Here is a 60,948-nt window from a genome sequence, read left to right as displayed (position 1 = left end):
CTGCTTGCAGCACTTTCGAACGATGCTCTACAACCCCGATCGGGCAGCGCAAATCATCTATGCTTGCTTTGCTCTCCACAACATTGCGTTGCATGCAGGCGACTGGACCTTGGACGAGTATGTCGTGGACATGCCACCAGCTGAGGATGACGATGGAGAGCCAAGGGGGAGCCATATGCTCACACCACGCAACGTGCTGCTCAGAGACGGCAGCAGCGCTGTCTTGGACCTTTTTTGAAGTACACAGGAACAGTGAGTTTTCATGTTTTCATATCCCACACATAATTTATTTACACTGATTCTAGTGCATCTAGACATGAAAGGGCTGTGTTTGCCACATTTGAATACACAGAGTACTTACTTGTGCTTCAATATGAAGCAAGGTGGCAATGTCAAAATGCTGCATTTTCTTTAAGTGGCACATGAAATATGCAACAGAAACATCCTTTTCCATAATAGCGATCACAGTCACAACAGACTAGATTGGAGCAAGCATATATGAGCGGCACTCTGTGCTGAATGTTGCTATCACAAAATTGTGCGAACAATGCAGCAACGTCTCAAAATTCTTTTCACCAGAACGCATAAAAATCGAGATTCCATTAAAAACATGTTGTATGAACACATGATACATAAGTCCATATCTTGTCATAGTGACTGACTACAAGCATTCAATTGTGCACGCCAGGCTTGACGAGCAATTGTGCTTGTCAAGTTGTGCTGTTTTTTTTTGCTCATTGTCCTAAACATTGTGTGAATGTTAAAATAACATTTATTTGAATTCACGACTGCAGTCATGCTGCAATGCTAAAAAATATGCAAATCAAGACGGCAAACAACAGGCGAGTTGTTTTGATAACATACAGCATGAATAATTCCCTCAGCCATCTCGCGGCTCCCAAGCCATACCACGTTCGAAATTTATTCCCGCAAAGAGTCGTTTACAACGAAAACTAGATGAAATCAATCGCTGGCATGTTGCTGTGATGACCATTTTCCTCTGTAAAACTGTGCGAGATGACCACTTACTAGCTTAGCGCTCCCAAACAAGATGCGAGATGACCACTTACTAGCTTAGCGCTCCCAAACAAGATTCGGAATGTAGTTGTTGCATCTTAGCCTCATTGTGCTGAAATGAAAATATCACAGTGTGATGCAAAAAGATATCACATTACTACACTATGTGGTAATGCTGAATAAAAATCACAGTGAGCTAGAAAACACAGTGGGACAATACAAATATCAAAGAAACATTAACAGAAAATGTCAACTATACATTCGTGGTCTCCGTGTGAATGACTGGACACCTTTGAAATGTGGGTAAAAAACACTGCCACTAGAACAGCTCGAACATACATTGAGAAATGCATATATCGAACATAAAAAATGCTGCACTCCTTATACAAAGTAAATGCTAACCTAAATCTAGTAATATGTACTAAATGCAAACAAAAAATGAATAAAATAGAACATGAACAGCAACACGTAAACATATCAAAAACACTAAACCAATTATGAATGATAAAAAGTTGAAAACATGGCGAAAAACAAACTAAACTATGTATATGTCTCCAGAACATGAACAGCAGCACCTAAACACATTGAAACCGACAAATCTATAATGAATGATGACAAGAAAAAACATTGAACACATGACGAAAAATTAAACTAAACTACGTATCCCTTTCTCGCAGAAAGCCCTCAGCCATGGCCAGTGCCCTCCTGCACCGCTGCCGCTTTCTCCTGTGCCGCTGCCACACGCCGTTCTGCAGGAGCGATGCGGGTGGTTGATTTTTTCATCTCCCGCAGCACCTGCGATGAATCATCATGGTGTAAATGTTTAAGTGAGCTGCCGGTAAACCCTTAACCATCTCGTGGCTGGAAGCTGCTGCTGCTGCCAAGAATTGCAACGGGCATAACAACTTCCCCTCAGTTGAAGATCAACTGGCCTGATGGCATCCTTTGAAAGTGGGAAGCTTTGTGTACAAGCTATGCCCTCCTCGTGTGGACCTACAAACATTTGTTGAAACTGCTCTTTATTAATGTCCTCAAATGCATCTCTCACCATGAAAGAGCCCCAGGGCTAACTAACCTTTTGCCCGGCAGTTTATCATTGCAGATACCCGATACCATGCCCTCAATACAATGCATGGTTCTTGTTTACAGCCCAAGTTGGTTTCAGTCATCATAATAGAACATGGAGAATGCTTATGCCCCTTATGTAAAATGTAAACAAAGGGTCTACTCACCTTGAGCACCTTGTCGCCCTGCTCAAGGTTCCAGTCCTGCACTCAATAAAGCACTAAGTTCTCAGATGCTTGCGTGTTACTGTGTCACTGCCATCTACAGCCGCTTCAGTGGCCTCCACATCCATTTCCACTGCAGCAGTGGGAACATTCGCCTGCTGGAAAGTGTAGTAAGCATGATTTTTCAGAAAGTGGGTATTCGTTACTCTAGCTATTTTGCAACCTTAAGTACTAAACATCTGCGGAAATGTTCTGCAGCAATTCAGTGGTCATTGATGTCATGTATTACCATTTTAGTGCATGCACTTGCCCGCAGTCATTGCGTGTTTTATGATAAATTAATACCCCTTGTACTGCAAGAGCTGCAAACTGAGATTTTAGTTAAACCTACCCACTTTTGATTACTTTCTCGTGCGCTTTATTCCCGTTTAACAAGGTTCCTCTAAAGGCACCCCTTCAGATATCAAACTCTGTCATGGTACCGCTCAGGAACCCGTGATACTGCGGCGGCAGAGTGCTTACCTGTTGATAGGTGAGACCAAAAACGCCACTGAAGCGTGTCATCCCAGTCAACTGTAGAACCTGGCCGCGGAAGCCAGGCAGCCAACCCCATACAGTGCCCCTGAAAATATACACTAATGTCACAGAACATAATGTCCGTGCCATTCGACGGTCACTTACGTTTGTGCGTCTCTGATGGCGGCGGTGTCACGGCGGGCCTCGCGCACCGGCCTGCGCCACCAAGCCTGTCATTCCTGCGCAGGCACTTCGTGGTTCAGCGCGTCGCTGAGCTCTTGCCACAGCCGCCACCGGTCGGTGATGGTGACGCCGTGCCGCAGCTCGATGGCATTCGCCACGAGCTGGGGATGTTCATCCATAAAGGCGAGCACCAGCGCGCGCTGAGCCTCGGATAACGCCGATGAGCCGCTGCTGCTGTTGACTACTGGTACAGTTGACGTCCGCCACGATTGCGCTCGACTGAGCCAACAACTTCGAAAGTTGCGCTGTTTAGGTTTGTATAGTGGAGGAGATATGAAAACAGTAACTGCTTGAAACGGGGTTGTATTTAGCGCCACCACGTACCGTCCCGCTAAATTTAGCTTTATTTCATAACAACAACAAGAAAAATACGTTTATATTGTGCCGTATTCCTTAATAAACGTTTGAAAACTTGTGCCAACACAATTTGATGATGATCAATAGTAATTAAACATTTTTCAACACGTTAAAAACACTTTTCACTTTGCTATACGGTCCCCAAGTCCACGTCAAAATGATGACGCGAGGCTTCATTTCGCTCATTGGCTGTTCACTTCCCTTCATCCTCGCGACCGTTGCGGACCGCCCATTTTTTGACGTCACCGACAGACCGCCTCCGTCCGGATTTGGAATTTTTACATAATTGCGCCACAGATTTCGGTGCCGCTTGCACACAGGATACCTGGTGAGTTTGACTCGCTCCGTTTCGACAAGCGTCTGCTTTGTGCCCAGTCTGACCACACTTGAAACATTTTACTACCGTAGGGCTCGTAAAGATCGTTCGACAGTTTTTCGCGCGATGACCCACTCGGTTGCACAGAAAGCATCGCGGAATGCTCTCTGGTGCACGCTTCTTTTCTTCGGGAGCCAATTTCTTCGAATCATCGGGACACTCCTTCTTGACTTTGGCCAAATTAGTTCTACCTTGCGCTTCCAAGAATTGATCAGCCAATTCAAGCATTCCTTCAAGTGACTCAGCCTTCCTCTCTTTCAAGTACAGCGACAGGCTTGGGTGGCAACTAGTAAGAAATTGTTCTCTAATTAGGAGCTCTCTAAGTTCATCGTACTCCTGCGCTGTCCCTGAAAGTTCAATCCATCTGTCGAAATAATGACAAAGTCGGGCGGCATACTGCGTAGCCGTCTCACCATCAGCTGGCTTTCCTGTCCGAAATCTGTCCCGGAATCCTTCTACAGTAAATCTAAATCGCTTCAGCAAAGCAGCTTTCACCTTTGCATAGTTGGCTGCATCGGTCGGCGTCAGCCTACCGTACACACTGAGCGCTTCACCACTCAAGCAAGTACTCAAAGCAGTTGCCCATTGATGTTCCGGCCAATTCTGGCTCTTCGCAATCGTCTCAAATCTGTGAAGGTACGCGTCAAGGTCGTCCTTCCTCTCATCAAACGCTACGAGCAGCTTGCTTGGGTTCAAGCGGAAGCCGTGATCTTCCCGTTCGCTGCTTTCAACTCTAGCTTGGCCGGGAGTTTCGCTTCGCTGTTGCAAACGGAGCCGCTCGAGTTTCATCTCGTGCTGCCGCTGCCGTTCCCTTTCAGCCATCTCCGCTTCTCTTTCTTCTCTCGCCCTTTCGGCTGCCAACTTTTCTCTCTCCAGCTCCGCTTCTTTTTCCGCTTTGGCTCTTTCGACCGCCAACCTCTCTCGTTCCAACTCAGCTGTTTTTTCGTCCTTGGCTCTCTCAGCTGCCAACCTTTCTCTCTCCACCGCCTCTTTCTCCTTCTGGCTTACCCATTTCCGTAGTTCGGCGCCGGAAAGACCCATCTTCTCACCAAGCGTAACTAACTTTTCGAGATCCATTGTGTCTCACAACTCGCAAATAAAACCTTGCCGCGTGCAAAAAGTATCTGCCTAAATCAGTCTATCGGAACACTCCCCTGCACTCGTTAACGAGAACACAGAGAAACCACAAAATCGTTCCGATAGCACTATCAACAACTCGAGGCTCTTACTTACTACTTTGGACACACTGCGCACCAAAAGGTCCTGTCGCGGACGCCAGATTAATTGTCACACAAGTCCCGCTAATTAGGGAAGCAATCGCCGGGCTAATTCCAAGGGTCGAAGTATCGGCCCCCCGAACCGCACCACGAAAGCGTGGACAATTTAGAAGTGGTCCTTTTTGGCGCGCCAGCGGACGCCGGCTGTGGTCCAAAGAACAAGTCAGAGCCGAGAGATGATAACCAAACAAAATTATATTCTCATTAACGGCAGATCAAAAACAATACACACGTATGCACACTCCACAATAGTTACATACAATACGTCACCAATCAAACAACGTACTACACAGTACAATCAGCCACACTCAAAACAACGGACATAGACAACGAACGGTACGCTCTACAATGCAGTCGCATGCATTGAACAACCAAGACACTTAAGGACTAAAGAGATATAAAACATATTCAGTCCAAAGTCCTTGGAACAAAAGTCTGAATGATACTCTTCCGAGAATCACTCACTCAAAGTCCAGCGTTGTTGTCGTTCCGCGCCCTCGAAGTTTCTCTTCCAGGAAACCTCCCGTCTTCAATAGGCCACTCTCCAAGCTTCAAACTTCTTCGCCCGAACACGTCGGCTTCACACACGCAGCTGTTGCCACACGTCCTCGCTCGATAGCGGTAGGCACACGCTCTTGCCTGTAGCTCGAGCTTTCACCCCTCAGGTGGAAATCCTCTTCATCTCCGGCTTCGTCCCTACGGACCAAAACCTTCGCCGACTACACGGCGGAATCCCTACGCGCTCTGGCGTTAACTTCCGTCTCTTCCTGATCTCTCATCTCGGCTGCTCGGTTAAATACCTTGCGCGCGGCATTCCAGACGGTTCTCGTCCTTTCGTCGGCGCGATACGCAGCGAAAGCTGGGAAGAGGGCGAGACGGTTGGAATGCCCTCCCCGGCCGATGAGTCAACTCGGTATGACCACGCCCCTTTCGTTCTGGAAAAATCGAGTGCTTGCTCAGCCGCCGTTGTGGGGTGAGGAGGTTCGTCGATGAAGCCACGCTTCTACGGGAAGAGCGCGCGCCCGGGGAGCCTTGGCCGTGTGTTTTCTTTTTCTTTCCCTTTTTTTTCTTTTGACTTCGCGGCGTTTCTCTCGCCCGTTATCGCAAGAATTTGGTGGCGCGCCCATTTTTAGCGCTCGTTCTGTGACAACGTGTCATGATTTTCATGTTATGACTAGTCAAATATGTTCTTCATACGGTCATGTTATGGCATACCAAGTTTGGTATTAATACCATTATCGAAACGGCCAGGAGATCTAAATATCGTAGGTGGCTAGAGATAGATAGATAGATAGATAGATAGATAGATAGATAGATAGATAGATAGATAGATAGATAGATAGATAGATAGATAGATAGATAGATAGATAGATAGATAGATAGATAGATAGATAGATAGATAGATAGATAGATAGATAGATAGATAGATAGATAGATAGATAGATAGATACGCTCAAGTCGCCGAAGTTCGCTAAGAAATGCTAAGAGAGACAATATTGTGCGTGCCCGCTGCCACTCGTATTCAGATGTGGTCGCACATGGTAACTTGGTCAAATGGTTCAATCGAAGACACCAAATTTCATTTTCGCTTCAAGCGATACAATTTAGCAATGACAGCAAGTGGCCGAAGCTAAATGATGACGCATTAAGAAGTTTTACAGCACGATCATGTGGCATTTGGGGAATTCCCTTTGTATATAGAATTAAGTGGATAGAATGAAAACAGAACTAAGTGGTCCATCATTTTATAAGCAAAGATCTGGCAAGGAATTACGTTCATTTTTCACGTGTTATTATATATCTCCATTGTATAGTTTGAGCAGTGCATCGTACACTCAAAGCACATCCTGGAGTTCCAAAAGATGGGTGCACACCATCCAACACTTGTGCGTGAATTCAGCCTACATTCTTCCTTCATCAATTACCACATGAATTTTTTTTTCGTGCTTTCATTAGCACATCTGTACATATTGTTCCCGATTGGTTTTTTGAGAAGATAAAACGGCGTAAAATATTTCTATGTTACAATATATTTGTTTGTAGCATAACTGCCTCTTTAGATAAATGATAAAGCCTTTTACGGGGAGCCCACAAAATACCCTTTTGTTTACTACCTTTTCGTTTGGCGCCTTGTTATATTGGAGTGAGCGACGGCATATTTTTAATCTTCCTGTAACGGAAAAACGTCGGGCGAAAATAGCACATCAGACATAATGTTAATGGTCTTGTTAATAAGGCACTGCACACCTGTAAATGGTGGAGGTGCTGCGTATCGATCCCAGTATAGCTAGATTGTATAGAAATTAACGGAGCTTTATACTTTTTACGCGGTACCCCAACCGGTGTTCTTTCTGTGGCAGACAACCACCACTATACCATTCGACCTGGCACTGCCCCAAACTACCCGGACACTCAACCTTTCACCTTCCCGAAGGAAAGACGCTTTTTCCAGCACAGCGTTCGACCACCAGCGAAGACTGATTGAATGAGACAGCCGAAAAGATGCAGGTATACTGGGGTTCTGGGCTGAGTGTGCCATTCTCTGTAACTACACGAGAAGAAAACGTAGTTTTCTATTGTTTTCCAGTACTGTTGCTGCTGCTGCTGTTGCTACTACTACTACTACTACTACTACTACTACTACACTACTACTACTACTACTACTACTACTATCACTACCACGTACCCTCTTCAGAAAACCGGAGATAATTGAAATTAGCACCATTTTGCGCTAGCGTAAGTGCAAAAGTACGCCCCCCTCCCTTTCTCCTTAACACGAAACGTCATGGTGAACAGCTGTCACACCTGTCCCGTTTATTAGGGAGGCGATCGCCGGGCTAATTCCAAGAGCCGAAGTATCGGCCCCCCGAACCGCACCACGAAAGCGTGGACAATTTAGAAGTGGTTCTTATTGGTGCGCCAGCGGACGCCGGCTGTGGCCCAAAGAACAAGACAGAGCCGAGAGTTGATAAACAAACAAATTATATTCTCAATAATGGCAGATCGAAAATAATACACAAAAATGCACACTCCACACTAGTTACATACAATATGTCACCAATCAAACCAATCAATCAACGTACTACACAATACAATCAGCCACACTCAAAACAACGGACACAGACAACAATACGCACTACAATGCAGTCGCATGCATTGAAAAACCAAGACACTTAAGGACTAAAGCGATAGAAAACCTATTCAGTCCAAAGTTCTTGGAACCAAAGTCTAGATGATACTCTTCCGAGAATCACTCACTCAAAGTCCAGCGTTGTTGTCGTTCCGCAGCCCTCGATGTTTCTCTTCCAGGAAACCTCGCCGGAGTTTCTCTTCCAGGAAAACTCCCGTCTTCAATAGGCCACTCTTCCAACTTCAAACTTCTTCGCCGGAAATCTGTCGGCTTCACACACGCAGCTGTTGCCCGCGTCTTCGCTCGATAGCGATAAACCCACGCTCTTGCCTGTAGCTCGAGCCGTCCCTACGGACCAAAACTTCGCCGACTACACGGCGGAATCTCTACGCACTCTGGCGCTCACTTCCGTCTCCTCCTGTTCTGTCACTACGGGCAGAACCTTCGCCGACTCCACGGCGGAATCCCTTCGCACTCTGGCGCAACTTCCGTCTTCTCCTGATTTCTCGTCTCGGCTGCTCGGTTAAATACCTTGCGCGCGACTTTCCAGATGTTTCTCGTCATTTCGTCGGCGCGATACGCAGCGAAGGCTGGGGAGAGGCACGAGACGGTTCGACTGCCCTCTCCCGAGGATGATTCACTCGGTCTGACCCCGCCTTCTTCGTTCTAGAAAAAATCGCGGTCTTGCTGGGCCGCCGATGTGGGGTGAGGAAGATCGTCTGCGAAGCCGTGCTTCTGCGGGGAGAGCGCGCGCCCGGGAGCCCTGGATGTTTGCTTTCTTATTTTTTTTCTTTTTACCTCGCGGCGTTTCTGCCGCCCGTTATCGCAAGGATTTGGCGGCGCGCTCTTGTTTAGCGCTCGTTCTGTGACAACAGCTAAGATATCCTGCCTGCCCTGTTTCTTCGCATTTGCGTATTTTAGGGCTTGCTCGGAATGATGAAGCTGATAGACGCGCTAGTCCAAGCATCTGTAATTGCGCAATCACAGTAATACTACGCGAAGAATATCCTCTTGACTCAGTCGGTACACATACGTGGAGACCTCATTGCACATTGTTTTTTGTGAAATGTTTAGCAGCCAGAGTAGACTCGTTTCCGATGATTTCTAGTTTTAGAGTGCAGAATATAAGCGTCCGCTCTTGTGTTGAGCGGCATCGCCGTCGCCGTCAGTGGCGTAACTTATAGACACGAAAAACTAAAATAGCAAAATATTGCCCGGTATGGAATAAGGTTTGTACCCACGCGCTCTGCGTATATATTATGATTTATAGCGTACTTCGATACCTCCAGGAAAGTCAGATCTTCAAGTACGGTTGGCCTTGCCCCTACACAACGCTGCGCTCAGTATTCACATTAGTGAGTATCGCCATCATCGGTGTTTTTTTTTTTCACTTGTGATTTTCAAGGTGACAACCCCTGTGGCTATGTATGCACGAGACCCGCGGAGGAGCTTGCGGAAACTTGCGGAGATTGCAAGGTGATTGCAAGATTAGGAAAATCAAAAAATTTTAGTCGTACGAGAAGATAAATAATAAAACAAATAAATATTTTTATGAATAAAGTAATTAAAAAGGTGTTAGGCTCATAGTCAGTTGACTCACATCCTCGTCTGTCACGTCAAAATTGTTATAGCCACGTATTCTTTAATTAAAAAAAACACTCTCTAATTGCTGTTATCATTATATACGCCTGCACCGGAAGAAGCTCTGTCACAACAGCAACTTTTCTGGAAACGTCCGATGCCGTGTCATGGCTGGCTGTGCATTTTGCAGCGACACTAAGGCTTCGGACGCAAGATAGTGAATGTAAACAGCACAGACTAGTATACAAGCATGATTCTAAATGCAAACGTCAATTTATTGACAACTCGTTGGACTAATATATTATCGTAAATGCGAAAACAAATAAAGTAGAAAGATATTTCAATAACGCCACGTTCATTCTGAGCAGCTCGTAGTTAAAGAGGGCATGGTCGCGCGTGAGACACTGAAGAAAAACGACAACATAAGCCTTGTGCTTGTGATAACAACGTTTTCTATTTATTATATATGAAATTTAGTAGTCTTAAATGGGTACATCAGAAATTACTTCTCTTTCAAGTTGACGTCATAACATCTAGTGTGATGTGAAAAAAAATCACAGCATATGCACGGAGTGAATGATGATGACTGGGACGAAGCGCTGGAGGGTTATATATACAAATACTGTATATATCTATACAAGAAATTCTACAATGAATAAGTGGTACCTACACGTCGCTTCCGTTCCCCCTTCATTATAACGGCTTTATGGTCGGTGAAGTGGTGGATCGGTGATGGGGCATAGTGAGATGTTTGCAAGGGCGAAGTAGTGGGCAGTTTGCAAAGGTGGAACTATATGTAGTCACGTAAAAACAAGGAATGGACACTGTTTGACAATTTATGGTTCTTTAACGCGCACCTGGATACAATTACACGACCATCTTGCATTTCATATTGGCTACTTTTAAACAATATTTGCTTCACGGTCAGTGAAGTGGTGGATCGGTGATGGGGCATAGTGAAATGTTTGCAAGGACGAAGTAGTGGGCAGTTTGCAAAGGTGGAACTATATGTAGTCACGTAAAAACAAGGAATGCACACTGTGGGACAATTTATGGTTCTTTAGCGCGCACCTGGATACAATTACACGACCATCTTGCATTTCATATTGGCTACTTTTAAACAATATTTGCTTCATGGTCGGTGAAGGGGTGGATCGGTGATGGGGCATAGTGAGATGTTTGCAAGGACGAAGTAGTGGGCAGTTTTGCAAAGGTGGAACTATATGTAGTCACGTAAAAACAAGGAATGGACACTGTGGGACAATTTATGGTTCTTTAACGCGCACCTGGATACAATTACACGACCATCTTGCATTTCATATTGGCTACTTTTAAACAATATTTGCTTCATGGTCGGTGAAGTGGTGGATCGGTGATGGGGCATAGTGAGATGTTTGCAAGGACGAAGTAGTGGGCAGTTTGCAAAGGTGGAACTATATGTAGTCACGTAAAAACAAGGAATGGACACTGTGGGACAATTTATGGTTCTTTAACGCGCACCTGGATACAATTACACGACCATCTTGCATTTCATATTGGCTACTTTTAAACAATATTTGCTTCATGGTCGTTGAAGTGGTAGATCGGGGATGGGGCGTAGCGGGATGTTTGCAAGGACGAAGTAGTGGTAGCCGACAAAGGTGGAACAATAGGCGGTCTCGTACGTACGTACGTACGTACGTACGTACGTACGTACATACATACATACATACATACATACATACATACATACATACATACATACATACATACATACATACATACATACATACATACATACATACATACATACATACATACATACATACATACATACATACATACATACATACATACATACATACATACATACATACATACATACATACATACATACATACATACATACATACATACATACATACATACATACAAGTGATGGACAGACCCACGCCTTTAGGAGCTTCGCCCCTAAAGCAATTAGGGCCATAGGATCCACCCCACTCTTGGCATATCCCCTCGAGCGAGGAAGTCAAATCATCCCAGCAGCATCGTCATCATCTGCAGAAGTCTCTCGGTCACGCCGGTTTTGGGGCACCAAACTACGGCTACCCGTTAAAAAGGGCAAGACCACCAACATCATCATCATCATGATCATTATCTAAATGTAGCGGCAAACGAGTCGAGCATGGCTTCCGTAACACTACGCCGAAAGAAAGACGAAAAAGAGGGCCCCGGAGAGCGGTCGCAAGGGAGTCATGTCCGGGTCGCCGTCGCGACCAACGCCACCGTCCAGGCCACAATCGATCAGTCATGAGGGCATCACCATCTCCGGGGTACGTGTGGCGCCGGTTCTGCAAGGGACGTGCAGCCAGGACCACTGGCTCATGACGGGACGCCCTCACCTGGGCGGCTACATGTCGCCCGGGGGATCGTTTGCCCTCAGCGCTTCGACCAGCCGGAGCAGCGGCAGCGCCGCGGCCGTCCACGGGACCCGCGAAAAGGGCCGCGCCGATATGGCCGCCCAGGACAAAATTCACAGCTCGGGGAGTCGTTCTCCACCGACCCCCGAGCAGGGCGGCTCCAAAATTCCAACCTGGCGTAGCTTCAGCGCCGGCAGCTGCAACTGGAGCTTCAACGCTCAGTTGCGTCCCTCCAGGCGCGAAGTGAGAGATGGCAGCGAGTTCAAGTTTTCGCTAAGAAGCAGCAGGAGCCCCTCCAGCAGCTCCGACGGATCTCTGCACTATTCCATGTTAGCACCAGACGACGCTAGCATACCGAGGAACCAGGACTCGATGGTGTCGGTGCAGCTGAGGTCACCTAAATCTCCCTCCGGCTCCGTCGAATACGCCTGCACCGCCTCGCCTTCGAGAACCGCGAACGTATTGCCGGGCTCGCCCCTCAGGAGAACCGCCCTGGATACGAAGGTGAGCACCAGAGTTACCACGACCACCGTGGCCTGGACGCCGCCAGCGCACGCCATCGGACTTACTCCACGAAGATCCAGCGTCTCTGGAATGTCGTCTCGAGAAATGCCCAAGATCGATAAACAGGAGGAGCAACGTCGACGCTCCGTGACGTTTACAGGTGCCCCCTTGATGGCAGCAGTGCCGGAAAATAGCCTACGCGAAGTGACTACCATCAACTCCACCATTCCGGAGTCAAAATCCGGGCCACCTCAAGAACAAAGTGAGTTTCCGGTGCCGAAGACTATGGAACTGCAGAACTTAGAGCCCCGACTCGGACCGCCTGAGAAGGAAGACAAGGAGGCAGAACGTGTGTCTTCGGTGGATGTACGGCTTAAACCAGGATCAGAACCATCCAAATTATTTCAAGATATAGGAGCACCAAAGGAGCCAGTAAAGAGTGAAGGCCTACAGGCTACATCGAAACGCCACTGGAGATCCACGGCCGGGCATACGCCATCAGCGGCACTGGTGTTAAAAGATGAATCGGAACAAAACACCACTCTAGGTGCTGCAAGGCCGCAGCCAGCTCCAGCGGGAGTTTCTGTTGCGAAGGAAGTGTCACGTGAGTGTGGAACTTGTGCTAGTCATGCCGTAACTACTGTTATTCAGTGCGTCTCATAGTTATGCATTAGAGCGGTGGCTACAGTAGAAATACTTGTACCGTTTAAATCAAAACTATGGAAAGGTTAGAGAGTACTTGACCTACTTCTCTACAAGTAAACGCACTGACATATACAGCGAAGCTGTGTACAACGAGCCCATTCCTGACTACACAAACAGTGACCCTCTAAACAAGAAAACCTATCAGGTATACATAAATTAGGGAAATCACACCACTCATTTGAGCTACTCGAAGAAAACAAATGAAGAAGCAGTTTGCGGCCAGCAAGTGGTCAATAAGTCATTTAATGAGCTTATTATTTAACGATCAAGCAAATAAATGAGATAAAAAACACGGTGTACCTCTGGCCAACGCAAGTTGAGGTGGAATCACTCTAAAAGAGCGTAAGGGGAACCGATGACGGGCTCTTCGTAAATATTTTAATCAAAATCTGTGCGTTTCTGCACAATTCGCCAAAATTCCATTTCACCTCTGTACACAGCTTCGTTGCTCACAGAGCAGAATGCCTCATTTGTTTACCTGTTTCAACCTAATCTGTCATAAAACGTCTATTTTATGATGCGATATCAGGACATTTATTTACCCCATCAGGTTTTTTTCGCAGGCTGCATAGCACCACGTTTAAAGCGTGACCTTGAAAGTAATATGCACGGATTTTGATGCCACGAATTCGCACAGCTACCGCCAGCAGGAAAAGCTAGTTACGACAAACTATGTCATGTTTAGATTTGTCTCAAACAATAACGATGGCCATAGATGGATTTCAAAGTCTAGCGCGTCGTAAATTTTTGTTCAAAGTGACATTCAAAGGTGAAAATGTAGATTATAAAGGTAGAGCTACTTATTTCTTTACTTCCCCAGCGCAAAGTGTCAAAGAACGCCTCCTGGTTACAAACACCCCGCTAGCATTAAAGGTAGCCATAAATTAACTTCTGTTCTTAACTATTTTATTTGTAGATATCTGACTGCGTTGACAACGCGCGTCGACACAAGTTTCGCCATTATTTGATAAGCAGTGCTTACCAATATACGGCATGTTGGTGAGCCCTTAGTTTTGACTCAACCTACTTTGCCCTGAAGTTTCAATAATAATTGTTGAGGTTTTACCGCAACCTCCTATGATTCTGAGAGACGCCATCGTTGAGGGTTCTGGAAAATTCGAACACCTGGGGTTCTTTAACGTCCACCTAAATCTATCTACACGGGACTCGAGCGTTTTCGCCTCCATCAAAAATGTGACCGCCACGGCCGGGATTCGATCCCATGCCTTGCGGGTCCGTAGTCGACGAGCACCATAACTACTATAGACCACCACGTCAGGCTCCACCGAAGTTTCGTACAACATCAGAAGCACTGACTACGCAACTAACCAAGCTAGCGGCTACATGTAATTTGTCCGGATATCGTTCGCGTTTGCGATGTATGACCGAATACGCAAACAGGCTTTCCACACCAAAGTCTTTCCCCCCGTGCGTATATACACATAAAGATAAGGCTCATCCGGTTTCCGGATTACTGGCCAGGTGGAATGCGACATAACTTGCGCTCTCCCACGATCCATTTTAGGGGTAACCCATGGCGAACGCGAAGGCAAATTTCACGACAATCTCAAATGTGATAGCAACAAATCTAGGCAATTCATTGCATTGAAACAGGGAATGGCTTGAGCACTCCGTACATAAAGCACTCTTGCTCACTTGAGCAAACCAAATTTTGCGTAATATCGCCAGAGTGATGTTTCTAAAAAATTATCATAAGAGCATCGTTTCTTGTTTCAAAACTTCATTCGGCTTACATATTAAAAAAGGTGTCATAATCTCAGTAATTTTACCACATTTCTTCTGCAGTACACAACATTAACCGCCAAAATCTTGTTTCTTTAAATCTTTTTTTTTCTGGACACTGCACAATAAACGAATAACAACGCTAGCTATACTGACTAATTTACTATACACAACGTATACTTCGCACTAAAAACATATTCAATCCCGAGGGGAAGCTAACGAAGTGAATAAAAACATAATTCTAATGCCCAGTGAGACGCAATTTACGCCATTTGATGATCTCATAAATATGAAATTTATACATAAATTGAAACCTACTAAATCATTCTTGTGTGGCAAGCCCAGTCATTAATTTTTTTTTTGGGGGGGGGGGGGGAGAATTTTTTAACATCCCCATTGACAGCAACGGGGGACCTCAATGAGGAAGCTGGTGTGAGTACAAATCGAAAGTAAGCCGTGAGTGGCAAGCATCACAAACCATGTTGTTTAAAAACATTGATAACACTTTTCACACGAAAAGAACGTTCTATTTATTTGCTTTAGGTTGAGATGTAAAAGTAATTTTAGAGGATCACCACGTGGTGTAAATTGTGTCTCAGTGTCGAACGAAGTGTTGTTTTCTACACATTCACCATTTCTCCTCGTAATATTTACAAATTTCCGAGGACTGAAAACGATTTTTACGCAAATTGTATACCTTCTGTACAGTAAGTATTGCTTGCTAAGATATCAAACGATAAAGAAGTATTTAAAGAAACGAAACGCAAACTTGTATGATTTTGGCAAAATGTCTGGATGAGCGTGTGACACGAAAATCGCGGTAACATTGTTTTTAACACCTGAGACAAATGTCCTTGCCTAATATGTAAACCAAATTTAGCGTTGAACGAGATACGATCGACGTAGACAGAAGTTTTGGACGAACATCCCTCAGACGGCATCATGGGAAATTCAGAAAGCTCTGACGTGAAGAGCTTTCTTCATCTGCGGAATATTCTAAAAATCCGCTGTTCCCCATGATTTTCTTTATTTAATACGTTCCAGGTGGTCGCTGAAATAGCTGGGAGGCATGTCTTGGATGGATAGGTCGGCGAACTCATTCATGTGTCGATTCACTCGGACTTAATCAGACTCAGATAAAGCCGCGAGTCTGAGTCTGGGTGAGTCCGGGTTAGTAATGTTTTCGTGAGTCTGAGTCCGAGTGAGTCGAAAGCGCAACTTGTATTTCTTTGAGTCTGAGTGAGTTTCACTTAATTTTGCTGACCAAACGTCCATATCTAGTCATCTTCAGCATTACTATCAGCTTTACCTGGATTCGCGTTTATACTTACATCTATACTAACAGGTTTTTTAAAGCAGTATCGTTCACACACCATTTCAGTATTTATGGACCAGACGCGTAAATTACGTGAGGGGGGGGGGGGAGGGGTACTTCGAGCTCCCCTTCACCATGTTTTCCAGGGAAGCTATTGATAAATAGGTTATGCTGTCATCTAGTAAAAAACAAATGACCTTACTGCTTTAGAAGTACCAAGAATTCCTCTTCAAATGTGCTATGTCAAACAGTGCCCAGAAGAGCACCGACTACGTCAGACATTAGTGTTAAAGAGCATTCACATCATGGTTGAAGAAGCTAATTCTACGCTAACAGCCTCATGAGCGTGCTCACTCGGACTCAGATCGAGCCGTGGGTCTGAGTCTGAGTGGGAGGGTAGTGTGTTTGCGTTATAGTCCAGTTGAGTTCGACTCGGGAAAGTTTGTGCGAGTCGGAGACCGAGTCAGTTGAAACTCGAAATATATTTAATCAGGGAGTCTGACTGAGCTCCCCTAGTTTTGCCAACCCATGCTTAGAAGACCTTCACCGCATTCACTTTAGAGAAAAATTCTTCACGGAAAGTTGTGGTTTGTGCGCCAACTCACACTACACCGTTAAGAATTTCAATAGAAAATTAGCATATGTAACCAAACTTGACCGCCATAATTCTATTATAACTTGACCTCCCCATCTTTTACAACCAAATTGATAAACTCTGCTGCACGTACACTAAAAAAAAGTCATGTAACTCTTTTTTGAGACTTCTGGCGTGCCACATATATGACTCTGTTCAAAGATACACGTTAACTCTTTTTGCGGAGTCACCATATTCTCTTCTGAGAGTCGTGTGACCCACAAGAGAGTTAACGTGACTCTTTGAAGAAAGTCATACACGTGGCAAATCAGGAACTCCCGAAAAGAATCGCACATACTGTTCCCCCCCAGTGTCGGAAAAAGAATCGCTTCTCTCATGAAGGTTCGTCTTTTTTCGTAATTGAGCAAAGCCACGAATTTACTTGGGGTTTATAATGAGCTTCCTAACGTTTTGTCAAGGCTACGTGGTGTACATTTGTTCGACGTTACGGCATGCTTTCGGTTTTGGCATTTTACCGATAAGATGACTACAAAACAACTTTCGGATGCCACAAACTTTCCAGTGTCGCAGACGTTCTTTTTGTTGTCGTCGTCGTCATTGTCGTTGTTGTTGTTGTTGTTGTTGTTGTTGTTGTTGTTGTTGTTGTTGTTGCTGTTGTTGTTGTTGTTGTTGTTGTTGTTGTTGTTGTTGTTGTTGTTGTTGTTGTTGTTGTTGTTGTTGTTGTTGTTCTAAATTATATTTTCCTCTGCAGCTGCTGAAGTATCGGATGAAGACGATTCTGCTCCCATTGCCACGATGAACATTGATGTTCCCATTTCTAAGCCGGATTATCAGCCGAGCGTCCTCCTTAGCGAGAGCGGTCGCAACGAAACTGAAGCGACCGAGATGACAGTCGCAGCACCTCCACTCCCAGCAGACCATCTTGAAAGTCAGCGAGAAGAAAAGAGGAAGAGGGACGCGTCAGCGCTCGTTGAAATCGACAAAGAGGATAGATCGATCCGAGCTGCACAGGATGCTGAAGGATTCCTGCTTTCCACGGGAACTCTTTTCGGACCCGAGGAGCACGTGATCACCGACGATGTAAAGGCAACACTTAGCCCAACCACAGTCATAGAGACACCACCGAGTAACCAAAGACTAAAGTCTGGAGAAGGAGTAGAAACCATGAAACGAGCCGATACCAAAGCATTCGGCAGCAGAGCCTTTGAAGAGGGTTCGACTCGTCCAGAAAAACGCGAAAGTGACGAACTGGCCGAAGATACAAATGTAGAAGAAATTTTTGCTGAAGCCGAAACTTACTTGCATGGAAGTAAGATGGAGGAACGAACAAAACGCCAGAGCCACGAAAGAGCCACATTTTCAGAACAGGAGCCTCAAGCGGAGCCTAAAACAACTATTTCTGATGAAATTCAAGCCCAGCCTGGGACGCCTGCAACAGCTCCAGAGGTAGACAGACGTGAGAATCATGGCGACGCGCAAGCAGCCGCAGGTAGGCACTTAGAGCAGGCTGGAAGCGCTGTACAAGCGTGCGAGGGCACACTAACGAAGAGCGCTCAGGACTCAGATGCAGTGCCAGAACAGGTTGAAGCACCACAAGCTCCAGTACAGACAAAAATCGCTCCAGAAGCTCTGCCTTACGATGAAGTAAGCGCGTCATCTCCAGTAGATTTGGTAATAGAAGAAAACAAAGTTTCGTGTGAACGAACAGTTGCAGCGGGACCACGTGAGCTTGAGGCTAAAACAGACATTCAGTTACCCGAAATTACCCATGAGCTACCCATTCGCCCAAAGACGACCGGAGGGTCACTAGAAGGTGAAAGCCAAATTACGGATCACGCAAAACACAACAGAACTAAATCGAGAGAGGAATGTTCGCTTGCCCGATCTTTCGATAAATCTAGGGAAACCAGAACATTACGGGAAGTAAGCCAAGCTCAAAAAGAAATGAAGCCAACTGAAGTACTGGAAATTCCCACTAAAGAAACAGCAGCCGCAACCGAAGCTCTAGCACGAGATAAATTTGCATCTCCAATTGAGGCTGATTCTGCAGCGCAAACTGTCCGGCCAAAACCTGTCACCGATATCCGGTCACCCGGAATTGAAGATGAGCATTCCATGCACTCAAGGCCAATGGGAGGGCTATTCGAAAGGGGCCGGATCATTGCTGAAACTGTTGAGCGTGAAGATATCAAACTAGAGTCCGAAACTGGACCTTGGAAGTTTGCTCATATATCAAGAGAGACAACAGCAGAAGCAAGTAACAAACATGAAGGAGCAACAGAAACTAATCAAATTAAAGCAATCGCTGACGTAGCAACGCCTGGTGGTCAAAATGAACCACAAGTACAACATGAAGCTGCTGTTGCATCTACGGCAGCATCAGAATATGCAAAATCTAAATCCAAGGGACATTTCACACCACCTGAGATAGAAGATGAACATTCCTTGTTTCAAAGAGCGACAGAAGGCCCGCTTGAAAGCGAATTCCACCCCTCTGAACAGGCAAACCATCAGAAAATAAAAACTTCAGCTCCTGAAACGCTCCTCGCACCTAGAAGCTTAGTACACAAGCCTGAAGAGGAAAAAATGTCAGTGAACTTTAGGGAACCACGTGTAGAAGCCAGAATTTCATTAAATAAACCAGCCTATGAAGCTGAAACAGCCACAGCGGAAGGTTTAGACCACGACGATGTTAGAGCACCTATTGCGCCTGCGCATGTTCCTGATAATTTCGGTCATGCATCCAAACACGAAACATGGCCTCCTCATATTCAGGCCTTCTTTTTGAAATCAACGGCGACAGGAGCACTACTTAAAGAGGACAGCTCTATTATAGAAAATGCCAAAAATGGAGAGACCAACGCAGTCATGGCAGGATCCGAAGAGGCCAAAGATGCCGTGGATGGTTCAGATGCCGGACCTCATTACTTATTCCAAATGCCAGAAGAGAAAAGAGCGTTTGTTGAAGTTAGTGAACTGCAAAGAGGAGGCAGAAGGACTCCAGCAAGTGAGTCCACCACTTCAAAAACAGAGCAAGATGTTAGGCGTGAACCGAAACCCGTTGCTCGGCCGCCTGAAATTCAGAAAGAGTTTTTTCTTGAACCAAGAGTGACGGGAGGCTTACTCGAGGAACACAACGCAATTATAGAACATGTCACATCGGATAAAGACGATGTATCAGAAGCAGAATCAGTTGCGGAACTTTATATTTTAGTACATGTAACTGAACCGACAACAGCGTTGGTGGAAGTAGGTGAACCGCATGACAAAGGCAAAACCACAGTAACTGAACCAACCAATGAACGCACAGTGAAGTCTCTGATGCGTGAATCTAAATCTAAGCTCAACAGGCGGATGCCTGAAATTGAAGACGAGTTCTTTCTTCAACCTAGGGTGACGGGAGGCCTTCTCGAAAAAGACGGCACGGTTTTAGAGTATGCAAGATCAGAAAAGGTCAAACCTGACATGGACGGATCAGAAATCGAACCGTATTACTTGTTCCATGTGCCTGAAGAAAAAAGAGCATTTGTTGAAGTTGGTGAACTACACGGAGAAAGCACAAAGACTTTACGAAGTGACTCAAGCGCTAATGGAGCAGCGGAAAATGCTGAGCGTGAACCGAAGCTCGATTCTCGTCTCCCTGAAATTAAGAGGGAGTTCTTCCTTGAACCCAGCATGACGGGAGGCTGTTTAGAAGTGGAGAGCATGATTACGGATCATGGCAAATCTGAAGGAGTCAAAGCTGACGTAGATGGATCAGATACGGAACCGTATTACTTGTTCCACGTGGCCGAACAGAAAAGAGCATTTGTTAAAGTCGGTGAACTGCACAGAGAAGGCAGAAGGACTCAAGGAAGCGAGTCAAATGCTGAAATAGCAGCGGAAAGTGTTAAGCGTGAACCGAAACTCGATGGTCGTCCCCCTGAAGTTAAGAGGGATTGGTTTCTTCAACCTTACGTGACAGGATGCTGTTTAGAAGTGGAAAACATGATTACGGATCATGAAACATCTGAAGGAGTGAAAGCTGACGTGGACGGATCAGAAATAGAACCTTATTACTTGTTCCATATGCTTGAAGAGAAAAGAGCCTTTGTTGAAGTTGGTGAGCTGCACGGAGAATGCAGATTGACTTTAGGAAGTGAGTCAAGCACTGAAGGAGCAGCGGATTATGTCGAGCGCGAACCGAAACTCGATGGTTGTCACCCTGAAATTAAGAGGGAGTTCTTTGTGCCACCTAACGTGACGGGAGGCTGCTTAGAAGTGGACAGCATCATTACGAATCATGACAAATTTGAAGACGTCGAAGTTGACGTGGATAAATCAGATATCGAACCATATTACTTGTTCCACATGCCTGAAGAGAAAAGAACATTTGTTGAAGTTGGTGAACTGCACAGAGAAGGCAGGAGGACTCCAGGAAGTGATTCAAGTGCTGAAGGAGCAGTGGAACATGTTGAGCATGAACCGAAACTCAATGATCGTCTCCCTGAAATTAAGAGGGAGCTCATCCTTCAACCTAACGTGACGGGAGGTTGCTTAGAAGTGATTACGAATCATGACAAATCTGAAGGAGCCGAAGCTGACGTGGATAAATCAAATATCGAACCATATTACTTCTTCCACATGCCTGAAGAGAAAAGAGCACTTGGTGAAGTTGGTGAACTGCACGGAGAACGCAGGACTCCAGGAAGTGAGTCAGGCGCTGAAGGAGCAGCGAAGAATGTTGAGCGTGAGCCGAAACTCGAAGCTCGTCTTCCTGAAATTAGCAGGGAGCTTTTTTTTGAACATGGTGTGATGGGAGGCTATCTAGAAGGGCGCTGCAGTAGCGTGGAAGCTACCAAGCATGTCGATGAAGATAAACCTGCTGCTGCACTGGCTGTTGTACTTTCTCCTATAAGTGAGAAACACTGCGAGACAAATGGGTTGATGGAACCATATGAAAGCCACGAAGAAGGTAAAGCGGAAGAAGAACCGAAAGTGGTGACATCATCAATTGAAACTGCAGCATTGGTGCGACGATCACTTGGTGATTCAACAGCATCCGAGGATGCAGGTGGCCGTGATACCAAAGAAGGTCATCAGGGGACATCAAATATAGCCAGAATTTCGCTTGGACCAATGGTAACTGGGGGGCTGCTCGAAAAGAAAAGCAGCATTTCGGAGCATGTCGAATCTGACAAAGCTATAACAGCGGCAACCATACTCACCGAGCCTTGCGCCCTAAGCCACACGCATGGGGAGTTCGTGACATCTGTAGAAGCACATAAACTCACTGAAATCAAATCAGTTGAAGAGATTCCAGCTCTTATTGAAGCAACTTCATCAGCAGCTGAAGCTGTGCCAGAAGTGGCATGCGAAGCACCTACTGAAACTCATTTGTCGGAGTTGAGCAAGTCTGTAGCAAAAGTAGATGATGAAAGACACGTGTATGGGGAAGAACTTTTCATTAACCCGAGAGTGGCAGGAGGACTTCTTGATGTTGTACAAGTTGTACCACAAAGCCGTTCTGCACTTGTCGACGAGCCATCTATTGTTAGCAGAATGAAGCCTAGTGGTGCAGCTGTTTCTCCCAGAGCACTGCCGGAAGAATTTCTGTGGACCTATCCAATGGTGACAGGTGGTTTGTTAGAATTTGACGTTTTCATGTGTGGTGGTGCTTCTGGACCAGAGCAAAAGACATCCATGTCTTGTGAAAAGAGAGAAAGGAATAAGTCGTCACTTGAAGATTTCATTGCCACAGAGAGAACCGTGTCAACGCATCAAACAAGTACGTCACATGTAGGCGAACGAGCCCTCGCTTGTCCCGCTGGTCCCACTGTCACACTGTGTACATCAGACACTGATGTTTGTGGGATACTTGCGGAAAAACTGGCACCCGCACATTATGCCCAAGTCACGCCTTTGTCTTCGAGCAGAGAGTTGAGCGATGACCGGAGTAAAACACAGCCCGCGAAAACACCTGCGGGAGTCAAACTACCGAAGAGCTGTTCAGGAGCTGCATTCAATACAGACACGCCTTTTGCATTTAGTGCTGCAAAACGCTCCTTGATTGACACTTCCTCTGAGATTCAGCTTCCTTCATCTGCACTGAAGCCAACTCTGTCGTGGACGCTTGTTCAAGATATTTTTAACACGTCAACACGAACGGAAGAAAAGCCGGCCTACATTGATTCGAGGATTCCTTTTTGTGGCACGCAGTACGATTCAGACTTTACTTATCGCGCATCTACGTCATCAAAGGCTACTAATGAGATCACCAATCCTAAGGAAAAAGTGTCTGTGACGCCTCAAAATTCCTTGGAAGTAGAGCTTGGATTTGTGCCCACAACGGACATGAATATGACCGTCAAAGATAAGAGTAGTCACTCAGACTTGTCTACTCCAGTCGAACAGCACTTGCCGTCTGTGGAACGTGGCATCCTCCCTGCTGTATCATCTGAGCACTATCATTCTTCTGACAGGCGGCCATTGGATAACACGAGAGAACAAATGCCTAAACGCAAGAAACCCGTTAAAGAAAGCGAAGAAGGTGGCGGGAAAGCTAGTAAGTGAATTTTATAGATACTTTTCGTGTTGATTATTTGGCAAGCTTTACAGATAACCCCGAATCATAAACTTAAGCTTGCCTTTATCTCTCCCTTAAGCTTGCCTTTATAACACCTGGCCATTCTTCTTCAAACGGAGTTATACATTTAGCAAAAACATTGCATATCGTTATACAGCTGTGAAATACGTACTAGGTGTAGCACCTAAAAGCGATGTCAGCAGTATGGCTTTAATTTTTAATTAATATGTTTTGTGTCGCTTTCAGAGCCGGAAGAAGCCGAAGACGTGAGCTACAAAAGTAATGAACAAGTCGGCAGTGAAAAGGCACTGGGTTCACCAGCCTTCCATAACCTAGACTCGGACAGCAGCGCACTTGCCGATGGTGGGAGGTGTTTTTCAGATACTGATGTACCTAAAAAAATATCGAAGTTGATTCAGAAAAAACAAGCCGACAACCTGTTTATCCCCTGTATCAGTAAAGATGAAAGAGAGCTGAGGAAAATAATTCGAAGCGAAATAAAAGAGTCAAACAAGAATATTGCAGAGTATCGCAAAGAAGTCAGTGGCAAAAAGAGCGCAAAACGTGTGGGAGCCACTACTACAGGAAAGGATAAAGTCGCTGAAGTGGAACGAAGTATGTCCAAGCCGAATCTAGAAGAGCAGGTACCAGATACAAGAACGGCAGGAGAAGTTTTAATGGTTGGAAAAAACTCAGTCTTAGCGGACAGAGAAGTGTTAAAACGGGTTCCCACAGGACACGAACTATCAAGCCAACCGCTGCTATTGGCAGGTTCTGTTGACGTGCGAACTTCAGCTACTTCACTTGAACACAATCTTCCAACTTTCGACGAGCACAGGGCGCAATCAGATGTCGCAGCAACCGAACGTACACTCCACACGGCGCATGAGGCTGGTATGGTGGAAGCAAGGAACGCTGACGAAAGACTAGAAATTGCATCGGAGCAGAAACATGCATCAGATGAAACCACCACAGAGGAAAAGGTGCCACTTTCTCTAACACAAGACATGCATCCTGTTATTTCTGAAACTATTGCACAACATGAACATTCATCAAGTTTGTCAACCACTTCTGAAATCGACAAGTCTAACTCGCCAGCGGAAAGTGAAAATTTTCGTCCAGAGGGAATACCAGACCCCGTTGCTAGTCTAGTAGCATTCTTCGAACAGCGTGATTCAGCACAGACAACTGATCGAAAGCCCAACATACCTTCCGATGAGTCTAATGGTGCCGAACCTCTAGAGAAAGAAAGGCACCTAAGTGAATCAAAAAGAGAACCCGAGACGTACACAGCCATACATAGTAAGGAATCTATCGTGGCCAGAGCTGACGCCTGGGCGTCACCGCCTTTAGTTACGGAGAAGTGTGCTCTTCCTGAAAACGCAAGCGCAGCATCAAACGAAGGTGGTGTACTGGAGGGCAACAAAAGCACAGAGGAAATACCGCAAGCTGAAGAAAAGCACAAAATCGAAGCCCCCGAGATTGCTACCGATGCGAATACACCACATAAAGTGGTGGAAGTGGCGATGACAGGCACAGAACTGCATGAGGACAAGTCTGATTCTTCCGCAAAAGTGTCTTCATCAAAAGAAGTCGAAGGTAGGCAGTCACCCCCTGCAGTTGCAGAAGAGGACGCACTTCCTGTGGCTGTAAGAGCAGAACACAAGAAAGACAAATCTCTTGCAGGTTGTGGAAAAGTACAACACACCGGAGGATACAATAGTATCACCAAAGCAGTGCCAAGTATAGCCGAAGCGAAGCGATCCCCTGGGGATAAGGACGTGTATATGATGAGTGCGGAAGAGAGTAAAATGAAGCCTACTCCTTCAGCAGAGGCCCAGTCTATGCAGAAACTCAGAGGCTCGCAGTCACCGCCTGTAGTTACGGAACAGCGTGCTCTTCCTGATGACGCAACTGCCGTGCCACCGAAACACGGTGAACAGGAAGGATTGGGAGCCACTGTAAAAATGGAGCACACCGGAGGAGAAAGTTATATGATCAAAAAAATGCCCACTGCCGCATTGTCAAAACAGTATCACGGAAATAGGGATTCGAACTTGACAAGTACGAAAGTGAGCGAAAAGAAGCCTCATTCTTCTGAAAAGGGTCAGCACCTGAAAGGGCCACAGTCATCGCGTGGACTCACTAAAGAGGACGCACATCCAGAGGTCGCAAGAGTAGTATCAGCAGGACAAACTTACGAAAGAGATAAAAAAGGGCAGAACACAGGAGAAGAAAACAGCGTCACCGTTGTCTTGCCCAGTGCAATCTCTGGAGAAAAGAACCAGGAAGTATCACGTACTGAAACGGTTCTGCGCAAGCCTCCTATTTTAGGAAGAGACGAATCCGCTCTAGTGGTTGAGGGCTGGCAGCATACGTCCGCTGCGATAGAAAAATACGCACTCTCCGATGATCAAAGCTCTACTCATAAGGACCTTCAACATCAATCACTCTCATCTGCAGAATGGGCAAACGCGAATGTTATGACAGAGACAGAAGCCGCGACAGACGAGAGAATTATAGGGGAATCAAAGGAAAGCCCGTCGTACTCACGATTGCTGAAAACTAAGAATAAAGTGCAAGAGGAGCATGGCGGAACCGTATCTCAAGCTCGTACTTTTAAGTTCACTATTCCAACTGGCACTTCAGACTACTCTATGATGAACGACCTAAATACGGGCGTCGTCTTCACCACGATCAAGTCGGCATCATCTTATACTGGAAGTCCCCGGCGCCGAAAGGAAAAAGCGGACAACGCAGATGAGGAATTCGTATATCTTAGCAGCGGCAGTAGTTCGCCTCGCGGGGAGCTTACTTTACTCAAGAAGAGGTCTTCCTGCCGTCTCGTTAGAATAGCCGATGATTGTGGTAATGAGATCAGCCCTACAACTGCAAACTCGCCTCCAGGGTCTCCCGCAAAGCAGTACTTCAAGGCGTTCTTCCAACAGGGGCAAGCCGCACCTTATACTGACGATCTCACGAAACCTCACGCGCCCTGCAAGTTAACTAACCGTCTGATTTCTAATATATCATGTAACGATGATAGCTCGACCTCTCACCACTCGGAAAAAAAGAAGACTGGCAGCGACGAACAAGATGCTCAAACTAGAGACCCATACGGCGAGTCCGCACATCCTTCACGTTCAAGTTTACCGAGTGAAAGGAAGGAAAACGTTGAGAGCGACATTTCCAAAAGCCGGCTCCTACGAGCGGACTACGCTCATAGCGCCGTTTGGCCGCCAAAGATTAGTCCGCCGCACCATGACACCAAGGTACTGTCGATTCTTCGCTGCAAGCTGTGCGGGCAGTCCGTCTTCCGCGGTAACCCAACGCACGCCGAAATGTGCTCGAGCTACCACAGGGACTCAGCCGTACCTCCCGCGACAAGTGGAGTCCCGCCTACACCGCAGTTTCTGGAGCAGTACGTCCTGAGTGTCGTAGACGAAGACGACGTCAGCGACGTCCTCCGGCAAGCGTGGAGAGATGGAGACACCGCCATCCTTGCTCCTTCGGTGTGGTCGCTGTACCACTGCGCTCCCAGCTTCTTCTACATTATCAGGGAGAAAGCAATACCACCTTCCTCTCGTGAGTAACACGCTTACTAAAATGGCAGGCAATTGGGGACATTGGTTCATGATCGAAGGTGCTGCATAGCGCAAACAAGACAAGGACTTAAGGAAGAGACGACAACACACAGAACGCTCTGTGTGTCTTAGTCTCTTCGTTTAGTCCTCGTCTTGCTTGTGCAGTTAAACATTTGTTATATCGGTATTTAATGCATGAACAATAGTTGCCATGTTTTTACAAGTTTCTCTCTATGTGATGAGCAGCGCATATGATCCAACACACACACACACACACACACACACACACACATACATACATATATATATATATATATATATATATATATATATATATATATATATATATATATATATATATATATATATATATATATATAGGAAAAGAAGTGTATACCTAAGGGCTCGTTTTTCCGTGTTTTTAACACAATAATAATGAGATATAACAGACAGTAATGCCAAGGAATGTACAGGGGAAGTTATTAACATTAATGGAATATAAATAAGAAGAAAGAAAAGTGGATGAAAAAATTACCAACTGTAAGCAGGAATCGAACCTACGACCTTCGAATTACGCGTTCGATGCTCTAACCACTGAGCTATTACAGCGGCACTCCCTCCATCCACTTTTTTGGGTTTATCTGTGAATTTAGAAGTAGGAGCGACAGTCAGCGCCATCTATAAGCCAAACAACGAGTGTGAAAACACTCTTATGCGCATGTTTGGCGTCACGTAGCACGTGAACTTATTATGAGCGGGCAGCTGATTAATTGTCCCTCTTATACAACCTAAACACACCAAGTCTGCCAGTACGAGACCCTCGTTCAATGAAATAAGGGAAAGAAGTGTATACCTAAGGGCTCGTTTTTCCGTGTTTTTAACACAATAATAATGAGATATAACAGACAGTAATGCCAAGGAATGTACAGGGGAAGTTATTAACATTAATGGAATATAAATAAGAAGAAAGAAAAGTGGATGAAAAAATTACCAACTGTAAGCAGGAATCGAACCTACGACCTTCGAATTACGCGTTCGATGCTCTAACCACTGAGCTATTACAGCGGCACTCCCTCCATCCACTTTTTTGGGTTTATCTGTGAATTTAGAAGTAGGAGCGACAGTCAGCGCCATCTATAAGCCAAACAACGAGTGTGAAAACACTCTTATGCGCATGTTTGGCGTCACGTAGCACGTGAACTTATTATGAGCGGGCAGCTGATTAATTGTCCCTCTTATACAACCTAAACACACCAAGTCTGCCAGTACGAGACCCTCGTTCAATGAAATAAGGGAAAGAAGTGTATACCTAAGGGCTCGTTTTTCCGTGTTTTTAACACAATAATAATGAGATATAACAGACAGTAATGCCAAGGAATGTACAGGGGAAGTTATTAACATTAATGGAATATAAATAAGAAGAAAGAAAAGTGGATGAAAAAATTACCAACTGTAAGCAGGAATCGAACCTACGACCTTCGAATTACGCGTTCGATGCTCTAACCACTGAGCTATTACAGCGGCACTCCCTCCATCCACTTTTTTGGGTTTATCTGTGAATTTAGAAGTATCCACTTTTCTTTCTTCTTATTTATATTCCATTAATGTTAATAACTTCCCCTGTACATTCCTTGGCATTACTGTCTGTTATATCTCATGTATATATATATATATATATATATATATATATATATATATATATATATATATATATATATATATATATATATATATATATAGAGAGAGAGAGAGAGAGAGAGAGAGAGAGAGAGAGTACTGCCTATCACTCATGTCTTTCATTAGTGTTCAATATACGGCATGAACGTCACACTACTTTGCGATGATTACCTTCAGTGCATGTAAGTGCATACATAGTGTTCTAGTGACATGACTCATTAGGCACTAAAATCCGAGGAATGCAGTCTACATCTTTCTATCCCATCTTTTTACAGTGGTAGCTTGCCTTACCTAACATCTGTTATGACAATTCAACCCACACAAACTGCTACATGAAAGGTCGTTTGGCTGTGCAGGTCAATCGTGTATACGACATAAAGACAGAGTCGCTGTGTAAATTATGCGGATTTGTTTGAGCTAGACAATCTATGAAGCTGCAGTAACATAGATGCACATATAAAAAGTGCGGTCAAAATGTAGACAGAAAGTGAAACATGTTCAAACTATGAGACAACAGTGGCTGATTGTCTGTACTTCTTTTCGCCAATCTAAACTTTTCAGCTCTGTATTTCAACTACAAGGATGCTAACTGTATAATCCCTAACGCAAGCCTTCAGCCTGCAGTAATACCATTTCTTTCGTAACTTAAGCCCGCGTGCGTTGCAGATAGTACGCGTAGGAGAACACTTCTAATGCCTGCCTTGTAATGCTCATGCGCACATAATGCTCCCTACGTCGTGCTGGCACCTCTCTCTATTTGGTATTCAGTGCCAGGACGACCCAGTTTTTTTCCCTCGATGTAAAGGTTTTTAACACGCACATGTAGAGTAAATGCATGAGCCATTTGTCAACGTCCCCTATGTGAACGAAGCATGCTCCGTGGCGCTCGATCGTCACGCGTGCATTCTCTCACAGGCGGCGACGTGTGCGCGTCGGCCTGCATCATCACATTCGGCGACGAGGTGTCCTTCTGCGGCTTCTTCCACATCTCCCGGGAGCGCGACAACTCGGGACTGAGCCGCACGCTCTGGAACCGGATGCTGCACGCTTGCCAGGGAAAGAACGTGTGCAGCGCCATGCCGCAGGCGCGCGCCCTGCCGTTCCTGCGTCGCTACCACTTCCTCGTGTCCTACTGGGGCGACATCGTCTACTGCCACGTAACGCTGCGCGGGGGCTCTTTCCCGGCTCCCAGCGCGAGCCGTGACGGCTTGGTCGTCAGGGACTTGGACTTGAAGCGCGACTCGGAGGCAGTGATCGAGTACGACCACGGCGTGTTCGGTTTCGACAGAAGCTACTACCTGCGCGTCGCGCTCGCCGAGAAGGAGCAGACGGTCAAGGTGGCGACGGTCGCGTCCTCCGAGGGCCACGTCACGGTGGCTGGCTATGTGGGCGTTCAGACGGACGAGCGCGGACGGCCCGCGCTCCGGTGGCTGTTCGCAGACGGTGACGAAGCGGCGCTAGCGCTGATGCACGCCGTCGTCGAGGCGTGCCCCAAGATCCGAGAGAAAGGTTTGGTGGGCGCCTTCTACGCAGCGTCCCACGCGACGGGCGTTATACTGAACAGCGTCAACAAGAAGTTCATGGAACCTTGGATCCTGTTGTACAACACGAGGGAACCCTTCTTAAGATACGACAAGATTGTCAGTCTCACCCTCATCTGAAACGATCGACCGGCCGTCCGCGTGCTTAATAAATATTCTTGGAGGTGGCGCACGTGAATCGGGAAGCGTAGCTATATGTCTCGGCAGCGTCACAGCCTTTAAAGAATACGGTAAGGAAGGCCTTACGCGAGAGGCTGCTTGACGCCAGCAACTGAATCGTGCTGCTTTTAAACAAAAATAGCGGCAGTGCAGACGTTCCTTCGTGTATTACGAGATCTGCCATGAAACTGAATCGAAATATATAGCGTACTAATGGAAACAACTAGCATCAGTGTAACGTAAATTTTATGTGGTTAGATGACCTTGGAAGATCTTAATTGAAGTATGACGTATGTTGTGGTCTATATGGATTGTTTTAAGGATTCGAACGTGGGTAATTTTCGCGTAGGAACGCGCTTCTCTCGAACATTTTGACCATGACGCCGAAATAATGCGTCCGATAATTTCGAAATCATCGTAATTTTACGGTAGTTAGCCAGTTCCGAAACTTTTTTTATCATTTTACGGCCAAGATTCCGCATGAAAATAAAAAGTCCTATCGCATTTCTGTGGAGTCTGTCTTCTGTGTGTAAAAAGCTGTGTTCGCTTTAAGGCTGGGCGCTGTCCTGAATAGCGTCCAACGAACAGACGAACATTATTGCTGCATTTCCATTGTTCGGCTGAATCAAAGCGCAAGGATAATTTTCTGTAATTAACTTGACCTCTGCCAATTCGTATTCGTAAATAAAGTGGCCCTTTGCACACAGCATAATACATCTGCTTAATTGATTGGTCGATTGATATGTGGGGTTTAACGTCCCAAAACCACGACATGACTATGAGAGACGCCGTATAGTGAAGGGATCCAGAAATTTCTACCACCTGTGGTTTTTTAACGTGCACCCAAATCTGAACACACGGGCCTACAGCATTTTTGCCTCCATCAAAAATGCAGCCGCCCCAGTAGGAATTCGATCCCGCGCGCGGCCTGCGGGTTTACAGCCAAGTATACTTAGCCACTAAACCGCCGCGGCGGCACATGATACATCTGCGCTTGTGCTGTAGCTTGAACGTCCTATACGCATTCCAATGGGTTACAGTGTCGTTGAAGCAGCCAGACAAAGACGAAGAATTTTGTGAAGTTGTTGCTGTTCTATTTCACGAAAATTGCTTTTTTACAGTGTAGTTGACACCTTGCAGATAGCCAAAACTCCAAGCCACTTGTCTTTGCCAGAAGGCGAAGCTGCGCGCAGAATTCATGTTGGGCAGTATCGTAATTGTCAGCGATTTTTTTTTTTTGTACAGTGCCTGCTCTCTACCAGGCGGTTGGCTGGTTGGTTCCTCAGCACCTTGGCGCAACCCACCTAGGGGGATGGGCTATGAATGGGACGGTGCCTTGCTTTTTAAAATATTTCACTTCTTGAAGGGAGGGTTGGATTAATTAGGTAATATAGGTAATATTTAAAGGTATTAGACTTCTAAGCAAACAAAAGAACTTGAAAAGGAAAACATAATAATCACACAAAAAGAGAAAAAAAATCTATACATAAAACAACTGAGCTTATCTATGTTTAGCATTCCATTCTGTTAGATTCTCGTGGGGAACTTGTAACAGCGGTAAAAACACTCCTGCGGCTGAAACCAAATGCGACAACGCCCAATGAAAAAATCACCGGAAGTGTCAAGTTTAAGGCCAACGTTCGTAGGGGTTCTTCTATTAGTCTTTTCCTTTGACCTTTGAATTTTTGACATGACAAGATTCCATCATATCGTGAACCTCGTCTTTTTCCAAAGCTGAACTACTTATATTTTCAAGAGATAATAATAGTAATAATTCCTAGTGTTTTATGTTCCAAAACCTCAATATGATTATGAGTGACGCTGTAGGGGAGAATTCTGGAAATTTCGGCTGTCTAGTGTCCTTTCACGGCAACAAAATAAAGTACACGAGCATGTAGCATTTCACCAACATCGAAATGTGACCTTTACAAATTTTCATAGATTGCGTTGCCCGACTCGTGTCGCCTTTTGTGCGACCGTCAGCTTACGTGAAGCCCTCCGGAGGGTATGGGCCCCAGAAATTAAGCCAGTTCAACTACTCGCCACTGGCGCAAGAAATTTAGGAAGATCTTAATGAACTGTGCAAAGTGAGAGCGAGGTTTATTGATGCAGAAAAGCTGAAAGGTTGGCCTGAATCAACCTTCTCACCTGATAATAAGCATTAAAAAAGGGAAGATGTGCAATAGAGAAAGGATAGAAGGTGTCAACGGTGAGAAGGAAGTTAGGGCAAATCATTCGAGTCATCAATTTTTATTGGACCGGTTCAGCGACTTCGCTCATGTAATATTTTGCTGGAATAAGCAGTGGCATGTATTGATGCACTCGCATCATACGACAACCACGAGTTCGGCTTCAGCCGCAAGCGTGGTGGCACGGTGGCTGTTTGTCGACAACGCTGAAACGGCTCGCCCCCGCCACGGTGTTCTAATGGCTAAGGCACTCGGCTGCTGACCCGAGGTCGTGGAATCGTATCCCGGCCGCGGCGGCCACATTTTCAATGGATGCCATAATGACTGACGACCGTGTGCTTAGATTTAGGCGCAAGATCTCCAGGGGGTCCGAATTCCCGGAGTACTCCACTACGGCGTCTCTCATATTCATATGGTGATTTTGGGACGTTAAATCCCAGCAATTATTATAATAATATGAAACTGCCGAGTCACAGCTTGACAGCGTGTTCACATCGTGCACTCACGACGATGAAGTGGATGTGGTGGATGCGTTCTACTCCATTTCCGCACGATCTATTCTCGACAAGGTCAGCAGCCATAAACTCGACATATGGCGCCTCATTTACACCAAGAGAGAACCCCTGCCCAGCTACGGCCGAGTCGTTTGCTCCACCACTGTGTAGCTCACTGCTCGTGGGGGCTTCGTCGAATCCTCGTGGTGGGAACGAAGCTTCTGAAAGAAATTGCTCTACTGCTTGTTCACCTACCTTACTGGCCGTGGCGCACACTACAGCGCAAACGTAACGGCCTTACTGTCCTGTTGTCACTACGGCGAAGAGGATAGTTGATTATCTCGAGCCGCAAAGGTGCAGCATCTTTTTCTGCTAGGTAAGTATACACATGATCTTCGGTGACAAGCTGAATGAAAGCCAAAACGTGACAGCACTCGAGAGCTTACAGATCCTAATTTATATAGCGGAAATATCTGGGTGACTAGTCTGTATACGTAAGGAGGCAAGTTGTAAACGTCCGTGCCTTTTTGTTTCCCATCTGCTGCCCTGTCGGAGACAGATCTGTAACTTAATAGAAATGCAAGCGCGAAGAACGTGAGGAGCGCGTACTTAATTCGTCAATGTAGGCAAGGGGATTGCGGACACAGGTTCGCTGTCCGCACAGGAATTCTTTCTGCGAATTTCTTTGAAACCACTGATCTTCTGATAGTGGGTGATTGCGTCGTGTGTTGGATACATTGCACACCATGTGAACACTGCAATAAGGGGCGTTTAAGAGTTTGAGTATAAGAATTACCGAAATGCAAGTAGAGCATATTGTCTCTCTTATTATACCCCTAACGCGCCTCGATTTTTCGTAGTTCCTTCCGTCTGAGCAGGTGAATTTGCTGGAAGCTAGGTGAATTAGCTAAAATCTCCAGCTTCATTTTGACATTTCCTCTCTTTCTTTCGCGTAAAGACGTCTCTTAATGGGTGTCGTGGATGTTTGTCTATAACAGAATCGTATGCCGTTATGTAGATGACTATCCCGACGCATGTGGTGTCGCGCACTATTAACAATCATAGGAGCATGTTATTGTGCATTTAAGAGCCCGTTTTGTTGTGTTTTAGGAAGCGCCTCAGGATCTAGACTTGTCCGTTGTGCGTCGTCCGGCACAGCACATACAGGGTACCCATTAAACGCCTACCATATGCCCATCATACATGCACGGTACCCACTATACGTCATGACGATGACGCTGATGACGACGAAGAATAAGCGCGTTAGCACATGCAAGGTACACTATGACGAAGACGGCCATGAAACATTCTCTTTTTGCCATGGATAAAAACGAACGTAAGGCACGGGAAGCGACGGCTCAACGGCAACACCGACGACAAATTTAAGCTGCTGCCCCGAAGTCAAGAGCTCTCGGAGAGCGGGGCAACATGGCAAAAAACGCCAAGCAGACTCAAAGTTTAGGGCGCGGGGAGCGGCGGCTCAATTGCAACGCCAACTGGCTAGTACAGTACTCGATACGCTCTACGACGCATTTCGTATGCCTGGAAACAACCAACAACCACCGGGGGAACGTGCGTGCACCTCATCTTTGCCAACTTCAGGCTGGATCAGATGTAAAGAACCAGTGGCGATATATTTTACGCCCCAGAAAGCAGTTAATAATGAAAGCAAAACGAAATCCACAACTCATCACGACATACCGTTAGCGAGCATTGTACTAGTAAATGACAATTGAGCTCGTGTAGCATTTGGGCAGCTCCTTCGCATCCCACTCGCAGTATCTCTATAGCGTTTCCGCTAGCATATTCGAAACATTGTATATATTTCTACACTTTGCCACTCATTTACATGCATGGCTGGGTACGGTCACGGGTAGGTTTATGGTAACACTGAACAATCCCACTGCTTCGCCCACTTCATCATTCACCCTCTGGTATGCAATGATTTATTTTTGGTAAGGTACAACTTTATTGAAGGCAATCAACAAACTTTCCAGAGCTTGATTGTCTGTTGGTATTCATAAAAACACTGGAGCATATACTTCAGCTCAGTGTATCCTCGGAGCAGCGCTTTGCACGCAGCGAAAACGCTGTCGAGAACACTGAACCTAGCGAGCACGTTATTGTGCATTTAAGAGCACGTTTTGTTGTGTTTTAGAGGCGACACGCCTCGGGATCTTAACTTGTCCGTTGTGCGTCGTCCGGCACAGCACATACAGGGTACCCATTATACGCCCACCATATGTCCATCACGCATGCACGGTACCCACTATGCGTCATGACGATGACGCTGATGACTTTGACGAATAAGCGCGTTAGCACATGCAAGGTACCCTGTGACGAAAAAGAGGAAAGCAAAGAGCGATGTGTAGTAAGATGATCTTGGTTCTTTTTACGTCGAAATAAATTGAGCATTGAGACGCGCTGCTCGGACTTAATCAGGCGTATTGCCCTTGATACACGGTTTATCGAGAGCGAAGTCTTCGGATTTTGACAACGCTATATAGTGCTCTGTTGCCTTATATACTGCGCGCTAAATTCATGGAAGTTGTATGGTCCTAGTAAACAGTGACGTCATCCTTGCTGTGCTCGGCGACCACTTTTCTTGGCATTGGAGCAATGGATATACGGAGGCGGGGCTTCGGCAATGTCGTGCTGCTCCACAAGCTGTACGCCGCATCCGGCAGATTTCGGTTTTGCTCGCTCGCAACGTGAACGTGTTTACAATATTTTATACCCAAAAATGTGAATGAGGAAAAGATTGATTGTTTAGTGTACATTTTAGTGTCATATTACGAGTGTATATTTTTTTGAAAAACAACCACCTTTCTTTACATATTACGAAGATGACAGCTTCATATAAGATGAAATGTTTTTTTTTCATAAACGTACAACCGGATCCCATCTCGGCTGGCACCAATGCTTCTCACAGTAGCCAAGTTACTGGTGAGATTTCGACAAGTTTTCAGTTTGACCTGGTTCCTGTGTCTCATTGTTTGTTCCCCCTCAAGAAACGTGAATGATAATAAGTTACGCCGTAAGCTTGCCTTAAAAAACAAAAAAAAAAGGTGACGCCGTGTCATGTGATCATTGACTGCTTGAACCGAAACTACGTTAGTTCACTCTGGCACTCGTTTCGTGTACATACATATGGCTTCAATCAGCCAAAGAGCCACTCGTTTTCTATGTAGCTACAGGCACAATCTCTCGCCTGGTGGTCCAGTGGCTAAGGCACTCGGCTGTGTACCCGTCAGTCGTGGGTTCGAATCCCGGCCGCAGCGGCTGGGATTTTCGATGGAGGCGAAAAGGCTCGAGGCCCATGTGCTTAGATTTAGGTGCGCGTTAAGAAACCCACGGCGGTCGAAATTTCCCGAGCCCTCCACTACGTCGTCTCACATAATACGGTAGTTTTGGGACATTAAACCCAACCTCAACTATTATTATTATTATTATTATTATTATTATTATTATTATTATTATTATTATTATTATTATTATTACGAACTCCCGCCGGCATTATGCTTCCCTCTCTATTGAAATGAAACCTTTCTGTGCACGCAACAGTGTGATATTTTAAAAGCCAGATAACGCGGGGAAACGCAAAACTCTGTGCCGTGAATGATTCGACATCTATACGTGAGCCATGATCATGCACAACTGCGAACTTTTTACAGTTCCAGGTGCTGTAAAAACGTATCGAAGAGAAACAAAACTATACTTAAGGAACGTGCATACAAACAGATAACTCCCCACAGGCCGAGTAACTCCCCACAGGCCCACAAATAACGAGTAAAACAGGTTTAGCGGTATTATGTCTAGTGCATGCATGTGCTGCGAAAAAATATTTTGTTTGAGTGCAAACGAAACTATACGCTCACAATTATTGACAAAGAGTCGCGAAATATGACAAAATAAGAAACCTATGAGGATTGTGCTCTATTAATGGCAATTAATGTTGCGCGAAGGCTAACGTGTCAACGAGTATTAATGAGCATACTTTTAAAGCTATTGAGAACAGTCCAAACTTTTTATTCCTGTCGTTTTTTCTAATCGGCAACGTTGACAAGACATACGTAGGCACGAGTTTATACGATCGCATAAAATGTTTTAATCAAACACGCTTATCGTTGTATAGCTTATCACTCTGCCGATGAACGAATTAAAACTGCTACTTAAATAGAAAAACAAATTCGTTAAAATATTCGACCGTTCCGGTCAGATACTTCGGTACAGGAACCGCCTGTTTCAACGATCACGATTTGAAATCGTAGGCGCCGTTGCATAATCGCGCGAACGTGCGCCGCCACTGCTCGCGGCGGTCGTTGACGGAAGCTCCACGACGCCGCCGAGAAACTCGGGCGGGATGTCCGCCTGCAGTCCAGCACGCCTGGTCCTCGAGTTTGGCGACGGTGGCACGTTCCAGTGGACGGCCTCGCACCGCGACTCCACCGGAGCCACCATGGGCCACGCTCTTCCGTGCCACGAGTTCCCGCCGGAGGAGGAGGCGTTGCATCGAAAAGCCTGGGCGAACTGGGGTAAGTGGCGGAGCGGTATGTTGACGCGATATTCGGGCGGCAGGATTCGCCAGGCTTTGAACTGGTGCACCCTGTACGGTTTGTCGCTGCGTTCGCAGTTGTCGAGCGCGTAGAAGAGGAAGAAAAGCTGCTCCGACGTGACGTCGGCCAGGGGCAGCAACCTGAAGTCGACTTTCCACACTCGCTCCACGCTCAGTAGTTCCTGCACCACCGAACGCGGAATGCTTCGAACCAAGTTTACGCTATGTCGTACACTGCAGACTATACTCGGCGACAACTTATCTTGACAATTGGAGCAAAGGCTACGGAGGCGGAGCTTCTGCACTTTCTTGTTGCTTTGCAAGTATAGTATACGGCAGCTTGCGGCTAATTTTGGTTTTGCTCGATTGCATCATTAAAAATTTTGGAAAAGTAAATACACAAAAATATCTTTCGGTGTAAATTTTAGTGTCACATTACGAGTATATTTTGCCGGAAAATTCAAGTGCACGTTTGCAGCCACGCACTGACCCACTCTACCATGGACGCCATGTTCACTTTCGAAAACAGCGCGCGCTCGAAAAGTGGCGCTGTCTAAGAAACCGACATAACAGGAAGTAATTCTTACAAAGTGAACAATCATTGCATTAACCTATGACATCCCGCACTGCTTCAGAATCCTAATAAATAAAGCAGCATTTATTTGAGCAAGGCCAATGAGAAAATTATCATTATAGATTTAAGCACTATTTCTTGGCGAGGTAGCAAGCATGCACTTCGGTCCGGTAGCTTCCACAGAGGCGTCAACAGAAGTTGTCTCCTAGTATAGCACAAAAAACGCCAGGCCTGCGCGGAACGCGCGGCACTGTCACAGGGAAAGCTGGAAGAGCGGCATTTCAGAGCTTTTTTCTAAAGACGATAGTCTTTCTTGGGACCTTCGATGCAAAAATTTTGGTCTGTCTGTCTGTACATTTGTCTGTTTCTCCGCCCTTATTGGTACCCTAAACGGCACCAAAGAGGCCCCACGATACTCCAAACGGCCGACCGCATTCGCAGCGCCCACCAATATTGCTCAAGATTCAGCGTTCATACTTGTGCGATTGCCAATTAAAAATCAATTATTATATTTATGAAGAACATATTTGACTAGTAATAACATGGAAATCATGACATGTATGTCATGAATGTCATGATTTAAATTTAATGGTCCTGCTGCTCTTGCGGTGGTTTCGTTCACATGACATGTTGCAAAACTGGGCCCGGATTCACAAAGCTCACTTACGAAAACATTTTTGCGCAAGATAAATTTTGTTGCGTAAGTCGATTCACGAAACGAAAAAACGTCGTAAGAGGCCATAGTTGTCACATCAGCCGCTGCAAATAAAGCGCGCTGTGACTGCCCGGGAACATGTCAGCGATGGTGATGCAGTTGCTATATTTGCTTACGTCACCGAAAAGTGCTCGTAAGTGGGTTCACGAAGCGAAATTGTGCGTAAAAACAGCATGGCTGAGAGAAAATCCCAAGAGTGGTCCGGACCACTCTTAGGAACAATGTGGCTACTTCGAACCGGCTGCCGCAGCGGTATACTTTGGTGCCCTGGCTGGTTTTGAGTTAATTCACGCCCATTAAGGGCTGCCTGATGACTGCAGGTGCGATTTTATTTCTTTCGGCGCTTTGAGCTTCGCGTGTTGTTTCCCTTGTACGCAGTGGATGGTGTTGACAACCACCACCGTCCAATAAGTTTGAAGTCGCAGTAATTGAAGAATTCTATTGGGCGTCAATGGCATAAAACTAAGCATGTAAAGATTTGTGGTTGGATGAAAACCAATGTGATACGTGAATGGTCGGTGCATTCGAACGCGACATGACATAGGATCAACCTTATTTGTTATGTTGTTGTGTTGCGCCCCATCTCATCCAATTAAAAGTGCGATTCGAGATCCTTGCCTCATTGGTGAAAATTACCACCAAAGAGGTTAATGGGAGCACATTCTTTGCACGCTATTGGAAATAAAAATGAGAGGAAGTTTTCAGTGAGTGGTTCATAAAGTTTGTGCTCTAGTGTACTTTCATTGGCTCTAACTGTCCAATGGTTGCGATCTCTGAAATACAGCTGTCGATACACTTTGGGACGATCTGAAACAAAGCGTACTTTGTAAACCAAAGCCTATTAGGGGTGCGCGTGATTACGCATGGAACTACAAACAAATCCTGCATCTTCACCCTCACTGCTCAGACACCGATATGTACCATGATAATATGGCAAGCGATCGGAATAAAATGACCCTAGTAACTTTGTATGACACCAAAAATATGCAAACCCTCACGATTCCGGAGCAAACCTTGGCTGAATTCATCCCTGCGTCAATTACCAGCCATTTAACTTGGCGCACGAACATCATTCAAAGGTAGAGCGAGCCACTGACATGTATTTTGTGCGACGCAGCGGCCACTTGACCTGAGAATAATAGCGTTGCGAAGGCGAATCCCCTGTCGCATGCTCTGATCGAAGCAGACGACAAACGCGAGCAGACGACGGCTTGGCCGACAGGCACAGCTTGTGATTGGTTGTGAAGCAATACCCTCTACATCAGCTCACTCCGTGACGTTGCCAAAACACGTCTTTCATTTGGCACGCCTGTCCTGTTCGTCATATCACCCCCCTCGCACATAAGAGAAATTTTTTTCACGCCGTGAAAATAGTGCAAGCACTTTCTAAGAGCTCTCTTACGTGCGGTGCAGTTGTCGAAAACAACATGGAGTCGTAAACAGCATATCGGTCGGTGCGACTTTCAGCAAATGCTTCTCGCACGAGTTACTTCAGCGTTTGACCGGATGTGTTGTGATTACAGAAGCTCTTTCAGTGCGTGTGAGCAGTGCGGAAAGCTGTGGCAGTGCAATGGTGTACGGTGAAGCGCAGTGAAGCCTGTGCGTCGGTGTGGTTATCAAGCGGGGATCGGCGTCGATGTATCGACGGCAACTAGCACTCGAGAAGCCTGCAATGTGTGTTTGTGTGCCGGTAACAGTTCGTTCGCTTGACTTTCCAGTCTCTCAGTTTGGTGCTGTGCGACATTTCGGATTGACAGCGTTTTGACACGTTACTTGAGTGACCCCAAGTACGTACGGAAACGTATGAACTACGCGCTCGGTTCTTGCTTCGCCACTAGTTAGCCCGCACGCTTCTATTTACTTGAGAACAATGTACTGTTCGGGAGTGAAACGATGTTCGTTGTGAACAGTTGTGAACAGTGGTTGACGTTCCAAGACTTGTGAACAAGCTGTGCTCGTGTGACCGAAACTTGAAAGACAGCGTTGATAACTGTTTTGCCCTGCGAAGTCGTGGTGGGGCAGCTTGGCGCTTTTGTTTGTTAAGTCGTCACTTCTCCTTTTTGTGATAACCATAGTCCTAGCGCTGTGATGTGATCAACCAAAACTGCGAGATGCTACATTCTGTTGTGGATCGTGTTACTTTGGAAGCGCGCCTAGACTGTTCTTCGGTAACAATTTAAGAGTTCTATGTGGCAGCAAGAGCCCGTGAACGTCAAGCTTCCCTCCAGCCCCCCAAAAAAGCAAAGATTTCACCGGTGCCTTGCTTTGGATGAAGTTGTAGGCTAATATCGCCTAAATACAGGTTTCCGAGTTCGTCTGGCCATCGTTTTGCACGGCACTAGAGCCTTGACAACAGCCGGTCATGGCCAGTTCTTACACTTTATCAATGGACGTGCACGCATGGCCAGCCCTTCATTGCTGTCATTGGCAGCTTCCAGTCTGCAGATGCCCTTTGCCTGTTCGCCGTACTTGGTTCCTTATGACACCGACGGCCACTAAATGCTGCCATCGGTGAGTTCACCTTGCAGAACTAAATTTCACCAGTACTATAATTCACGCAGTTCTATAACGTGTGCAAGTTTTTCAGCCCATCAGATGTAATGTTTCTCTATGGTAAGTTGAAGCATGAAAAACTTACTACTACTGTTACATACGTACATATATTATGGAGCAAATACATAAAAAGTTTTTGTCATTTGATACAAGTGAGCTCTTGTTTGATTATGAGGTTGGGCCTGTCGATTGACCACGTTTGATAGTTGGAAAGTTAATGTGAATTTATTTTTCAGGAGCCAGGTTGCACTTAAAAATTTATGTTATTTTGGAAAATTAGTTCTATACACGATTACCACTGTGCTAGTACTATACTTCAGTAGGACACATACATTGCGGTACGTAAATTTTACATGAGGCTTCAGTTTATTTCAAAGTGAATATAGCTGATTTTGGTCACTTTAACGAAGTGATAGCTTCCTCAAATAAGTATTAGAAGTGAGTGCTTTTAATGATTGTTTTTAAATATCTCGTTTTTGGCTCTTCACAGATCGCAGAGATTGGTTTTTTAAGGTCCTGTGATGCATCGGTTGCACATTCTGGCACATCAATCCTCATCATTACTTGGAGCACCTGTACAAAAATAGGAAGGACACGTTCTCCCTAACTGTGCAAGCCTATGTCACTGCTGGGACTGTTATCATTCAGCGGATGTGGCGTGGAAGCATGCATGGCAGCCTCATCTGGAAGGACTGCAATCTGCTTGGGAGCTTCGAGGGCACAAAACTGCCTAACGGCTGGCTGCAAGGTTAGTTTTTCTTTAATACATACGATTACGTGAACACCACTTACTGTGCACAAATTGAAAACCCAAGCATGGTTGCTTTCAGTGGATACCTGTAATATTCTTACAAATCATTCTTATTCAACATTTATAGAACTAAATTGCAAGATAATTGAGAATGTTGAAAGCTGAAAGCCTGCAGCTTATGAATGAAACTCCAATAATCTAAGACTCAAAAGCTTGTGCTTTGAAACGAGCACAAATACTTTGATTCCTTATTGAGCTCTCGAGCTTGTGACTCCCTCTGTGGATCAAGTGCTCTGGAAGGAAATAGCAAGTGGGTGAAAATTGCCTGGCTGTTCACAACTTGCAAGGAGAAAGACCTATTGAAGAAGCCTCAGATGACATAGGGCCAGTAACTGCATCTTTTACCTAATGTAGCTTATTGTCTCTCAGTGCTGTTGCTTGTGTTTCAGCCGAACATGTTCACCACGATTGCATAGTGATATATATTTTTCTACAAATTGTACCTGACCTAAGTATGCATTGTTGATCTCTAAAGGTGACGTTCAGTGTGTTTCAAAGTTATGGCTTCTCATTTCTATGTCTGTGGCTAGCCTATTTCAGCAGCAGAGCGATGCAGCTAGCATACATGCAATCCAGTCATGGAGCGCTCCTTTGGTGTTCTGTGCAGGACGCAGCATATCCATCCGGTAAGACACTGGTACCAACAATGATTGTGAGTGGTGGTGGCACCTGTAGGAGCCCGTTGTGTTTGTTGCGTATGATTATTTCCCCTGATGAAGTGAATTTTTGAAAGGTTTTCTTCAGTTAGAATAATAGATGTCAGCAACAAGCACACTCATAATCCACAAGTTCTTTGTGTCTTCTAGACTGCCCATTTGCTACTATATTTGGTATGATGAGCTGGCTATGTTAGACAACCTTAAAGTTATGAACATTGGCTGTTGTGTTATAATGCAGTCTAACTTGTGTTTCTTAGTGAACTTATTTGTGGTCTACTTCTCGCACCTATTGTAAAGTCGAAATAGAATAAACTCTATTGGCTTTTTATGCCTGTCAGAAGTTTCATGCCTTCATCTATAACATTGTAGTTTTGCTCTTGTATCATATTAAATATATTTTCAGTCTTCACTGTTTGTGTGCGTGTGTTGAGGCTTGTCATTGGCTTCTGAAAATACAATATCTGTAAATATGAGCACATAATTGACAACTATACACTCTTGCATGTAGCATGGTTGTAACAATGATCTGTATTTTTCTAAGTTCCAGCAGTAACAAGGGGTTCGGTGCTCCACGGTCATGTACAGTGTATCAAGAACAGAGCACAGAAGACCAACAAGTATAAAGGGACTGCCAGTGACTGTTCTCCTGCTCAAAGTTTACAACAGGAGAAAGAGCACATTGTGATGTCAGGAGCAGCTGCTGCTTAACTTCTGCAGCAGCTGCTGCTTAACTAATGAGCATCACCTCACATAGTGTACAGTCTTTGCCCACCAGTAAACTCAATATTTTTCAAGCAGACTAATGGACAGCTGTATGGGAACTGTGTGGATGCCCAAACTTTGAAGTCTTCTTGAGGAGTGTTTTTTATCATTTTTGTCCAAGTGAAGTAGCTACCCAAAGCCACAACTGGTGGGAATGTGGTGGTTTCCTCTCTCCGAAAGCACTCCTACCAGCTGCCTCAATGTTATTATGGGGTGAATTCACGAACTGGAAAAATAATTGGTCTTTGTTTTCTTGGCCGAAAGAGTCACTTCCACCGTTGAGCCACCACGACGCGCCAGAATAGAAACTTTTAGCTAAATAAAGTTGATTCTACTTTTGAGAAGTGTTTTGGGGAAACGAAATGGTACCTATAGCTGTCAATATAAACACTGTTTGCACCAAGGAGCTTAGTAGCTTATAATTGTATTATTCATGTATTGTCTAGAATTTACTCACGCAGTGCCAACTTTCAGCCCAAGTGTCCTAACATGCTTTGTTAGTGGGTTGTGAATGAGCCAAGCTATGTAAATAAACAGAGTGATATTGCAGACATGCACAAAATATTGATGCACAGCCCTTTTCTTTAGCAAGATATTGTCAAGGGCTTTATTCTTTTGTTTTTTAAAAAAACTGCTTGCCACTGGGCAGCAGCGGAAAACTATGCATTAAGCTTTTGCGAGATGGTTCGAGAAACACCGTGTTCAGACATAACAGTGCCGGTGAATTTCTCTCGTAAGTTACTTTCTGTAGTATATTCAAAATGAGTGTATTAGAATCGTTGTTTTATAGCCATTCATTTTAATATTTACACCTGAGTGTGTGTATGTATGTATGGGTGTACATATGTATATGTGTGTGTGCGTATATGTATGTATGTATGTATGTATGTATGTATGTATGTATGTATGTATGTATGTATGTATGTATGTATGTATGTATGTATGTATGTATGTATGTATGTATGTATGTATCTTTTAAATGAGAATCCGTTTATCATTGGTGAGTAAGTTTGGTAATGATTTGGCTGAATTTGTTTCTAGTTATTTCTCTTTTGAGCCATTATACATTTCAATTTGTTTTGTACTGCATAAAAATAAATGTAACCTTGCACAGAATATGTGTGTTCGAAGAAGTTTCATTTACCAACCTACAGTCATGGGCAAGAAATTGGGTAAAATGGAACGAACCTGCGAAGATTAGTTTCGAGCATAGCTACTCTACATGGCATATCCCGTACACATTGCGTTGGTTGAATATGTCGATTTCAACCTTTCAATTTTAATCAGAATAAGCAAGCTATCACCCGTGGTTGTATATGTGTGTGATATTTATGCATACTGTGATACCGGTTCGCAATTACAATTAAGGTCACAAACCTAGTCAAGCTGAATACACGATTTTTGTCCATGCACCTTTCATCTGCACTGGAACTGTTGTTAGTAAAAAATAAACTTCAGTTTAGAAATTTATTCTAGTAACCAAAAGCAGGGTATCTCTTTATCACACAAATAAAATTGCCATTGTTCTGTTCCATTCTGGACAATAGGGGACCCTCTCAGCAGAACTCGATTAACTGCTATAGTTCATTTTAACCATTGACAGCGACATTACACTGAAGCGTGCAGCATGACAAATAGCGGGAGAGAAGACACAAACTAATCACTCTGTTTGCGTCAGCTCTAACTGTCCGTGCTCTTTGGTCTTGCTGCATGTGATGATGCCCACCAAATTAGCACGAAAGCGTGTCCCTACAAAGGCAGTCAACTTGGCTGCAAGCAGTTAGCTCACTGCATGTGTAGATTTTCTTCAAAACACCGTGAAGACTGATTGCTGGTCGAATATCCAAACACGTGAAAAGTAATATACCAGGTATGATATTGGTATTTCAGCACTGGACAATTTTGCGATAAGAGAGGATGGAGGAGAAAATTATGAACCCTGAATTGTTAAATTTTTGAAGGAGCACAGTACAGCGCTTTTGGGTCAAAAGGGGAGTGAAAGAAGCAAGTGCGAAAGCCTACTTCTCAAAAAACTAGTACCCGCCACCACGCATATTGTCAGGCCGGGCAACCTTTTGAAAAAAAAAAAGTGCTCAGTGACTCTGCGAATCGAACCAAGTACCTCTTAGATTGTAGTTGAGCGCTGTAACCACTCGTCCACTGCAGCAGTACTTGCGTTCGCCCTATTGCTGATATATCGTCATTCCTTCGAATGAAGCCAAAAGCAAAAGCGTCCCGTGAAACTTTGTCAAAAATAGAAAAAATAGTTAGAATGCGTTTTCCCAAGGTTACTAGAAGATAGAAACTGCCACGTGTGACTGTATAGCCGTGCGCTATTTATTCTTGTACATTACTGTCATGACGTTGGGATAGCCGGCTCTAACGTACGCTACCCTCTCATAGTTTGCCAAATATAGATAAGAAAATAAAAATTTATATCGGCCTGTGACAACGCTAATCAACTATTATGAGTTCACTGTCACTAGTGTCACTTTCACTAGATGAATGCTCAGTTTGCTTCCATTATCGTTATTTAGGAAAGTTTTGGCTCATTAACTCAACTCTCTTAATTAGCAATGATTCTCACACCTAAGGACAGTCACACTTCATCTCGATTTCTGAGTGGCTGTCACTCCCATATAACGTGTACTCCACCTTTTTATGCTCTCCGAGCATCTGACCCTGCTTTGCGGAGACTTTCCCTGACGTCTGCTGGGCCAGAAAATTGTATTTATTATCTATCAATTTCAAGCTTTCGCGAAGCTGAAACGAGAGTCTCTCTCTCTCTCTTTTCATCCTTTTCGCACGTGTGATAACGTCTCTCGACCTCAAGACTCGTATACACGTCCCTTGCTTCGTTTGCGCACTCAAACAACGCTGGGCGAAATATTTGCACCGTGTTTTGTGAAAAGCATTAGCACTGAGACACCTCCCAACGAGTCTCCCTCATTTTACGTAGACATATACCTAAGCGTAAGCGTATGCACGTTCTCGCATTCCGGCTTTATAAAAATGCTGCGGTGCATGGAACCAGCAAAATTGCGCTCACAATTTCATTTGATTACTGCTGTTATCTATTTCCGCACAATTCGTCTGCAGGCACCAAAGTCGCTCTTGTGTCTTGTAATAAGAATATTGTAACAAAGGCTACCTTTGACTATAGGTACAAAACACCCTTACGTTCACCACTATACCGTGCTGGATTGCACCGAATTAGTTAAGTAGCAGGGCAGCTTTATTGAAATGTAAGGTAACTGGTCGCGTTAAATAGGGGAAGACATTGGAGGCACATTTTCAAACATTGCATGCATCGATTTATGTGTGGTTTCATTTATGTGGTACACCTGGAGTGTTGTTTACTTGTACTTGGCGAGATAGTGCATGGATTGCTCGGTGGCTTAGGGCCATCGAGCAATTATTTTTTTAGCTACAGTCGTTAATTAAAGGCGAGTGCTTGGCTTTGCACAGCCCACCAAAACGTCTATTACAACGTAGGCGGCATCCCGTAAGCGCTGTAGCAGACGCTCGCGGAACTGAAACTTAGATGCAGCAAATCATTGGCTATCATCGTATACTCTCGATGCTAGACGCTTTGCGTGCTACCTTGATATTATCGGCACACACTTCTTTCTTTCCTTGTCGTTTCATCGGCTATCGTGTGTCCTCCTTGCTCTCTTAAGTGCCGAATAAGTTAAATTCATACCCGCGCTATAGTAATCCCTCCAGATAAGAGAACTTTTGGCTAAGAAAATGCGTAGCCAAAGAGAAAGCTTTGTGAATTCGGGCCCTGGTATGGTATGGCATGCTTGCATGGCGAACACAAGTTACAGACTCTAACATAAAAATCATCCCATGCGTGTCATGTAACAACATGATTACATGCCACGCTCATGATGCGCTCGCGGCCGTTTCGCCAGCCTCACATGTACCAAGCTCGGTATTACGCGACGCGAACGGACGGCATAGTTAAATGACACATCCAAGCATGATAATCATGACATGCGTGTCATGTAACAACATGACTACATGTCACGCTGATAATGTGCTCGCGGCCGTTTCGCTAGCTTCGCATATGCCAAATTTGGTATTACGTGACGCCAATGGATGACGAAGGCATGTGACTGCAAACATGATTATCATGAGATGCGTGTAGTGCAAGAACATGACTACATGCCGTAGTCAGGGTGCCAATACTTTTTGACGTGACGTGCTGCGCGTGCTCGGCGGCATTCATTTCATCGCGTCACGCTGCGTTGCTTTGAAGCATGCGCGTTTCGGCGCGTCCGTCGTCCCTCCGTCACGAAAAGAGCGAGACGCATGAGCGCGAAATGCATGCATGTCGCATTTTGCGCCGGTTGCCGTCGGGCCGCGCCGACGGACGCCGGTCGCGCCTGGCGTCAGATTACAGGTCACAGTAATATACCGAGAGGACACTATAAAACCGGACCTTCTCGAGGAGCATTGGCTAAGTGCGCTGACTAGCTCAGATCTGCACAACCAACCGTGGGCAATCCAGCGGGCCCAGACAGCGGTGGAAAGACTATTCCTCACCGCACAAAACGTCGCGGTGCCCTGAGCTTGGGGCGGTACCCCTGCAGGGTTTCCTTTAGGGGCGAAGCTCCTTATAGCGGCACCCATTCATCCCTCGTAGCTGTTGTAGTGTGCAACAAGTATAACATTTTGACCTCCAAGGTGGTGCCGGTTAGCGATTTCTTCTGTGAGTTGTTGAACAATAAAAGTAATGCTCAATGTACATGCCAATGGCTGTTAATGGGGAATGAGCGACAGGAGCATTCGGCTTTTAGTTAACGCGCACGCTGCGATCCCCATTAGCACCCACTGGCATGCACATTGAGCACTATCTGACAAGAAAGGGTTGCTACGTTATACTCGCTGGGTGTAACCTCCTAAGTTTTAGAAAGGTTTAGCGAGCGTTGAGCCACGGTGCCATGAGTACAGTGAACTAGTATATACCATGAGCTCGATGTGGTTAAAGGTGGGAAGTAGACCCGAAGCGCAAGCCGTAAGAAAGTGTGCGTGTGCCGGCTCTCGTTTAGTCCTTGGAATGTCCGCTGGATGGCGGTGCTTCTATATGGGGAATATATGATGAAAAGATGCGAGATGGTGGTACTTGGAGTGTTGAATAGATGGACTAACGGACCCACAGACAGATGCACGGATGGACGCATGAACGGACGCAGGGGCGGCTGCATGGACGAACGCAGGGACGGACGCACGAACAGACGCACGCCCGGACGGGTGGATGGACGCATGGACGGTCACACAGACGGACGCATGGACTTACGGAAGCAAGAACAAACGGACGGACGAATGCTTCGCCCCACTCTCCATCATTCACTCCGTGGATATGCTGCCATTTTTTTTTCAATAAACTTTTTTCCCTCCGTCCGTTCACTACAGAGTGTTCGCGTTTTGCGAACATGGCGTCGCTGTGCCAGCGTGCGCGCGCGTCAACGCTACATTGCAATATATTGCAATATATCTTGCAATGTAGCAATTATATTGCAATGTATCAATATATATTGCTACATTGCAATATATAACGCTACATTGCAATATATGCGCTCGTGGACGTTTTGCTAGCTCCACATATACCAAATTTAGTGTTACGTGATTTCTATGGATGACACAATTTATGACTGGTGCAAGCATGATAATCATGACACGGAAGTCATGTACGGCATCATTTACCTCCACCTCGTAACGTTGTGCTGATTTTAAAGCGACATATCAACATTTCTCATTCGAGCTTCGCATATCATCGAGTCCCACTGTACGTGGTATCTGCCATTTTTTTTGTCGGGAACTACTATCTTTAATATAGAATTACCTATATTTTAATATACAATTAACATAGCATTTACACTATAACACATCAAAGCCCCTTAATCTCTAGGTGGGCACTACCAGAAAATAGCATCTTCCCGAGATCTAGGCTGGGCAAAATCTGGGTTCACATTTGTTGACAAGGTATTGAGGGAGCTTCCACTCCAGCAATATTTTGTAAACGTCTTTGCATTTACCAGCAGTCCGCGACGTTAGCAGGATAAACGCTATGCTTGATTGCAGCGCTTCACTATACACCTTTTCACAGGAAGGAAAAAAAACACCGCCACGATGGGCTATGCGCGGGAGTACAAAGGCTAAGGGTGCAGCGTTGTCAGTGCATTTTCGAGGGGACGCGCCAATTTGCACAGCCCAAGGGGGGCTATGGTGGCGCCCAGGGAGGCGTTTATGAAAAGGTGAATACGCGGGGTATTTTACAACCAAGTGTCTTAAACACGTCACGAACGGATAACAGCGGATCTATAGCAGTGTATATATGTCAGCGATGCGAGATTTCACCCCGGAATTACGTTTTCTATCATAGCGGCTAAATTCAGTTGGCGAGTGCAAAAGTGTTCATGACTATTCAACACTTCTCATTATTATCAGTACATTACAAGTAATCGTGAAATAAACATTTATTGCTTAAGATAGCACCACTTGTTTATGTTTGCTAGCGTTCAAATTCGGAGCATGTTTAGAGGAGCTCGTTTGCACACTTTATACTCTGACGCTATCACTGGCAGGAGTGCCATGTTCGGCTACTCGACACCGATCAAGCTACTTTTTCCAGCTTGTGATAACAGGAAAAATGTCTTGGCTAATTGACTACGTTTCTTACTTTTTCTTGTTACTTCGATATGAACAAAATTATCAATATTTTAAAACGTATGACAGACCACCCATTACTAAACGTGACTAACTCGTGATTTGAAGCGAACAGGAGAATCGAAAGCACACCGCATCTTTGGCGCTCTGCACTCTCAGCAATATCAAAAATCGAGTATATACCCCACGAAATACTTGTGTACTTTTTTATAGGATATGGCGCGAGTTGAGGCTCAGGAGCGTTAACAGCTCCCGAAGATTACAAAACTGACTATAGCTTATGCTTTAATGCCATTATCCCAGTAACTGACATCTTGAGCACAGTCATGCCAAACTTATTTCATTGCTGCCACAAGGCTTGATTGGCTCTTGCTGTCACAAGGCTACTAAAGCTCTCTATAGAGATGTCTCTGGAGAACTTTATATAAAGTTCGTAGACTTTGCGCTACTCAATAAAGTGCGATGCGTAAAAATCAATTGATCCGCAAAGGAACCGTTATGCAGACTACGCAAACAAATCAGCGCAGAGGTTATTACTACAGGATTACATCTGTGCTGTAATCCCGTAGTATATGAACGTTACTGCCTTCATCGAACACGCAGCTTACGGCAGTCATAAGTTAGCCGCGCTGTCCTTCTTAAATGGTTCTTAATTTCGTTTACGCGTACTATGAACAGCTACATTAATGCAAGGTAAGTATATTTTCGGGCGTAAGAGAATGTCAAACGGTTATGTGATCGCATAATCGGCAAAGGAGAACGCCATAACACAGAATGATGCTATACTCGGCGACAAATTTTCTTGGCACTGAAGGGAACGCCTACGGTAGGTAGGTAGGTAAAAAACATTTATTTCAGAAAAAGTCTACTAGAGAGTGCCGACGTGGCCCATCGGCGTGCTAGAGTGGCAAGACCCTATTCCGGGACGCCAGTGGAGCTGGAAGCTGCCCGCGCGCGCTCCACCAAGGAGCGTTGTGCAGCCAAGGTTGAGCAGCCGAGCAGGTGCTCCTCCCAAGCCTCTCTAGTTGGGATAGGAAAAGGGGATGAGAAAGGGACGGGATTAACTGGGCACGATGCTACGACGTGATATGTGTCGGCGAGGACATGACAGGTCGAGCAGGTGCCATTGATTTCCGGCAAAAAGTGCCTGGCGACCGCCGGACTGATAAAGGTGTTCATCTGCAGGCGGCGTAGCAGTCGTTCGTCCGCTTTCTCCAAACCGCGTGCGGGGTCCGGGTAGAGGCGGCGCGAAGCCCGGTAATAAGCCAAAATTTCGCGAAAGCGCGTCAGGTTGGTATTGCCAGATTCCGTCTCGGGACATGGAGGGGCAACGGCCCGGACAGGAGAAGCGCGGGCAGCGGCATTTGCTGCCTCGTTGCCGGGCAGGCCCGAGTGGCCTGGGGTCAAGACTATACGAATGGGATGAGGGTTAAAGCGCCAAGAGGCTGCCTGTAGTAGGCTAGCCGCCAGCGGGGCAATGGAACCCTGAAGGTACTGAGAACAGGCCGAGCGCGAGTCCGTCAGGATGGTGCGTGAAGCAGGGTGAGAGGCGGCCAAAGCTATGGCAACCTCTTCAGCGTGCGTTACTGTGTCTGCTCGAAAGGAGAGGCCATCTACGTGTTTGCCCTCTGTAATCACGGCAGCCGTGAAGTGACCCGATGGGGAGGGACCCGAGACGTCCACGTAGAAAACACCAGGACGATCGGAGTGTCGCGTATGAAGGGCCGCGGCGCGTGCTAGTCTACGGCCAGGATGGAGGTCGGGGTTCATATTACGGGATAGAGGTTCCACCCATAGCTTTTGACGACAGAGCTCTGGTACCGGCTCCAGAGGGTCTTGGTCAGATATCGCGTTAAGGCCAAGTCTGTGTAGAAGACGGCGCCCTGAAGGCGTCTGCGACAGTCGATTGATTTGGTTAACGCGATGAGCTTCGCGCATCTCTGCAAAGGTGTTGTGTACCCCCAGAGCCGTGAATCGGCTGTTGGAAGTTGCAATAGGTAGGTCCAGAGCGCGTTTGTATACTGAACGAAGAAGGACGTCCAGCTGGTGCTCGTGTCGACGACGCAGGCGAAGGTAAGGCAAGGCGTAGAGGACGCGACTGGTCACAAACGCGTGGGCCAATCGGAGGGACTGAGACCCGCGGAGGCCGCCGCGCTTGGTAGACACTCGCCGTATCATGCGGCTCACCTGTTCGCTGGTGCGTCTGAGGCCTGCTATTGTGCCCTTTGGATCCAAAGACGATGTGAGGTGAAGGCCAAGAACCCGAATATTTTGCACTGACGGGACGGGCCCGGACGGAAGAAAAATTTGAGGCGGCGGTAGCGGAGAGACTGAAAGAGCCGATTTAGCTGGAGAGCACTCCAGGCCGCATGAACCTGCGTAGGTGTCCACCAGAAGGGCAGCCTTTTGCAGGCGTTCTTCGATTTGCGCTAAGGAGCCGGTGTTGGTCCAGATTGTGATATCGTCCGCATATAGTGCGTGTTGTAATCCCTCGACCTCGCTTAGAAGAGAGGGGAGGTTCATCATCGCCAGGTTAAAAAGCAGAGGAGACAGGACTGCCCCTTGAGGTGTACCCCGCGTGCCTAATAAGTAAGGGCCGTGTTCGGTAGAATTAAGGCGAATGAAGGCGGTGCGATGTGATAGAAAGGCGCGAATGTAGTTGAAAGTCTTCTGCCCGCAGTTTGTGGTAGACAGGTTAGTGAGTATAGTGCTGTGTTTGACGTTGTCGAACGCCCCGCGGAGATCGAGAGCGAGCACGGCTTTATCGTTATGGCGCATAGTAGTCGGCTCTATGATATCGTGTTGAAGCTGGAGCAGGACGTCCTGCGCCGACAGATGTGGGCGAAACCCAAACATCGTGTCGGCAAAGGTCCTCCTGGCCTCCAAGTAGGCGGAAAGGCGTTCGCGAACCATGGTTTCCATGAGTTTGCCTGCGCAAGACGTAAGTGAGATGGGTCTCAGTGCCTCAATACTAATGGACTTTGCCGATTTGGGAATGAATGTCACGACCGATGTGGTCCATTCCGTTGGAAGCGGAGAACCGTCCCATATCGAATTTATAAGGTGGAGTAGCGAGAGGTGTGCTTGGTCGGAAAGATTTGCCAGGAGCGATACTGCGATTCCGTCGCGTCCAGGGGCCGTGCCCCGTCGCATTTTCGTGAGTGCAAATCGTAAATCAGAAAGTGTGTATGGGGCGTCGAGGTCGGTGTTCGGGGCGCCGGAATACGTATATGCTGGGCCTGCGGGATCAATTGTGCGGCAGATGTAGCGGTCACAAAGTTCTCGCGCGAGTTCATCCGTAGTGCCCTGAAAGGCATGCAGAACACGGTGGAGCTGGCGTTGCGTTTCTCCCCTGGTGGTGGAGGGATCGAGAAGGCTTCTAAAGAGTCGCCACGCACTCTTAGAGCTCATCTGCTTTGCAGCCTTCGAACAGGTGTCTGCCCAGTTAGCATCGGAAAGTTGTGCGGAGTATGCGGCCGCCTCTGCAGTGAGCGCCTCAATGCGAGCGCGAAGTTTCCGATTAAGTTTGTTGCGTTTCCAGCGCCTTATGAGCCCGCGGCGAGCGTGCCAAAGATGTAGGAGGTGTGGATCGATTGCAGGAGTCAAATTAGAGGTTGCAAGGGTGCGAGTGTTCGCTTGTTTCATATGAAGAGCGTATGATGCCCACGCTGCATATTCGGTCGAGGAGAGGCCGGCGGGGAATGGTTGCATTCTGAACCGAGTCCAATCGGTGAGACGGGCTTGGCCCCAGTGTTGGCGCATTTTCTGCCGCGGTGTGAACGAAATGCGGAGTAAAAAGTGATCGCTGCCTAGGGTTTCACCTAAATTCTCCCATGTAGCATCGCGGATGTGACGGGTGAGGGAGAGGTCGGGGCATGTGTCTCGCGTGACCGAGTTGCCGGAACGTGTGGGTTGTGCCGGATCGGTAAGAAGCGTCAGGCTCAGCGAGGAAATGAGCTCCTTGAGCTCTCTGCCCCGGGCCTTCTCGTAGTGGTAACCCCAGTGAGGGCTGGGGGCATTAAAGTCCCCGACAATCACCAGTGGTTGTCGGGCCGCTATACGCAGCGCCCGGTGGAAGAGATGCGCAAACGAAGCCCTTGCAAGGCGAGGGGGACAGTACACGTTTAATATATGTATTGATGGTTGGCCCCTCCGCTGAGATAGCACTGATATCATGCAGTAGTCGTAAGGAAGATCCAGATCGAGGTCAATCTGTACCGCCGTGTAAGCTTTATGCACGAGGAGGCATGTGGTGGTGCCGCCTACATAGGAGCAGTATCCAGAAAGGGATGGAGCAGGGCCAGATTCTTGGAGCGCCAAGACGGCCGGCTGAGAGCCAAGTGAGCTGAAGAAAAGGGAAAGATGTGAACGCTTTCGCCTGTTCCCGAAGCCTCCAGGGTTCCATTGTATGATCTCGAATTTAGACGCAATGTTTGAACGGGACGTACGATTGGTAGCCATCGTGACTGTCCTAGGTTTTATATTTGGCCCTCCATGTCCCGCTCGGAATCCTCAGAGGCAGGGAGGGGCACGGAGGCCGGATTGTCCGACGGCGGGGTGGTGGTAGCCACCTTACGACGACGCCGTGGAGCTGTACCCTCACTGCTCACCGAGCAGGAGCGGGAACGCGATGCCTTGGGTTGAAACTGGGTGATTGCCCAGGCTTGAATAGCCTGGGTAACCTCTACTACTATGCGTTGGACCGAGAAGCTGGTGAGGAGGTGATTAATCGAAGCTTCGACGCGCGTGAGGCGTTCCTCTACGCGCGGGGTGCGCTCTTCGCTAGGGAGAGTTTGGTTAGCGGGCAAGATAACCTGAGGTGCCCCAGGAGCCTCAAGAGCTTCTGGAGTAGATGTGGCACCGGTTCCGAGTGCTGGAGTACAAATGGTTGCTTGAACCGGCGGTTTAATGGGAGTGGGCTTAGCGCCAGGACTAAGCTTGGATGTAGCTGGCGTAGCCGCCTGGACAGAGGAGGCAATACCGGATGGCCTTGCAGTGCACTGTTGTTGGGGTTGAAGTCGCTTATTTAAGAGTTCGAATTGTTTAGTTAAAAGAGAATTTTGCTTTTGAAGTGCCGCAACTTGCTGGCGAAGGGCCGCAAGTTCGGGAGAAGGAGGATCGACAGAAGGGGGTGAGAGAGGCTTAGAAGCAGCTTTCCCTGCCCAACTGCTCACCTGAGGTACCACCGCTGGTGCTTCGAGCGGTGGGAATGCCTGAGTGTCGGCGTGGAGTGGTGGAGCCGACTGATGCAGGTTGGTGCCGCTGTCTGGCTGTGACGAACATGAGGTGGTCCCTCGAGCAGATGTTGAGGGCTGCTTGCGTTTCCGATATTTTCGATATTTTGCCGTGCAGCCACTGGTCCCAGTCTCATGGGCGCCGTGGCAGAGGAGGCACTTGGGGTGGCAGTCGTGGGCATTGAGACCTGCAGGTGCGGGGGTTCCACATTTGGCACACTGCGTTGGAGCGGGGTGAGGACACTGAGGTGGTCGATGGTACCGCACTTGGTGCAAACCGGGACCGTTTTCTTGTAGGCGCGGATGTACGTCGCCACGCAGTGGTAGAAGAGGAAGCGGGGTAACTTCGTGCCCTCGAAAGTCACCACCGCCGCCGCGGAATCTCCGAGTTTGCGGACCGCAAGGATAGTACCTCGAGGCCAATACAGTTCAGACTTCATCTTTTCCGGGCTTTCAGCAGGGTTTACGTTGATGACGCCCCTGCATGTATCCCCTGGTGCCTTGGCGTGGCCTCGAACGGGCAGCTGCTGATCCCCCACTTGCAGCTGGAAGTCCCCGAGGAGTCGCTGTGCCATAGGCAAAATGGTGGTGCTACAGACCAAGATGTTTTGTTCCCAGATTGGCCACACTTGAATTTGCGTGGTAGTCCGGTCGCCGAGGTAGCTGCGGATGGCGTCGCCCGCGCGATCGGCCGGGACAAATGTGCGTAGCTCGCAGGGAACGCGAGGTTTAACTACTACGATGTAGTCGTCGCGAGAGAGGCGAGGAGTTTGACGCGGACGCCACTTGCGTTGCTTCGCTGGCTGCGAGGACGGAGCAGAGGTAGGCACACCGCCGGAGGGATGGCGCGCCGGCGTTCCTTGCAAGGCTGGGGAATGGTGGCCCGCTGTGGCGTCTCGTTGTTGTTGAGACGCAGGCTTCGATTTCGCTTGCTTGCGTTGCCACAGTCTCACCATGTCGTCGAGGTATTCATCTTCTGATGGCATGGTGTTTTCGGAGGATGAAATCTCCATAGACAGCATTTGGCTTGAGGTAGGATCATAGCCCGTAACCACGTTAGTGGCCGCCATCGCCGGGCTGAGAGCCCTTAGCGAGGCGGCGTTGTAGCCGGGAGTGAAGGACGTCCCTCAAGTTGTCAAAACTGGACCCACCTGGACGAAGGTGTTGTCTAGGCGAAGCGGAGAACTTGGCGGTGACGATAAATCCAAGTTTCAGGGGTACCAAGGTGGATGTCCGCAGAAATAGCATAAAATCTACGGAGGCGATGTGGAGTGCGTCCGTCACCATCGAGCGCTCGCAGCGCCCCCCCCCCCCCACCTACGGAGGCGGAATTTTCGCACATGTAGCACTACGCGAAGTAGTCCGTTTTCTAGCGCGTCTGGTAACGCTCTGAAAATTGACGGGGGCGCACCATCAGCGTTTTATGTAGACGAAGACGCCGCTTAGCGATTGAGGTGAACGTAAAAAAGGCGGGACTTTCTCGCGTGTTCGAAAACGCGGAGTCACAACAGATAAATTAAAATAAATACGAATATCTTACTGGTGTTAGCCACTTCCTGTGTCAAATAGCTCCACGTAAAAAATAAAGGAGGGACACTTATAGTTCCCGTTGAAAATACGGGCGCTATACTATGGAACTACATTCACTGACGGTAGGATGCGCGCGATTTGCCTCTGTAGCTTTCCCTTCAGTGCCAAGAAAAGTTGTCGCCACGTATAGCGACGTTTTGCTTATACTGTGGCAGAAGATCCCAGGTCGTGCCACCATATAGGATTACATGATGTAGTGACCTAGGATCGTTTGACCACCCTTAATTGTACAGTATGGTCCACTGTTAAAGGGAACACTCTAATGCACACCATCAATATTCCTGGACCTCTAAGAGCAAATGGATTAAGGAACAATCTTCATGCAAGTCAATAGTCTGTCAAGAGGAGTCGGAACTTTTGACCACCAGTAGCCTTATGCATATCTCAGACGCTATGATTCCGTAAGATAGCGAAATCTAAACATGCTGCTCACGCAGGTGATTCCTTTAACAGTGGACCCGTCTGTACATGCTGTAACGCATGAGCAGTCACCTTGAAGGCGGCATACGCGAGCGCCAGAGCAGCACTCTGTGCCAGGATGGCGTAGCGTGCCTCGGCAGGTCGTATCTGCCCGTCGTCCGTGGAGAGCCGCAGCTCCATGGGCATCGCTGACCAATCGGCTTCCAAGCAGTCCAGAAGATGGGCGAGGCGACTGGCCGAACTTCCACCAAGCACCTCCAGCGCCTCGGTGTTTTCGTTGCTGTCCCACCTTTCGTAGACCAGCGGCAGCAGTCCGAGGTAGAGGCGCACTGCCGTACGCGACGCGTGGTAAACGGGCATGGTACTGTTGGCCGGAAGCGAGTCACCCACGAGTCCAACCGGCAGGTACACCGCCTGCTGGGCAACGTTGTACCTGCGTAATCCGTGGAATGCAGTCAGGGCTTCAAAGGTGAAACATGAAACTCGCCCTTAAGCGTATAAACTCCATTTCGCCGCGAAGGTGAGATAATGCATGCGATAGCAACAAACTGGAATGTTTTACTAAACAAGGCTAGCCTCTAAACCACTTCAGGGTCCAATTTCACGTAAAGTGTAACTGCTACATGCTGCCAAACGGTTTTATGGCTACGTGTCTTCCAAACGCGACGTAAGTGATGTGAGAACAACAAATAGGGGAGTAAGAGCCGTCTGCGGATGTTCATCGATATAGCACGCGCGATGGGGCCCTCTTGATTAAACTTCGCAGTTTGCGTCTCTCATAATCATATGGTGGTTTTGGGACGTTCAACCCCACATATCAATCAAAACTTCGCAGTTTCTGCTTGAGCGCCGCAGCCCCTCACCCACCTGCACCCCTTTTCTTTCACCCGACTAAAAAGAGGCGGGGTATCACCTAGCTGCTCGAAGAACCGTCGACGGCAGCCGTCGCACGTTGGGCGACGCTATCGCCTGCACCTTTCGCGTAACGGACATCGCCGGCTAATCACTTCGGCGCTTGAGCCGAGTTCGTCGGCAGCCCTCCCGCGATTTGACTCCCACGTACAAAATGCTTCGCGCGGACCGGTGTTATCGATTTTCACTTTGTATGACACATGACAATGACGGCGAAACCCTGCAGTAGTTTCCAATAAATATCGTAATAAAATACTCGCTCGCCTCACCTGCTACGCATGTCGAACGTGTGGCCGTAATCCCGGGGCCTTGTAGGCCTTTCGATTTGCCGAAGACGCCAGAGCTGATACTTGGCGGCGAAGCGAACGAAGAGACCGATGGAGCTACTACCTCGTATTTCGGAAGGCGGCGGTTGGGGGCAGTAGTCGTCGTCGAAAACGGAAGCCCCGAAAAAACGTGCTACGCGGAATTTCCTGATGACGTCGTTGAAAACATTGACGCTTATCTCTGTCATCCACGCAAGGCGCCTCAAGTTACGGTAGAATTGGTCTTCCAGCCTTCCAATCCAGATTCGGCTTGGCACGTAAGTTCCTGCAGCGACCTGTTGCATGGTCAAAGCTCTGGACAGGCAAGCCGGCTGCGCGCTTTCCACCATTCGGAGGCAGAGCAGCCACTCCTTGTGTTCGGAAAGCACGCGACCAGCGATCTCGCTTCCAGCGAGACGCCGAAGATGCCTCGACCGATCGCGATCCAGCAGCGGCGAGAAATAAACCACGACGCGGAAGCACAAGTAGTTGAGAAACGCGTCGACATTTGAGGTTGACGCAAAATCTTGGAGTCTTTCGATCGGACGCAAATTTCTCAGCACGACTGCCGTGTCGACGAACGCATCTCGTTCAAAAACTGATCTCAGAAATGCGCCAATGTCTCTGTTGGAATGAATGAACTCATCAAACTTCCAAACTTGAACATCCCAGGATGAGACGTCATCCATTAGGAGTGCAAGATTCTGGGCCACCGAAATCACCTGTGAGATTAGGCTTTCGGCTGCGCTTGACCATCCAAATTCTTCGGCGGCTTCAAAGACGGCTGACCTGAAGGTTTCCAATACTTCGGCGTTCGCATAATCACCCTTAAGCAGATGTCGTGGGTAACAAAGCTCGATCGTTTTATCGTCGTGGCCACGAAGCACGCCTATGGTAACGTCTAGGATTGAGACAATCCCGTACCTGCGAAGCAATGTTCCAGCCAACTCCCAAATATCGTTAGACTGCATATGCGTGCCGTTGTAAGGCCACGTACGCACGGGCAGTGTCGCAAATACTTCCCTCTGTAACAAGGCGAAAGAGTTTCCCGCGGGCCTCAAGCAAGCCTTGTACAACATTCGGGTTGCGCCAACGTCGACGTTGCGCTCATCTAGTATATAGTCTCTTAAGGCCTTCGCCATTTTCTCTTCCAGAAATACGTCGGTAGAAATTGCGATGCCTTGTCCGAAATCCCGAAGAGGAGTGTCCAGCTCCCAACCACTGCAAACGTATTGGTAAAAATTATCACAGGGCGAGATTTGTTCGGTAATATATTGCCTCAGCCTCTCTCCTTCGTCAATGCAGCGGTCTGTAGAGCATATGTAAATATTGAAAGGCACTTCGCTGTGCGTCGTCGTCTTCGTCACCGTTCCTGTCAGGGCAGTCATGGTTGTTTCGACTTGCGCTGGAAACGTTAACGGGGTTCTCGTCGAATCGGAAAACTCCGTAGTCTGATCAAACTGATCTTTAGGACTAGCAAGGAAGTAGACAACCGAAATCCAAATTAAACACACCAGGCCAATGATTATTGCAAACCGGCTTTCGGGGTACAGGGTGCACGTGAAACCTTCAAGTTCCTGTTTACGAATCTCGGCAGTAGGCTCAATGTCAGCAGCAGGTGTCGTCCCGGCAGCCTGCTGAAGTTCCAGAGGCTCACCGCTGCCGTCGTTGCGCTTGTTGTCGCCTTCTGAAGGAGCCTCTTCAGGTGGAGCAGGTTTATCTGCATTGTCCTGCTCGCTATTCTCTTCGTCATTTCGTTCGATGCTTTCTTTATCACTCTTATCTGCGCCCTCTTTAGCATTTTCTTCAAAGCCCTGCCGGTCAAACCCATCGTCCTTAGCTTCTGGAACATTTTGAGCCGGAGGGTTTGCCTTGTCCGCATCATCGTCGTCTCTGTTGGGTGGAGCATCCTGACAGGGCGCTTCTACTTTTGCCGTTTGCTCATTCTCGTAAGTTTCTTTGCCTGCAATGCTGGCGCTGATTT

At 46.7% G+C, this 60,948-nt stretch overlaps 3 protein-coding genes and 1 long non-coding RNA gene across 5 annotated transcripts in view; 2 read left to right on the top strand and 2 right to left on the bottom strand.

Annotated features, from left to right (window-relative positions):
* Positions 1 to 257: 257 nt before the first annotated feature.
* LOC142803116 (uncharacterized) lies at positions 258 to 3,311 on the bottom strand. 2 transcript variants are annotated; one of them, XR_012893999.1, is made up of 4 exons: positions 2,928 to 3,311; positions 2,769 to 2,868; positions 2,250 to 2,404; positions 258 to 1,812 (listed from the first exon to the last, which is right to left on the bottom strand). It is a non-coding gene; the product is annotated as an uncharacterized LOC142803116 (long non-coding RNA). The 2 variants fall into 2 exon arrangements; XR_012893998.1 differs by lacking the exon at positions 258 to 1,812 and having other exon boundaries at positions 1,933 to 2,404.
* An 8,585-nt stretch (positions 3,312 to 11,896) lies between these two features.
* Positions 11,897 to 22,088, top strand: LOC142766082 (uncharacterized). Its single transcript, XM_075867921.1, has 3 exons — positions 11,897 to 13,236; positions 17,742 to 21,871; positions 22,029 to 22,088. The coding sequence occupies exons 1-3, from the start codon at positions 11,964 to 11,966 to the stop codon at positions 22,086 to 22,088; spliced, it is 5,463 nt and encodes a 1,820-aa protein (XP_075724036.1). The 5' UTR covers positions 11,897 to 11,963.
* On the top strand, positions 21,941 to 30,535 carry LOC142803109 (uncharacterized). Its single transcript, XM_075888215.1, has 3 exons — positions 21,941 to 23,534; positions 23,802 to 27,140; positions 29,732 to 30,535. The coding sequence occupies exons 1-3, from the start codon at positions 22,109 to 22,111 to the stop codon at positions 30,475 to 30,477; spliced, it is 5,511 nt and encodes a 1,836-aa protein (XP_075744330.1). The 5' UTR covers positions 21,941 to 22,108; the 3' UTR covers positions 30,478 to 30,535.
* Positions 30,536 to 57,698: 27,163 nt separating this feature from the next.
* Positions 57,699 to 60,948, bottom strand: part of LOC142803102 (uncharacterized) — a 5,537-nt gene continuing 2,287 nt past the window's right edge. The window contains exons 1-2 of the mRNA XM_075888210.1: positions 58,929 to 60,948; positions 57,699 to 58,180 (exon numbers count right to left, since the gene is read on the bottom strand). The exon at positions 58,929 to 60,948 is cut by the window's right edge and continues 2,287 nt beyond it. Coding sequence (XP_075744325.1) covers positions 57,757 to 58,180; positions 58,929 to 60,948 — 2,444 coding nt within the window. The 3' untranslated portion in view covers positions 57,699 to 57,756. The remainder of the gene's footprint in view (positions 58,181 to 58,928) is intronic.

This window comes from Rhipicephalus microplus, chromosome 1 (assembly GCF_043290135.1).
Source record: "Rhipicephalus microplus isolate Deutch F79 chromosome 1, USDA_Rmic, whole genome shotgun sequence".
Lineage (NCBI taxonomy): Eukaryota > Metazoa > Arthropoda > Arachnida > Ixodida > Ixodidae > Rhipicephalus > Rhipicephalus microplus.
The sequence above is the reverse complement of the archived record's forward strand: the minus strand, read 5'-3'. Positions and strand labels throughout refer to the sequence as shown.

Bases quoted from the DNA above. Each gene is read 5' to 3' on its own strand.
- LOC142766082 (XM_075867921.1), top strand. From the start codon at position 11,964: ATGTCCGGGTCGCCGTCGCGACCAACGCCACCGTCCAGGCCACAATCG. The intron at 13,237-17,741 runs GTGAGTGTGGAA...TTTCCTCTGCAG, and splicing joins TGTTGCGAAGGAAGTGTCAC to CTGCTGAAGTATCGGATGAA. The intron at 21,872-22,028 runs GTACTTTCTCCT...GTGATTCAACAG, and splicing joins CTGCTGCTGCACTGGCTGTT to CATCCGAGGATGCAGGTGGC.
- LOC142803109 (XM_075888215.1), top strand. From the start codon at position 22,109: ATGGTAACTGGGGGGCTGCTCGAAAAGAAAAGCAGCATTTCGGAGCAT. The intron at 23,535-23,801 runs GTAAGTGAATTT...TGTCGCTTTCAG, and splicing joins AGAAGGTGGCGGGAAAGCTA to AGCCGGAAGAAGCCGAAGAC. The intron at 27,141-29,731 runs GTGAGTAACACG...ATTCTCTCACAG, and splicing joins AGCAATACCACCTTCCTCTC to GCGGCGACGTGTGCGCGTCG.